The sequence below is a fragment of the Panulirus ornatus genome, chromosome 23, assembly GCF_036320965.1.
Source record: "Panulirus ornatus isolate Po-2019 chromosome 23, ASM3632096v1, whole genome shotgun sequence".
In the NCBI taxonomy this organism is placed as follows: domain Eukaryota; kingdom Metazoa; phylum Arthropoda; class Malacostraca; order Decapoda; family Palinuridae; genus Panulirus; species Panulirus ornatus.
The window spans coordinates 7170508-7242596 of record NC_092246.1 but is presented as its reverse complement, the minus strand read 5'-3'; the positions used below and the strand labels follow the sequence as shown (position 1 = coordinate 7242596).

The window sequence follows — 72089 nt, the reverse complement described above, 5'->3', positions numbered from 1 at the left end:
CCCGTGGGAGCGGTGTGGCTCACTCCAGCCTCCCACACCAGTGGCACGATGTAACGAGAAGAAACCACACATAGGAACCCTACATACATGAAGTACATACCACATGTATATATAATACAGAGCAACGTGGTCAAGGTAGACGAGTCAGTGAGGGATGTGTGGTAGCCCTGGGTGGCTGGGTTCAGACTGTATCGTCATGTATTTCACTTGTATCAAAATTCATAAAACATCTGAGGATCGTAACTTAGGTATTCCACCCTCGTTTTGCTTATATCAGGGGAAGGCGTCTCGTATCACCCCACAGTACGGGGGATAAGTTAGTGGGTGCTCGCAAACAAGTTATATTACAGTATCCAGTGTGTTGTGAGTACAGTATCCAGTGTGTTGTGAGTACAGTATCCAGTGTGTTGTGAGTACAGTATCCAGTGTGTTGTGAGTACAGTATCCAGTGTGTTGTGAGTACAGTATCCAGTGTGTTGTGAGTATAGTATCCAGTGTGTTGTGAGTACAGTATCCAGTGTGTTGTGAGTATAGTATCCAGTGTGTTGTGAGTACAGGCGTCAGTGTGTTGTGAGTACAGGCGTCTGTGTGTGGAGTGCTTGGTAATGAGGCATTGTGAGGCTGACGTCCACTTGTGTGCCAGGTTGTGAGGGAAGGGTCGGCCCGGGTGTGGCTCAGGGTCACACACTGGTGGCGCTACATCACCTACCTCGACCCCTCTTCCCGGCACCACACCTCCTCCTCCTCCTCCTCACACACCTGGGTCATGTGTCGTGTCCTCCCGTCATGATGGCTGACGTGAGGCGGGCGTGTGGTGGTGGAGGGAGGAAGCTGGAGAGCAGCGGGAGGGAAGGAGGGAGGGAGGGCACCGTCCTTGTGCTGGGTCAGGGGCAGCCAGGGTGGGGTAGACGTGCTTGTTGATACGACGGTGCATCTCCACCGGAAGTGCCATTACCAACAACACCAGCGGTCGGAGGGCAGCAGGAGGAGGAGCAGGAGCAGCAGGAGGAGGAGCAGCAGGAGCAGCAGGAGGAGGAGGAGGAGCAGCAGCAGCAGCAGGAGCAGGAAGCAGCAGCTGACCACCATAAGGGCAGCATGACCATATACAGCCCTTACACCCCCCCTCACTGCTGGCCTTCATGCCCCTCCTCCTCCTCCTCCCGGTGGTGGTAGTGAGGCATCCTCTGACACCACCGCTGGTGTTGTCACTCTCCGTCATGAAGCGCTGATGTTGTCAGGTTTTCCTACTGGTGTCACCACGCGAGAGAGGCGCGTGTCGACCTACCACCGGCTTTACGACATGACGTAACCCCGTGACCACGACTCATGTGGACGACGGAGCCTCGACCCGATGGGTGAGGTCGGAGGGTTAAGATCCTCGTACTTCAGGGGCGCGCCGAGGTCAAAGGTCAGATCACTAAGGGCCGCCCCGGTTGACCCGTTATCCTCAAGAAGAATCGTCTTCAAGTCTTTTCGCCTCAAGGATCTTTTCACTGTGAGGGAGGGAGGGGGTCACACACAGTCGTGCCTTTGAGGAGGCACGTCAACACACACACCTCCTTCTCCCTCCTCCTCCTCCTTTACCCCTCTTAACATTCTCCCTCCTTCCCCACCAACACAAGTTATTTCCTGACACCTTGCCTGCCCCAAGTCTTGGCTTTATTAACTTATTCCCTCTGACCCCTTGGAGGGTGATATCATATCTGATCCTTCCAACCTCTTCTCTATATTATTTAGGTGTAGACTTGCGCCTCGATCCACCGTTTTCACTTCCCATCTCGATCCTGGTGTTGCTTGGGCCCAGCACTGGAGAGTGTTCCAGTATGACAGTACCTTGGACGACTTTCTGCGAATCTCCTTCCATTATCATTTTCGTCTCATGCAAATTAGGTGTGTGTGTGTGTGTGTGTGTGTGTGGTTTGGTGTTTGCTGTTGCAGTGATAAGAATCGTAATAATAACAATAATAATAATAATGATAATAATAATAATGATAATAATGATAATAATAATAATGATAATAATAATGATAATAATAATAATAATAAAGTTTTTTCATACATAATAATGATAATAATAATGATAATAATAATAATAATAATAATAATAATAATAATAATAATAATAATAATAATAACAATAATGATAATAATAATTATAAAGTTTTTTCATACCTCGTCTTTTTCCATTCTAAATCGAAGTAGCGCCGGGAATGAACGAAAGAAAACAATGGGGGTGCTTACATCCACTTTACAGATGTTCTTTCTCATGCACCGAAACCAGAGCCCAGCATGCACAGACCTAATCCTTGTTTTCCCCCGACTGCCTTATATTCCCTGGTTAAGCCCATTGACGGCACGTCGCTCCCCGTATACCATATACCATGTCAGTTCAAGCCCTGGTACCTCAAAGCTTCTTTCATCCCATCATATCATCTCCTCACTCTTTTCCGTCTTTATTTCCTTCACTGTTACTGTGGTAGCTACTACTGTTGCTGCGTTACCGTTGCTGCGGCTGCTGCTGTTACTGTTGCAGCTGTTGCTGCTGCTGCTCCTGTTGCTGTGTTACTGTTACAGCTGCTGCTGTTGATGCTGCGTCTACGTCGTACTGTTGCACCTTCTAAAGTTGCTGTTGCTCCTGTTGCTATGTTACTGTTGCAGCTGCTGTTGTTGCTGTGTTATTGTTGCAGCTGCTGCTGTTGCTGTGTTACTGTTGCAGCTGCTGCTGTTCATCCTGGTGCTGCTATAGTTGTTGTTTTTCATGTTGCAACTCTGCTCTCGCCTCTCCTGTTGTTGCTGCTACGAATGATACAGCTGTTGTTGGCTGGCGATGTGTTGATGTGTCTTGCACCTGCTCCCGTGCCTTGCTGTTGTGGCCTGTGGTGTGGCTAGTGTTGTGGCTGTGGTGTGGCTGTGGTGTGGCTAGTGTTGTGGCTGTGGTGTGGCTAGTGTTGTGGCTGTGGTGTGGATAGTGTTGTGGCTGTGGTGTGGATAGTGTTGTGGCTGTGGTGTGGCTAGTTTGTGGTTGTGGTGTGGCTAGCGTTGTGGCTGTGGTGTGGCTAGCGTTGTGGCTGTGGTGTGGCTAGTGTTGTGGCTGTGGTATGGCTAGTGTTGCGGCTGTGGCGTGGATGGTGTTGCAGCGCTGTGGTGTGGCTGGTGTTGAGGAAGGGTTGTGGGAGGGGTTGTGGCTGGTGTTGAGGAGGGGTTGTGGCTGGTGTTGAGGAAGGGTTGTGGCTGGTGTTGAGGAGGGGTTGTGGCTGGTGGTGGTGGTGGTGGCGTGGGGGAGGGTTGGGGGCAGGAGTGGGTGTCACCGTGGGAATGGTGGTGATGTGGCTGGCCAGGTGTGAGCAGCAGCGGCCTCCAGCAGCCCACCTGTGTCTCATCAGTCACGCTCATACCACCTCTCTCTCTCTCTCTCTCTCTCTCTCTCTCTCTCTCTCTCTCTCTCTCTCGCCACCTGCAGTATCAACACCTGCCTACAGCTGCTCTGGCGTTACAGTATTTCACGCGTGGCGATAACTGTAACGTAGCGGGTGTTACAGAAGTTGAACGGTTCACAGTACAGTGTACCGTGGAACATTCGTCCAACAGTGGACTTCGTCGTGGAATTGCAGCTACGAAATATCAAGTAAAGAAATTATTGATAATTCAAAAGATTATAGATTATTGAGAGGCAATCGAGCAATTTGAATTTGAAAGACTGTCATGGACGCCAGCATTTGACCGGGCTACTGACACAGTCTATCGTAATTGCATAGATATTGAAATAAACACGAAACAGATGTTTTCTGTTTGGAATATTGATTGAGTTTGTGGTCATCCTCATTACATATGTATATATGTAAGGGTAATGTAAATGCAAAATGGCTGTTAGCTGCGTATATATATACGAGAAACACACCTTCCTAACATACAAGATACATTTAGAAGTATTGTTCTAGCATGTGTAGGGAATGTTAAATGTGGTATGTAGTGGACACAGTACGAGACACGTAGTTTGTATAAAGTACATAAGGAAAACATGGCCATCACGTAGACGGAAGTGTACGATGGAGAAAGTGAATGTTTATGACACGGTAAAATATGTAAACACACGGAAAAAAAAAACGTTTTAAGTTTACATTGTAGTAAAGTAGCTGGGGGGGGGGGATGGCACGAACCCAATTATTAGCTCATTATAGTGAATTATATTTCGTTTCATAGGAGTTTAATGGAAGGCAAGCGAAAGGGAGACACCTTTCCTTGATTTCGCGACGCATTTTTGACAACCTTGAGCACAGAATTCTGGTCTATCAAGTAAACAAAATATGAAGGATCAGGTGATGATTAAAGGATCCAAGACTTTAACAAAAACGGGCAGTGTATTAAAAAAGAAATAGCACCATGTCTCAATAAGGCGTTCAAACCAGACATGGACAGCGAAGGAAGGAGCCTCACATTGACACGCATATAAAGAAGAATGATTGGAAGGCAAACACGTCTCTGGTCAAACAAGAGGACGGACATGAATGGATTTGGCGAATTTACGTCTGGATCTAATCTACCACACCAAGACCCAACCGGGTGGTGGGGAGGGGGAGGTGTTAAAAGTGTTCAGTAAACATAAAATATTTGGTTGTTGTCAGAATCAATAAACAAGAAATAGGACATATTAAGGAACTCACTGTACAGGTGAATGAAAACGGAGTGAGATTATTGACCGCACACACACACACACACACACACACACACACACACACACACACACACACACACAGGAAGCAGAATTTGGACATTGTTGTGTCGTATGGTCACCACAAGATGGGAATAAATATATTAGCGAGACTTAACACCGCCTCACGGGCCAAATCGAAGAGAGATGGAACACTAGAATTATCAAGTAGGACTATAAGACCTGGAATTATTATATATAGTGGTTGGGAAAGATATATATATATATAACAACCACTTGAAGATGTAGATGTATTGAAGGTGAAAGCATCTCCAAGGTAGATAACAGAGTTATTGTATCTTTGAGAATACCATAGAATATATATATATATATATATATATATATATATATATATATATATATATATATATATATATATATATATATATATATATATATATCTTTCTTTATTTGTTTATTTTGCTTTGCCGCTGTCTCCCGCGTTAGCGAGGTAGCGCAAGGAAACGGACGAAAGAATGGCCCAACCCACCCACATACACATGTATATACATACACGTCCACACACGCAAATATACATACCTATACATCTCAACGTATATATATATATATATATATATATATATATATATATATATATATATATATATATATATACACACACAGACATATACATATATACACATGTACATAATTCATACTGTCTACCTTTATTCATTCCCATCGCCACCTCGCCACACATGAAATAACAGCCCCCTCCCCCCAGATGTGTGCGAGGTAGCGCTAGGAAAAGACAACAAAGGCCACATTCGTTCACACTCAGTCTCTAGCTGTCATGTAATAATGCACCGAAACCGCAGTTCCCTTTCCACATCCAGGCCCCACACAACTTTCCATGGTTTACCCCAGACGCTTCACATGCCCTGGTTCAATCCATTGACAGCACGTCGACCCCGGTATACCACATCGTTCCAATTCACTCTATTCCTTGCACGCCTTTCACCCTCCTGCATGTTCAGGCCCCGATCACTCAAAATCTTTTTCACTCCATCTTTCCACCTCCAATTTGGTCTCCCACTTCTCCTCGTTCCCTCCACCTCTGACACATATATCCTCTTGGTCAATCTTTCCTCACTCATTCTCTCCATGTGACCAAACCATTTCAAAACACCCTCTTCTGCTCTCTCAACCACACTCTTTTTATTACCACACATCTCTCATATATATATATATATATATATATATATATATATATATATATATATATATATATATATATATATATATATATATATGAGAATCCAGCTTGGAAGTTGGAGCAACTGTTTTGATATACTGTGGGTAAAAGTTATATACCATCATGAAACAAGCACAGAAGCATTTAAATGAATTGATTATGTTGTGGAAATCATCCCCAGATGAACCCAGAACTGGTCATTGTACACTGCAATTGGCAGCATAAGGAACGCTCTTATTGATCACGAAAGACGTGCGGTTAGAACCACGCGCTAGCGCTCTCTCTCTCTCTCTCTCTCTCTCTCTCTCTCTCTCTCTCTCTCTCTCTCTCTCTCTCTCTCTCTCTCTCTCTCCTACGGAGATGATGAATATTCTCAGCTTCACAATAAGAATCACAAGTCCGCTCAACACCCAGCCAGCCAGCCAGCCAGCCAGATAACAGCGTCCAAGACACGCCCTTAGGGAAAGCCTGGTCGCGCAGTATATTCACGTACGCTGGGGACGCGGTTAGCATTCCCGGCCACGGCATCACTGTAATAAATCTTTAGCGGTATTCAAAGGCGGATCAGTTTTCCTTGAGACAAGTGCGGGACCAGCAGCTGGCCGGCCGTGTCACCTGTTACACCCGCGGACTCAGATTCCCGCCACGCACCCACTCAATCAGCATAACTCAATACCCACGGGATATCTTCTATTGTCTGATCATTTCTACGTGTATTTTCGTATCGGATATTTTCTAAATCATTTCTCACTTATTTTATATTTTCTCTTTGGACTGTACGCCTTGCAAGTGATAAGAGTGATAGCTAAGAGTTCTGGGAAATTCGTTGTGCTTACTGAGTGTCGCCGGGAGCGTCGCTGGGTGCAGGTGCGTCCGAGACTCTCTGGCGCCCCCGACGTCGCCGCCGTCACGATCTTCGTCCTGAGCCTTGTACGCCTGATACAACTTTGGCTTTGACTTCGAGTAATTTACTCTTTTAAGTCACTTACGCTACATGACAGAACTTATTTTAGAATCCAAGTCACAACGTAAGTGAATGATAGCGTGACTTTCCTTTTATCGCGAAGAAATTAGGTATAAATCATAACAGGTGGAACAACTGCAGCCAGAAAGTAACGGATCGAGATGACAAATCTTGTCAGCATAACCCCTAAATGCACACAGGGATCACTTCAATAGATAATAGCCTGTATGCCGTAAGGTTGTAGAGGCGATCACTCCCTCGTGCCTCCCGGTAATATACGACTTTAAATCCATTCTTATCAAGTCCTCACGGAGCCTGTAGCTGAATATGTAACACAGTCAGTTGTTTACATGCTGTAGTCGGGGCGTTTGGTCGTGTGCTGGAGGAGAGTAAGGGCGGTTGTGGCGGGCGCGGGGAGGGGGTGGCTTGCGATGGTGTTGGCCCCGCGGTGAATCAACCACACAGGTGTGCGGCCTTTACTGTGTTCGGCCACAAAAGGTGATCGCAGTGACCCAGCCGCTCACGACAGTTTTCTCCGCACCGTTTCATCGTCGCTGGAGAGTGGACGACCCCTGGCCTGGCTCCACCGCCCGTCGCCTTTGGGAGGGTACGCTGATGGAGGCTTGGCCGAGAAATACCATCAGTATGTCAAGTGTGTTCAGCTGAAGGTGGAGGGGAGGGAGGAGAGAGGAAGATATGCCGTGTTGAAACATGGCAGATGTTCACACATCGTTTGAACATAGGAAAATTATAATTGTGGATGTTAAAGTAGTCTGGATTGGCTGATGCGTTAGTTCTTAATATATTCACTTTAAGATGACGAGCGTGCGATGGTAGGGTTTCAATGACGTAGTTAATTATTCCTCGGCTTACCAGTAATATTGTTTAGTTTTGCAAACGAGCCGTGATTATAAGAGCTACTTAAATGATGGTTAGAAACTAACAGGTATTAAACGACCCGTAGCCTAACGGTGATTGGTTGTCGTCCTGCTGTAGTGACAACAGGTGACGTAGTAATCAAAGGGTGATGCATTGAGCGTGTGTGTGTGTGTGTGTGTGTGTGGTGCACCCACCCCTGCTCTGGTGTGTGTGCGTGTGTGTGTGTGTGTGTGTGTGTGTGTGTGTGTGAATTCCTCAGATGGCGCTGATTGCGCATGGAGGCCAGCACTGCCATTGGGCGATAATACCAAGTTTGTTCCTAGTCCCGGGTGGGTGGGTGGGTGACGGTGGGTCGGTCAACAGTACTGAGCAGAGAGAGAGGGAGGGAGGGAAGGAGGGAGAGAGAGAAAATAAAGTATTTTAATACCGTTAGAGAGTGAAGTGTTTGTAATGTTGCTCGCGTACGTTTATGTTAGTCTGATGCTCCGACGATCCATCATTGGTTTGGGCATTTTTCCGAGCCTAATCTGTCGTCTCGTCGACTTCTTTTGGAAGAATATGATTGTCATTAATTCGCCTTAATACGTCTGATGGTTATTTGAGATCTGTTCGGCTTTGCCTGGCTCTGGGTAAGTGCACTTCTCCGATGGGATGGCAGTGTGGTGTACTGTGTAGGGGCGAGGGTGTGTGTGGTGGTATGCGAGGGATGGGTGTGTGTGTGTGTGTGTGTGTGTGTGTGTGTGTGTGTGGCGGGGTGCACCCACCCCTGCTCTGGTGTGTGTGTGTGTGTGTGTGTGTGTGTGTGCACGCATCCCTGCCCTGCTGCACGTGTTGGCCCATTCCTGGCGCACCCTACCACCCTCCTCAGTCAACACACCGACCACCACAGAAAAATATGAAACAGTGTGATGAGAATTGGAATGCACAATTTCACCCCGAAAATTGAGAGTAAATGTGAATAAGAGCAAAGTTGTTAGGTTCAGCAGGGTTGAGGGACACGTTATTTGGGATGTAAGTTTGAATGGAGAAAAATTGGAGGAAGTGGAGTGTTTTAGATATCTGGGAGTGGACTTAGCAGTGAATGGAACCATGGAAGCGGAAATGTCACCGGGTTGGGAAGGGGGCGAAGGTTCTGGGAGCGATGAGGAATGTTTGGAAGGCGAGAACATAATATCTCGGAGAGCAAAAATGGGTGTGCTTGAAGGAATAGTGGTTCCAACAATGTTGTATGGTTGCGAGGTATAGGCTGTAGATAGGGTTGTGCGGAGGAGGATGGATGTGTTGGAAATGAGATGTTTGAGGACAATATGTAGTGCGAGGTAGTTTGATCGAGTAAGTAATGAAAGGGTAAGAGATGAGCGGTAATAAAAAGTGTGTGGTTGAGAGAGCAGAAGAGGGTGTGTTGAAATGGTTTGGCCACATGCGAGAGAATGAGTGAGGAAAGATTGGCAAAGAGGATATACGTGTCAGAGGTGGAGGGAACGAGGAGAAGTAGGAGACCAAATTGGATTTGGAAAGATGGAATGAAAAAAAAAAAGAAATGAGTGATCGGGGCCTGAACATACAGGAGGGTGAAAGGCGTGCAAGGAATAGAGTGAATTGGAACGATGTGGTATACCGGGGTCGACGTGCTGTCAGCGGAATGAACCAGGGCATAAAGGCCTGTGGGGGAGGAGGAATGCCATCAAGAGTACCCCCCCCCCCCCCCACCTCGTGTCTCCTGCGTCTCGCTGATGGCGTCTCGGGAGCTAGAGAAGGGATGAGCAGGGCCTGGAAATCCTCTCCTCCTGTATTAGATTTCCAAAAGGGGTATAGGAAGGAGGCAAGTGAAGATTTTTTTTTTTTTTTTTCGCGCAGGTTGAGTCAATTGTTGTTGGCGCTCCCTCGCTGAAGTGGGAAATTTCAGGCCTGGACCTGAGTGTACGATGTTCTATTGGCCATGTCCTTATCAGAAGGCTTACAACCGTATGGGCTTAAAACGAGGCGAACCATAGCATGTTATCCTCCAGCACCACCATCAACCTACGGACCCCCTCCCTTCCCCTCGGGCCCACCAGACCATCAGCTGACTGTCCCGCCACAACGCTTTGCACGGACCCCCCACGGGCCCACCAGACCATCAGCTGACCGCCAGGCCACAACGCTCTGTACGGACCCCCCACGGGCCCGCCAGACCATCAGCTGACTGCCCCACCACAACGCTTTGCACGGACCCCCACAGGCCCACCAGACCATCAGCTGACTGCCCCGCCACAACGCTTTTCACGGACCCCCCACGGGCCCACCAGACCATCAGCTGACTGCCCCGCCACAACGCTTTGCATGGACCCCCCACGGGCCCACCAGACCATCAGCTGACTGCCAGGCCACAACACTGTATTAACGAACTGTTTCCTGGTTTCTGTGTGTACTGTTAAGTGAAGGTTGTACAACTGTTGTCGTGTGAAGCTGAGGGACCACACCAGAGGTGGAGGGTGTACCGTACGGTCGACATTGTCATCAGATAAGCTGAGGTGATCACCCGTCACGACCCTGTGGGTGTGTAGACGACCAGACACACTCCCCCAGGTGTGTGGTAGATGGACGGGGATCACCCGTCACGACCCTGTGGGAAGACGCAAGAGGTCAGACTGCCCCAGAAACGAGGAGTGATCAAAGCTGCTCCACTGCTTGTGTGTGTGTCTGGGTCACTCACTGGCTGTGTATCGTCGGAGGGGGGCAGACACGGGGGGCCCCCGACGAGCCATCCTTAACAACAACCCCTCTACGCACAACACCTTGTGAGGTGGTTGTGGTCATGAGGAGTGAGGCGGGCGCCAGGAGGACACAGCTGCTGCTGCTGCCGTGCGCCAAGCCGTCGACGACTGCCCTCACCTTGTTTACATTGGACGACCCTCGGGGGCTGGGCTGGAATGACGTACGTGTGTCTCTCTGACTCAACGCTTCCAGGTGGTGTTGTTTACTTCTTGTTACCCCTTGTTTGCAAGGGGGGTCGGGGAGCAGTGTGGTGGGGAGGAGGGTGCCGGTGGCAGAGGTCGGGGGAGCAGTGTGGAGGGGGAGTAATGTGGAGGGGGAGCAATGTGGAGGGGAGCAGTGTGAAGGGGGAGTAGTGTGAAGGGGGAGTAGTGTGGAGGGGAGCAGTGTGGAGGGGGAGTAATGTGGAGGGGGAGCAATGTCGAGGGGAGCAGTGTGGAGGGGGAGTATTGTGGAGGGGAGCAGTGTGAAAGGGAGCAATGTGGAGAGGGAGCAGTGTGGAGGTGGAGCAGTGAGGGAGGGAGGAGAGTGCTGGTGGCAGAGGTCGGGGAGCAGTGAGGGAGGGAGGAGAGTGCTGGTGGCAGAGGTCGAGGAGCAGTGTGGGGTGTCGGTGTAGTTGTCCTGAAGGTGTGTGTGTGTGGGGGGGCAATGAATGTCGACCCGGGACACAGTGGAGACCGTGCGTCGAGGCTTGTGTGTTGAGGGAAGAGACAGTTGTGGTCGTGGAGGCTCCACACACACACACACACACACATGCACAGGTGTTGCAGCCATGATCCTATTTATTCTTACCAACTTAACTAAGCTGTAACTGGTGAAAACTTCATGTAGGTTAATGTTAAGTGCTCACACTATGGCATGATCACCTGTTCCGTGTCTAATGTAACTATATTACATTATTATTATTATTGTTATTATTATTATTATCATTATTATTATTATTATTATTATTATTATTATTATTATTATCGTTGTTGTTATTATTATTATCATTGTTATTATTATTATTATTATTATTATTATTATTATTATTATTATTATCATCATATCCCATTTTGTAAGGGCTTCTGCCGTGCATACACAACGCTTCTCGTGGAGGCAGGGTAAGGTGGTCTCCTTTTGATCGAAATGGGTCTTGGACGACGCTGACCTCGTAACTGTCGGCCAACGGTGATAAAAAGCCTCTTTGCAAGCCGTAGTTTGACCTCTGTGCTTACCAGGCCACACTTGTGTTACGGTGGCCGGGACAAGACGACGACAATTACGACCACTCGAACCCCACTTACGGGGCCAGGCATCACCCGAGCTCGGGGTGGGGGGTTGTCACGCGCGCGAGAGAGAGGGAGGCGCTGCTGCTGCCGCCGCTGGATCGGGAGGAGGAGTGAGGGAGGGAGGGCTGAGGTCCCGCTCCCCAAAGAGCTGAGTCGCGTGAGGACCTTATGTTATCATTAGAAAGACATCTGTGTAGACCAGTGACTGAATCATGACGTACATACGTATAGACATCTGTGTAGACCAGTGACTGAATCATGACGTACATACGTATAGACGCTTATAGACCAGTGACTGAATCATGACGTACATACGTATAGACGTCTATAGACCAGTGACTGAATCATTTACATACGTATAGACGTCTATAGACCAGTGACTGAATCATCATGTACATACGTATAGACGTATATAGACCAGTGACTGAATCATGACGTGCATACGTATAGACGTCTATAGACCAGTGACTGAATCATGACGTACATACGTATAGACGTCTATAGACCAGTGACTGAATCGTGTACATACGTATAGACGTCTATAGACCAGTGACTGAATCATGTACATACGTGTAGACGTCTATAGACCAGTGACTGAATCATGACGTACATACTTATAGACGTCTATAGACCAGCGACTGAACCATGACGTACATATAGACGTCTATAGACCAGTGACTGAATCACCATGTACATACATACGTATATGTACGGCACAGTCTTGCTTGTATGAGGCAAGTTACAGGGTCGGGCTGACTACCCGTCACGTACCCAGTACATGTATACAGATACATACAGCGTGCCATGTTACAGTTACAGATTACAGTAACGGACGAGGTGATCCTGGAGATGGCCCTGAGGGGGTGTTACCGGACTCCACCTGGTGACAAGTGACCGTCTTCATCAGTGGACGCAGGGACGTCCGTCCTCGACGAAGAACTTGTCACTCCAAAGGAGTCCATCATCATTACCCTGCCACTGATTGGGGCGCAGCCACTGGCCTGCAGGATCGTCGTAAAAGGAGTCATAGGTTTATATATATATATATATATATATATATATATATATATATATATATATACATATATATATATATATATATATATATATATATATGGCCCAGGGAGACCTGAGTGTCGTATTATATTCAGTGGGGCCGGTGTTTCTCCAGTGGTCAGACGCTTAGGGGTCAAGTTGCTAGTGGGAGAGCGAGAGAGAACCTCCCCCAGATTGAGAGAGAGAGAGAGAGAGAGAGAGAGAGAGAGAGAGAGAGAGAGAGAGAGAGAGAGAGAGAGAGAGAGCTAGTTTCTAGCACACATCACAATATGGTTACCACTGACCTGGGCGAACGTTTCTCCTGTGGTGGTGCAGGTGTGTGTGTGTGCGTGTGTGTGTGTGTGTACGTCTGGCACCCCTGACCCAGGTCAGGGGTGCCAGACTTGGTTCCTCTTTCCCAGGCCAATAGCCTTCTCCTTAGGCCAGGTGTGTGGGTGCTGCGTCAGGTGTAAGCCAGGTGTGTGTGTGGGTGCCGCCTCAGGTGTGTGGTCCAGGTGTGTGGGTGCTGCGTCAGGGGTAGGCCAGGTGTGTGTGGGTGCCGCCTCAGGTGTGTGGGTGCCGCCTCAGGTGTGTGGGCCAGGTGTGTGGGTGCTGCGTTAGGTTTAGGCCAGGTGTGTGGGTGCCGCCTCAGGTGTGTGGGCCAGGTGTGTGGGCGTCGCGTCAGCAGGTGTGCAGCGTGACGTGGTTGTATACCCGGCCCTCCACCTGTACCTGAGCACAGCGGGTGGTGGCACCTCTCCCTGGTGAACACAAACACGAAACCCAAAATACGTGGGTCCTCCTCCTCTGTCATCTGTGTGTTTTTATTATTATTATAATTATTATTATTATTATTATTATTATTATTATTATTATTATTATTTTTATTATTATTATTATTATTATCATCATTATTATTATTATTATTTTTATCATTGTTATAATTATTATTATCATTATTATTATTTTTTTATTATTGTTATTATTATTTTTATTATTATTATTATTATTATTATTATTATTATTATTATTATTATTATTATTCATCGAGAACGAAACCGATGAATGAATGAGTAACTAGAATAGGGGAGGGAGGGGGAGGTTGGTGAGTAGAAGAAAAAAAGAAGTGGGTGAGAGTGGAGGCCGGCGGTAAGGGCGGGTATTCCGGCGATACGCTACACCACTTTGGCCATTAGCGACACGAGACTGTCACAAGTGCTGATTCGGAGCGTCTCATTCGCATGCCTGACCTGTGTTGCTGGGGGGGGGGGGGGGGGATGGTGAGTGAGACGCCCACAGGTGGTGCCAAGGTGGTGACTTGCAGCTGGTAGGTAGGTAAGGGGCAGGTGGTATAGGTGGTAACTGGGAAGATGGTGGGTGATAGTGGACAGGTGGTAGCTGGCTGGTAGGTGTGGGGTGGGTAGTTAGGTGGCAGGTGGTGGGTGAAAGCTGGGCAGATGGTGGGTGATAGTGGTGCTGGTAGTGGGTGGGAGCAAGCAGGCAGGTGGTGGATGATAGTGGGCAGGTGGTGAATGGGAGCAGGGCTGGCAGGTGGTGGGTAAAAGTGGGCAGGTGGTGAATGGGAGCAGGCTGGCAGGTGGTGGGTAATAGTAGGCAGGTGGTGGGTGTTAGCACCCAGGCAGGTGGTAGGTGATAGAGGGCAGGTGGTGGGTGTTAGGAGGCAGGCAGGTGGTAAGTGTTAGTATGCAGGTGGTGAATGGGAGCAGGCTGGCAGGTGGTGGGTGATAGTAGACAGGTGGTGGGTGACAGCAGTCAAATAGATGGTAGGTGGTAGTGGACAGGCAGATGGTGGGTGATAGTGGGCAGGCAGGTGGTGGGTGGTAATTTGCAGGTGGTGGGTGTTAGTAGGCATGCAGGTGGTTTATGGGAGCCTCGGGCAGGCAGGTGGCTGATGGTAGCAAACAGGCAGATGGTGGATGTTAGCAGGCAGGCAGATGGTGGGTGTTAATAGGCAGGTGGTGGGTGTTAGCAAGCAGGCAAGTGGTGGGTGTTAGCAAGCAGGCATGCAGGTGGTGGGTGTTAGCAAGCAGGCATGCAGGTGGTGGGTGGCAGCAGGCATGCAGGTGGTGGGTGGCAGCAGGCATGCAGGTGGTGGGTGGCAGCAGGCATGCAGGTGGTGGGTGGCAGCAGGCATGCAGGTGGTGGGTGGCAGCAGGCATGCAGGTGGTGGGTGGCAGCAGGCATGCAGGTGGTGGGTGGCAGCAGGCATGCAGGTGGTGGGTGGCAGCAGGCATGCAGGTGGTGGGTGGCAGCAGGCATGCAGGTGATGGGTGTTAGCAAGCAGGCATGCAGATGGTGGGTGGCAGCAGGCATGCAGGTGGTGGGTGGCAGCAGGCATGCAGGTGGTGGGTGGCAGCAGGCATGCAGGTGGTGGGTGGCAGCAGGCATGCAGGTGGTGGGTGGCAGCAGGCATGCAGGTGGTGGGTGGCAGCAGGCATGCAGGTGGTGGGTGGCAGCAGGCATGCAGGTGGTGGGTGGCAGCAGGCATGCAGGTGGTGGGTGTTAGCAAGCAGGCATGCAGGTGGTGGGTGGCAGCAGGCATGCAGGTGGTGGGTGGCAGCAGGCATGCAGGTGGTGGGTGGCAGCAGGCATGCAGGTGGTGGGTGGCAGCAGGCATGCAGGTGGTGGGTGTTAGCAAGCAGGCATGCAGGTGGTGGGTGTTAGCAAGCAGGCATGCAGGTGGTGGGTGGCAGCAGGCATGCAGGTGGTGGGTGGCAGCAGGCATGCAGGTGGTGGGTGGCAGCAGGCATGCAGGTGGTGGGTGGCAGCAGGCATGCAGGTGGTGGGTGTTAGCAAGCAGGCATGCAGGTGGTGGGTGGCAGCAGGCATGCAGGTGGTGAGTGGCAGCAGGCATGCAGGTGGTGGGTGGCAGCAGGCATGCAGGTGGTGGGTGGCAGCAGGCATGCAGGTGGTGGGTGGCAGCAGGCATGCAGGTGGTGGGTGGCAGCAGGCATGCAGGTGGTGGGTGGCAGCAGGCATGCAGGTGGTGGGTGGCAGCAGGCATGCAGGTGGTGGGTGGCAGCAGGCATGCAGGTGGTGGGTGGCAGCAGGCATGCAGGTGGTGGGTGTTAGCAAGCAGGCATGCAGGTGGTGGGTGGCAGCAGGCATGCAGGTGGTGGGTGGCAGCAGGCATGCAGGTGGTGGGTGGCAGCAGGCATGCAGGTGGTGGGTGGCAGCAGGCATGCAGGTGGTGGGTGGCAGCAGGCATGCAGGTGGTGGGTGGCAGCAGGCATGCAGGTGGTGGGTGGCAGCAGGCATGCAGGTGGTGGGTGGCAGCAGGCATGCAGGTGGTGGGTGGCAGCAGGCATGCAGGTGGTGGGTGGCAGCAGGCATGCAGGTGGTGGGTGGCAGGGGCGCATCAAGAGAACTGTTGTTTTGAGGATGGTGAGTGATAACCACAGAAGATGGTCCAGGTACAGATGTATGTGAGAGAGAGAGAGAGAGAGAGAGAGAGAGAGAGAGAGAGAGAGAGAGAGAGAGAGAGAGAGAGAGAGAGAGAGATAATGTATACCTAATCGAGGTCAGGCCTCAAGTGGAACATAAGAAAGGGCAAAAGAAATGGACAGAGACAGAGAGAGAGAGGAAAAAAATAGAAGAAAAAACGAAGGAGAAAGGCAGAATAATCGTTTCATGGGTTTTTGATCCGATGAAAAAACTTTGCTCTTTCGCAGTGGCAGATGTGATTGTGGGGGTGAAAACATGAGGTGTAAAGTGTAGACACACACACACACACACACACACACACACACACACACACACCTTCCCCCAAGGGGGCGGAGGTGACCAGCTGAGTTCCACAGGATTCTCTGCTGTCAGTGACCCGCCACAAAGACATGCAGACTCTCATATATGAGTAGGTTTGCACACGTTGCCAAGGGGGTCATGAGGGACGTGTGAAGCGTTGGGAGAGAGAGAGAGATTGCATCCCCATACAAGGGGATCTCGACAAACCCACCTTGGCTGATGACAGTCGACTCAAGCGAATATGAAATGAGGATGGGGCGGAAAAGTGAGGGACTATATGTATGAGGGATGAGGATGGGGTGGAAAAGTGAGGGTCTATATGTGTGAGGGATGAGGATGGGGTGGAAAAGTGAGGGACTATATGTGTGAGGAAGGCTTGTGAGGCGATATTATCCCTGGCTTGTCACCCGAGGCCCACAGTGTGGGGAGTGGTAATGGGTGACAACCCTGTCTTCTGGCGTATAGTAGAGTGTTACTTTTGGGTGTATGGAGCAGGTAATAGTAAGCAAAGCTTTATTATGCTCCTCGCGTTTGCTGTCCGCACCTACAGAAGCTCAAAGAACATGTAGAGAAGGTCCAGAGGAGGGCAGCAAAGATGGTATTAAAATGGAGTTGAATTGCAGGGAAAAGACTAGAAGCCTTGAATTGGCCCACCTTGCCAAAAAGTAAGGGGTGACTTGATCATGACCTGTAAGTTTTGGAAACGGTTTGATGATGAAGGTATCTCGTGTTACGTTCGTCTTTATAATACTTCGTATCTCGTTACATGACCATCTTTATAGTGAGGGTGGGCCGGTACCAGTGATGTAGGTGAGGTTAGGGTGGGCCGGTACCAGTGATGTAGGTGAGGTAGGGTGGGCCGGTACCAGTCATGTAGGTGAGGTAGGATGGGCCGGTACCAGTGATGTAGGTGAGGTAGGGTGGGCCGGTACCAGTGATGTAGGTGAGGTAGGGTGGGCCGGTACCAGTGGTGTAGGTGAGGTAGGGTGGGCCGGTACCAGTGATGTAGGTGAGGTAGGATGGGCCGGTACCAGTCATGTAGGTGAGGTAGGGTGGGCCGGTACCAGTGATGTAGGTGAGGTAGGGTGGGCCGGTACCAGTCATGTAGGAGAGGTAGGGTGGGCCGGTACCAGTCATGTAGGTGAGGTAGGAGGGGCCGGTACCAGTCATGTAGGAGAGGTAGGGGGTGGACCGGGAACAATGGGTTGTCATATCTAGTTGTGACCTGCCAGTACAGGCGGGAGACGCGCGCTCTACGCCCAGCACCTCACCCACCTGGATGCTGCCTCACCCAACACGTCACCCTCGACCAGACGACGCGCTCACGGACCTGGACCCGGCCCTTACGAGACCTGTCGTCCAACACGTCACCCTCGACCAGACGACGCGCTCACGGACCTGGATCCGGGCCTATACGAGACCTGTCATCCAACACGTCACCCTCGACCAGACGACGCGCTCACGGACCTGGATCCGGGCCCTTACGAGACCTGTCATCCAACACGTCACCCTCGACCAGACGACGCGCTCACGGACCTGGACCCGGGCCTATACGAGACCTGGTTGCTTCACTGGGCAGTGCCCGGGGGTCGGAGTCCTGGCTGGTGGGTCACGCCGTCTTGTGGGGAGGGAGGAAGGCCAGGGCAGGCAGGCCAGGCCGACCGCTGGTAATAATACCCTGGGGGAAGTTATGATTGTTATCCGTGTGATCATTCCAGCCTGGCATTACTCCCCAGAGAGGACTATCTCTATGCCATCTTGCCTGGGTTGAAATATCGCCTGTGTTTATCTAACGGCCACGCTCTGCCTGTGCTAATTACTCTGCTGTGGTTGGCTGTGGGAGGGAGGGAGGGCGAAGGGCTCGCCCTCGGTCCTGGGGTCCCTGATGGTGGTGGACGACCACGAAGTCTTGACCTCCTCCCCCCAGGCGCTGGTCATCACCACCGTACGTAAAAAATGATATGGTGGAAATGAGGGTTTGCCTCCTCCTCCTCCTCCTGGGGACGGGGTACCATAATGGTATGATCCATGGCCACGACCCCGGCGAGGTTGGTAACAGTGGGTCAGACGAAGGCTAAGTACCATCAGACCAAGGGTGTAACCCTCCTGCTGAAGGGTCGTACCGTTGTTTTCAAGGGTCGTACCGTTGTTCTCAAGGGTCGTACCTGTGTTCTCAAGGGTCGCACCATTCTTTTCAAGGGTCGTACCGTTGTTTTCAAGGGTCGTACCGTTGTTTTCAAGGGTCTTACCGTTGTTTTCAAGGGTCGTACTGTTGGTCCCAAGGGTCGTACCGTTGTTTTCAAGGGTCATACCGTTGTTCTCAAGGGTTCTACCGTTGATTTCAAGGGTCCTACCATCGTTCTCGAGGGTCCTACCGTTGTTCTCAAGGGCCCTACCGTTGTTCTCATGGGCCCTACCGTTGTTCTCAAGGGTCCTACCGTCCCCAAGGGTTCTATAAGTCGTGCTCAAGGGTCGTCCTTGTCGCCTGAGGTGTGTTATAGGGTTAGCCAGGGTTGTACAGCGCGTGACGGTCCAGGCTTCGTATATCACTGTACCACAGACTGACATAATCCACGTGAAGGGGTGTGGCTGTGTTCGTATCTTATCAACGTGCACTGTTGTGTAAGGCGTTGGTGGTGTGGGAGGACGTACTGTTATATATATATATATATATATATATATATATATATATATATATATATATATATATATATATATATATATATATATATATTATCCCTGGGGATAGGGGAGAAAGAATACTTCCCAATATTCCCTGCGTGTGGTAGAAGGCGACTAAAAGGGAAGGAAGCGGCGGGCTGGAAATCCTCCCATCTCATTTTTTTTTCAATTTTCCAAAAAAAGGAACAGAGAAGGGGGCCAGGTGAGGATATTCCCTCAAAGGTCCAGTCCTCTGTTCTTAACGCTACCTCGCTAATGCGGGAAATGGCGAATAGTATGAAAGAAAGAAAGATATACATATATACATACAGGGAACTGAACATTCTTGTGTGTTCCCCCGCGAAAAGTGGTCCATCTTTGTGTCCTCCGAAGTGTCGGTACAAATCATTTCTACAACGGTACTTTTCGAAATATTTTTATTTGGATTTTTAGAGCATGAAATGTATTTGTAATATGAATCTTACGGAAGTCATATGAACCTTACAGCATCCATATGAACCTTACAGAGGTCATATGAACCTCACTACCCATATGAACCTTACAGAAGTAATTTGAACCTCATAGCATCCATGTGAACATTACAGAAGTCATTTGAACCTCACAGTATCCATAAGAACCTTACAGAAGTCATTTAAACCTCACAGTATCCATCTTACAGGTCATTTGAACCTCTCCACCCGTATGAACTTACAGAAGTAATTTGAACCTCATAGCATCTCTGTGAACATTACAGAAGTCATTTGAACCTTACAGTATCCATAAGAACCTTACAGGTCACTTGAACCTCACAGCATCCATGTGAACCTTACAGAAGTCATATAAACCTCACAGCATCCATATGAACCTTAAAGAAATCATATGGACCTCAGCATCCATATGAACCTTACAGAAGTAATTTGAACGTCACAGTGTCCATATGAACCTCACAGCATTCATATGAACCTTAAGAAGTAATTTGAACCTCATTTCATTCATATGAACCTTACATAAGTCATATGAACCTCACAGCTGCCATACTTACCATGAATATTCTTATCTTAAAAAATATATATATACTATGCATTTACTTAAAAAGACAAGTTCGAGTGCGGAAGGCGAGAGAAAAGTATAACTTTGAAAAAATAGTTTATTTGACTTAACACTTATCATTATATCTTACTTTACAATATGAATATGTACAAATCTATTTATATACAGTGTGATATTCTACCGAATATATATATATATATATATATATATATATATATATATATATATATATATATATATATATATATATAAACTTACAGGAAAGCATATTTTTTTCAATGTGTATAGTGTTATTGAATGACTTGTTTTCCTGTAGCTTCTATCCATGTCATGGCACATGTGTTCCTCACACGTAAAACTGCAGACCCTTGGAAACATCATCTGCACCCCTCCATTTTCCCGTTAAACCATTGGTAGCTACCGTTAAACCACTGTGGCTTACTACTACTGCTGGTAGCTACCGTTAAACCATTGGTAGCTACCATTAAACCACTAGTTTACCAATAACTCCTGGTAGCTACCACTAAACCACTGGCTATTCCATTAAACCACAGGTAGCTGACTTTTAACCTCTCATAGTTCCCATTAAACAACACTGGTAGCTCATTAAACCACAGGTAGCTTCCCATTAAACCACTGGTGGCTCTTGTCGAACCACTAGTATTTCTTTTAAACCATTTATCTTGTGTTTGGTTGTTTATTCCTCTCCCTGGTGTTCCCTGGCTCTTCAAAGTGTTTTTATGCAATACATTGATGACCTTATAAACATATATATATATATATCCCTGGGGATATATATATATATATATCCCCAGGTTGCGATATGTACGTACATGCAAGACTGAACCTTCCACTCTCATGTCTTGTTTACAGGAAGTGGCGGAGTCGGTGAGAGGCGGCCGGGCGGGGCGGCGGAGGCGGGAGGTGAGCTCAGGTGGTGGCCTTTGCCCCACCAGCAAGTGAAACCGGAAGGTAAGAAGATTACTAGTCTGACTGGCCCTAAGTGTGGTGTTGGCTGAGGTTGGGCAGGGGAGGTGATGGAGAACGGTCGTTGAGTCAAGGGTTTGGCGAGGCTGTGTGCTGGTAGCGTTGGGCAGGGTACAGAGACGAGGCCCCAGGTGGCTGGCAGACTTGAGTTAATAGGCAGGCGCCGAGATAAAGGAAGGCTGACACACAGCACAAGGTGGGGGTGTGGAGGGTGAGGTAATGGGGGATGTAGGTCTCGAGGAGCAGCAGGAGGACCGTGAGACGCTTCCCTACCTCCCTCCGGCCGGCACTGCGGGAATGGAGGTGGAGGCATCAGTGTCTGGCGTACCACCACATCCCGGAGCCCTGCGGGGACTAGGCTAGCTTACCTCAACACCGATATACTTCTGGCAGGTAGACACCGGGTATATTGTGTTTACGGAAGATATAACGAGCGTGTAACACAACAGCTGCAGCTGTTGATGGCTGGAGACGCCGCTGCCACACCGAGGTCTTGGGGGGTGGGTTACGCCTCTGACCATACTTAGCTTTCTCCGCTCGCTCGCTGTTGCCAGTTTACACTACTAGACTATTTTTCATCCCATCCACGTGCCTGGGTTTCTTATTTCAGCATCGACTTTTATCGACACCCGAGTTTTAAGAAATGCATCGGGGTTCGCTTACCGCGCGAATATAAGGTGAAAGTACTGGAGGAGTTAGGATAGACGTAAATAGAGAGTGGGGGGGCGTCTGTTGTGATGAGGAACGCGCGCCGGTGGCAACGGTTCTCGCAGCCAGTAAACCTGCGCACATAATTAACATTGACACAAATGAAGACCGACACAGCTGCGCGGGAGGCTTCCCCCTCCTCCCCCCCACCAGGACGCAGATGGATGCTTACACAGATGGTCCAACTATGTCAGAGAATGTGGTGCTGAGGAGGAGAAGAGCCTAACGTAGGAGTGAACTGGGAGGGTAGATGGCTTGTTGAAGGTTCAGTACCTGAGCTGTCATCGCGGGGCACTGACTAATGTACCGCTGACACCACAGTCACACGTGTGGCTCGGGCAGCTGGCGGGACGGATGTTAGGCTATAGACACACACGCAGTGGACAGCTGGGACGACGGGTGTTGGGCGACAGACGTACGGACAGCTGCAGCAACAGCCTCCCTGCACGTGTGTGGGGCGGCACACACACACACGGCCGGATGTTCCACGGCTGACACAGCCTCGCACACACACACACACAGTCCTACCCTACATGGGCCTACATGTGAACCAGTCGTTAGCCCAACTGTCTCTTAACCACCCGCATTTTGAAAGTCAACCGTTAAAAAGCTAATCAGAGCGGATGTTAATAACTAACACCTTGCAGGTGATATCGTTGCGTTCGCGATTAACTTGAATTAGGTCTAAAAGTAATTAGGTAGCCCCTAATGAAACTGGTAAATGTCAGTCATCGTCACACCCGGAACAGCTGACAGCGACCGCGGGGTTACATTTGCGCGCGCTAAGTAGCAGCTGGCCAGATATTAAATAATTGATCCCGCCGGTTATTGGACAGATGTCGTCCCGTACCGTGCTTAACGGTTTTTGCCAGTGAATTATTCAACACATGGGAGTCCGCAAGCTGTTGTGTTACGACCTCAAGCCGCTTCACTGAACATCACTTTCATGGAGTGTTGGTGGCGGCTCACCTCAACACCACCTCACCTACCTACCACCCACAGCTTGCCGTATGCCGAAGATCGCTATCGTCTCGTGAGTAACTCTTATTACACCCTCTTAGTTGATGTAATTATTTTGATTATCAGTGCATGGAGGACCACTTGGTACGTGAAGTACACACACACACACACACACACACTCACACACACACTGCAAGCCTCATGCTTAAGTTATGAGGGGGGGGGGGGCAACATTGCCAGGAAGGGAAGTGGAGTGTTCTTGGACCAGGTGTGAGGACCACGTGGTGGTGGTGCTGTGTCGGCAATAATGATGGATGGAATGATGTCCTCAGGTGTAGCCAGAGCCAACTACACCCTGAACCCTTGTTCGAATGCGGGGAGGAGGGGTGGTCTGATTGGGCCCGACAACCCATTAGCGGTGGTAATTGTAAGATGCAGGTGCTGGCGGGTCTATCATGCTAACATGAAGGTGATCGCTGCCTGTTGAGGCGCCCCTCCTGAGGGACGGGCCTAGATGCTCATGGTTAGGTCCTCTTAGGACGAACGTGGCCCACGGCCCGGATGGTGACACCGCGCAGATGGTGGTGGTGGGCCTTGTAGCAGAGATGGTGACCCTGGCCAGCCAGATGGTGACCCTGGTCGTCTACATGGCGACGTGGAAGCGAGCATGACAGCACCCCTCCCCCGGTTGGCGAGCTGGCAACCTTGTAGCATCAGATGGTGACCTAAGATGAGCCAGGAGTCCAGATGGCTACCCTTGATCTTGCAGGCGGGCGGCCTGGTAGGTAGACGTTCCTGTTCTGCTGTCACCGCTGGTGTGCATGCTGCGGGGAGAAGGAAAGACAAGGTTATCACTGGAGCAGACCACGTCCATGTTTATATGTCGTGTGTGTGTGTGTGTGTGTGTGTGTGTGTGTAAAAGACTAACTGTCATCTCAGTAAAATCGTCAGTGTTCACAGTCTATGTAAAATCACGTGTGAGAATATTCTAAGCAAAATTAAGTAAAAAAAAAATATATCACCCACTAGGCTTGTTGTACGCCCCGCGCTGTGATGGTTTTAAACTCCTGCCGTTATGTCACACTTGCCAGGGTGCGTTGCGGGCACCGTCTCTGGCTGTTGGCAACACATGTCAGCTGTTGACAGCCAGCCCACACCACAGCAGTCCTTGTGGATGTATGTGTTTCATTATTCATCGTGAGAGAGGAAAAAAAAAAACATTTACAAAACTAATTATTACTATGTTGTCTTGAGTCATCATCAAAAGGTATATCCCACTTATTGTTTCTACCCTATTTTATTTGTTCTTTGTGTCCCTTGTCTTTGCTAGAAACAAAAACAACTTCCATACACCAGGAGATGGTGAAAACATTTAGGCAGTATGATTCCCTTGTGGTTATAAGTGGCACACGTAGGATAAGGCATGGCCCACACAGGGTGGGGTATTAGCAGTAGTGGTGGACCTCACCGTGTGGTGAGAAGTGGCCAACATGAGTTAAGAGAATGAAGCCACACAGGGTGAGGAAGAGGCCACACAGGATAGAGGAGTGGAGTGGCACCACATAGGGCGGGGAAGGAAAGGCCACACAGAGTGGGGCGTGGGCCACACTGTATGAGTGGTGTTCACACAAAAGTGGGAAGGAGCGGCCTACACAGGTGGTGGTGTGGGGGAGGGGGAGTGGGCAGGGAAGGAGTAGCCCGCACAAGGTGGATGAGGAGCGGCCACACAAGGTGGGGGAGGTATAGGCCACAACGGGTGGGGGAGGCGTGAGTGGGGAAGTACCAAAAGTGGCGCGAACGGTACCCACCTGGTGAGGGGCGGCCCACACGGCGTGTCACAGCTGCTGTTCCACCCACACCTGCACGGACACAGCCAGCTGCACCCGACGCTTACAACTCTGATACAGCTGCCGATGAACGTCTAGTTACAGCTGCGACTATGCTAGGCTGCAGCTGTCATCGGTAATGGCCGGGGAGTAGGGGGTCACGACGCTTGCTTAAGAGGCCCGCATGCAGCTGTCAAGTGATGGTCTATAACACCTGCATCTGTGAACCAAGGAACAGATGTTTTAGGATGGAGATGATGGTTGTGCATGTGTTGTGAGGCGAGGTCCCGATGCACGTGCGACAGTTTGAGCCCGCGGCCCTACCACGTCCTGGCAGCAGGTGTACCAGCACCCACATCTGGGTGACACAGCCCCCGCTTCAACCAGAATCATGGCTCCCGTGGTGGTGGTGGCGTACCACACCACAAATGTTAGTGAATGAGACAGGAGGCGATGGCAGGGAGAGGGATTGGCAGGCGGTGAGGTGGGGTGGGGGGGCGTCCGGTTAGCGCGAGGCAGGTCTTGTTACCAATAAGGGCAGCGAGCCGCCGCCGGACGGGTCAGGGGCGGCTTGTGGAGGGCCGCGTCCCCTCCGTTTTGGTAGTCGAGGTGGCACGCCAAGGCGACATATTTGGCCAACACCATCTGTTATTTCACACCTTCCATAACTCAAAAATCATTCTACTTTTTATCACTAACTCTTTGGTACATGGGGCAGGGATAGTGTGGTGCCTCAATACTGTCTAGTTACAGCTGTTTCTCATTGATTTCTGTGGTTCTTCAGCGAGGAGAGCACACCCAGCGGTCGTCTGCAGCTGCTACTGCTGCTCTTCTTGCTGCTGTTGCTACTGCTGCTCTTATTGCTGTTGCTGCTGTTTTTACTGACGGTGCTCGCTGGTGTTGTGGTCGCCTGGGAGGCACTCTTGTTGGAGTTCATCTGTTGTAGAGCAACGAGCGGATTGTTGTGGAGGGAGGCTAGGTTGGCGAGGTCTTCGTCCGTGGCGAGGATGGTGTTGACAGGGTGGTGGACGAGCGTGTCCTGCAGCTCCACGATGTAGTCGATCACGTGCTGGATCACCGCCAGCCGCGACAGCTTCCCAGCCTTGGGGCAGGCAGGCACCAGCTGACGTAGCTTGTCCAAGTACTCCCGAATCTCCTGTCGCTCTTGTCTCACTTCCGTCTGACCCCTGGATGACCTGACCCCAACGGTGGATGATGACCTCACTGCCCCAACGCTGCGAGGGCAAGGCTTGTTCCAGTTGGCGGACTTCATGGTGAGGTTGGTTGGAGGTGGTGGAGGGGGGAATCAAGGGCCTTGGGTGGCACTGAGTTCAGGTAAGGTGATCAGGTGTCCGGCCACTGGCGACCACACACACACACACACGCACTCCCCGCCCGCCCACACAACACCCCCGGCCCAGATGTGCAGAGATGGACCTCAAAGACTCGGACGCACTGCAGTACGGTCGTCCTGCAGGGAGTATTCCCAGGTGGCGTGACGGGTACTGACGTAACCAGCGACTGTCAATCACTCTACACGGACAGTCATTTAACTTAAGAGCAGGAGCGTGACTCACCCTCTCCCCGCGCCGTCTGCTTATGCACTAGCGTACGAGCGGTTCACATCTTCCTCATATACCTTGACTTCATTGATGCTCTATTGGTAGCAACAACATCTCCATCCGTGCGACCAATCGTAACCGAGAGAGACCCCCGAGGTGCAGAGAGGCTCCGCCCCACGAAGCCGCCGACCAATCAGAACATAGGTTCATTGTGTGTATGACAGAGCCGGGGTATCAGCGTGGGAAAACACTGCGTGCGGGAAACTTGTGCTTATCATTGCCACGCCACATGGTGCGTGTTGACTGAATAAATCAACGTGTGAATCTAATGCCATAACGGACATTGTTATTGTAGTTAAATGTCTAAGTGTTGTCAGGGGTCAGATGTCCAAACGAGGGCGATACAGGCGAGAATTCAGATCGTGGTGTGATATACCCGTGGGAAAGGGTGTCTGGTATCCAACGCCATTAGTTTTACAGCTCTCGTACACGACACGTTTTAAAGTTTACTTTTCCAGGCGTTCCATACGCTTTACTGATACTCGTATAACGAGAAGTGACCTCGGGCGCACACGCACTGGGGAGGGGAGAGAGAACTCACGCACACACACACACACACACACACACGGAGGTATACTCGAGACGTGCATTCACCACATGAGAGTATCTGGCAACCGCGCGGAGCTGAATGAATCTCGCTAATAATTAGCGGTGCAGCATACGGTACTTCTTCCCCCTCATGTAGGTACATCGTGATTAAGATAGATAACATGGGCACACCATACGTGTATAAATGCCATTCAGGCGACGTATGCGGACGCGTGCGATTTCTCAGAAACGAGAACTTGGCCTTGAAATATGTTGCGAAAAAAAATCGAGTGAACATATGGCGCGGCGGCGCGGCATTCCATAGACCACCCGCCTTCCGAGCCGACCCGTCTACTACTGTTCCCCCTCTCTTCCTCCTGCCGCAGAAGCCGCTCCTCCGGCAGCTCTACATAAAATGTGAACGTCAACATTGAGTAATACAGTAGGGCATTGCGACAGGGCCCGTGTAGCTGGGTTAGTGGTACAGCTCCCCATGTTTGTGTTGGCTGCCTGAGGCGGGTCACCTGCCATGCTCGCGTCCATTTTTACACCGTGGGCAAGACGTGTAGCTTTTTCCAATATCCGTCCATAGCTTGACCCTTATATCTTTTGCTGCTGCTGGTTCTCCTCCAGTGCTGGGATCCCTCGCAGGTCTGTAGCAGGTCTTAACACTCTTTTTTTCACTTCTGGATGATTAGTTTTATCGGCCTACTAGCGACCCCCCCCCTCTCTCTCTCTCTCTCTCTCTCTCTCTCTCTCTCTCTCTCTCTCTCTCTCTCTCTCTCTCTCTCTCTCTCTCCTCCATTCCCATTTCTCGAGGTAGCGCCAAAGACTTGCCTCATTAAATGTCGCCTAGCGCCACTCGTCGCCGGGCTCCTCCTCCATCCTTTAGAAATGGGACATACAAGACAAGGCGGGTTTTCAACCTCCGTCCCGCCTTTATTCAGTATTTTTTTTCCTACTTTCTGCCACGCGCAGGGGAAACTAGGGTAGTATTCTCTCTCCCCTAACTCGAGATGTTTATATATATATATATATATATATATATATATATATATATATATATATATATATATATATATATATATATATATATATATATATATATATATATGAGTACACGGGAAAAATGAAACACGAAAAGTTCCCAAGTGCACTTTCGTGTAATAATCACATCATCAGGGGAGACACAAGAGAGAAATATAATAGTCAGTTGATATACATCGAAGAGACGAAGCTAGGACGCCATTTGGTAAACATGGACTGGTCTGTTACTGCCTGTTACAGCTGTAGTTAATGTCAGTGACACACTGTAACGGTCGCTCCACTGTGGCACACTACCACTCTAACTCTGGCCTGGTACCACACTGTAGTGGTCGCTCCACTAGGGCACACTACCACTCTAACTCTGGCCTGGTACCATACTGTCGTGGTCGCTCCACTGTGGCACACTACCACCCTAACTCTGGCCGAGTACCACACTGTAGTGGTCGCTCCACTGGGGCACACTACCACCCTAACTCTGGCCTGGTACCACACTGTAATGGTCGCTCCACTGTGGCACACTACCACCCTAACTCTGGCCTGGTACCACACTGTAGTGGTTGCTCCACTGTGGCACACCACCACCCTAACTCTGGCCTGGTACCACACTGTAGTGGTCGCCCCACTGGGGCACACTACCACCCTAACTCTGGCCTGGTACCACACTGTATTGGTCGCTCCACTGGGGCACACTACCACCCTAACTCTGGCCTGGTACCACACTGTATTGGTTGCTCCACTGTGGCACACTACCACCCTAACTCTGGCCTGGTACCACACTAGTAACGAGGTGTCAATACCGATCCTTCCCTGGTACCGGTGTCCTGGTACCTCCCACCACAACGCCGTGCATCACACCTCTACTGGTGGGAGAGGAACGCGAGAGAGAGAGAGAGAGAGAGAGAGAGAGAGAGAGAGAGAGAGAGAGAGAGAGAGAGATGGGGGTGTGTGAGAGGTGAGTGAGGGAGGGTCACCTCAGCGGGGTATCTTCACTACCCTTATCCCCCAGACCAACCCCCAACCCCCACCATGATGACTGGTTCCCACCAGGGGTGGAGATGTGGGGTGGTGGGGGCAGCTAGGGAGCCTGGGAATGCACCTGTTGACCCCCCCAGCCGACCCCCTGGCGGTAATTGGTGGCTGAAGCTGGGAAGTTCCCCAGGCTGCTGCTGCTGCTGCTGCTGCTTCTGTAATTAGGGAGGAAGGGGTCGGGTGGGCGGGGGAAGGCTCCCTCTCCTGTAGCCAGTAGCACACAAGGACCATACTACCATGTGATGGTACCGTGTGGTGGTACCATGTGATGATACCGTGTGGTGGTACCATGTGGTGGTACCATGTGATGATACCGTGTGGTGGTACCATGTGGTGGTACCATGTGATGATACCGTGTGGTGGTACCGTGTGGTGGTACCATGTGATGGTACCGTGTGATGGTACCATATGATGGTACCGTGTGGTGGTACCATGTGATTATACCGTGTGGTGGTATCATGTGATGGTACCGGTGACGGTAGCATGTCAGTATGACGCTGATGGTACCATAACGTTGACTGTACCACGTCAGTATGACACCAACGGTACCAGGTCAGTAGGACACCGACGGTACCAGGTCAGTATGACACCAACGGTACCAGGTCAAGATAACGAGAAATCGTTATATTAGCCTAAGTGACTGTCACTCCAACTTGGTGACGGCAGTGATGCCTTACTGATGTTGGCAGGGTGATGCCTTACTGATGTTGGCAGGGTGATACTATGCTGGTGCTGGCAGTGTAATGCTATGCTGATGCTGGCAGGGTGATGCTATGATGATGCTGGTAGGATGATGCTATGCTCATGTTTGCAGGGTGATGCTATGCTCATGTTGGCAGGGTGATGCCATTCTGATATTGGTAGGGTGATGCCATGTTGATGTTGGCAGGGCGATCCCATGCTGATGCTGGTAGGGTGATGCCATGCTGATATTGGCAGGGTGATGCCATGCTCATGCTGGTAGGGTGATGCCATGCTCATGCTGGCAGGGTGATGCCATGGTGTTGATGGCAGATGATGCCATACTGATGCTTGGCCGGATGATGCCTTGCTGATGCTGGCAGGGTGATGCCATGTTGATGTTGACATGGTGATGCCATGCTGATGCTGTCAGGGTGATGCCATGCTGATGTTGGCAGGGTGATGCAATGCTGATTTCGGCAGGGGGATACGATGCTGATGTTGCCAGGGTGATGCGATACTGATGGCAGGATGATGCTATGCTGATGCTGGCAGGATGATGCTATGCTGTTGCTGGCAGGGTGATGTCATGTTGATGCTGGCAGGGTGATGCTATGCTGATGCTGGCAGGGTGATCCTATGCTAATGTTGGCAGGGTTTTGCCATGCTGATGTTGGCAGGGTGATGCAATTCTGATTTCGGCAGGGGGATGCGATGTTGATGTTGCCAGGGTGATGCGATACTGATGGCAGGATGATGCTATGCTGATGCTGGCAGGGTAATGCTATGCACGGTGATGCCATGCTAATGTTAGCTGGGTGATGCCATGCTGCTGCTGGCAGGGTGATGCTATGCAGATTCTGGCAGGGTGATGCTATGCTGATTTTGGCAGGGTGATGCCATGATGCTATGCTGATGCTGGTAGGGTGATTCTATGCTGATGGCGGGGTGATGCCATGCTAATGTTGGCAGGGTGGTGCCATGATGTTGGCAGGGGATGCAATGATATTGGTAGGGTAATGCGATGCTGATGTTGGCAGGGTGATGCCATGCTGATGCTGGCAGGGTGATGCTATGCTGATACTGGCAGTGATCCTATGCTGATGTTGGAATGGTGATACTATGCTGATGTTGGTAAGGTGATGTCATGGTGATGGCAGGGTGATGCCATGCTGATGCCGTCAGGGTGATGTCATGCTGTTGGTGACAGAATGATGCCATGCTGATGTTGGCTGGGTGATGCCATGCAGATACTGGAAGGGTGTTGCCATACTGATGCTGGCAGGGTGATGCTTTGCTGATTCTGGCAGGGTGATGCTATGCTGATTCTGGCAGGGTGATGCCATGCTGATGCTGACAGGGTGATGCTATGCTGATGTTGGCAGGATGATGCCATGCTGATGCTGGCAGGGTGATGCCATGTTGATGCTGGCAGGATGGTGCTTTGCTGATTCTGGCAGGGTGATGCTATGCTGATTCTGGCAGAGTGATGCTATGCTGATGTTGGCAGGGTGATGTCATACTGGTGCTGTCAGGGTGATGCCAAGCTGATATGGCAGGATGATGCCATGTTGATGTTGCCAGGGTGATGCGATGCTGATGGCAGGATGATGCTATGCTGATTCTGGCAGGGTGATGATATGCTGATGCTGACAGGGTGATGCCATGCTGATGCTGGCAAGGTGATGCTATGTTGATGCTGGCATGGTGACCATATGCTGATGTTTGCAGGGTGATACTATGCTGATGTTGGCAGGATGATGCCATGCTGATGTTGGCAGGGTGATGCGATGCTAATGGTAGGGTGATGCGATGCTGATGGTAGGGTGATGCGATGCTGATGTTGGCAGGGTGATGCCATGCTGATATTGGCAGGGTGATGTCATGCTGATGTTGGCATGGTGATGCCATGCTGATGCTGGCAGGGTGATGCCATGCTGATGTTGGCAGGATGATGCCATGCTGATGCTGGCAGGGTGATGCCATGCTGATGTTGGCTGGGTGATGCCATGCTGATGCTGGCAGGGTGATGCTATGCTGACTTTGGCAGGATGATGCTATGCTGATGCCATGCTGACACTGGCAGGATGACGCCAAGCTGACAATGGCAGGATGATTGTCTGCCACCCTACCCTTCCAAAGGGAGACGGGAGGCTGTCAGTGACCATTCTCTTCCTTTTACCGAGGAAGAAGAAAGCTATGCTACTACACATTCAAGATAAGGGCTTCCCATCCCACTAACATAAGATGAGAAAGGAGCTACAGCATAACTCCTTCTTCCCACTAAGGTTACTTCTGATCATTTTCCTCGCGGTTCTTTTTATAACTCCTTCCCTTAACGTTGTAGTTATTTCTGATCATTATATTTCTAGTTAATGTGCAGAAGTTGTCTTATGTTGTTAACATTAACAAGTATTTTGAACATTTTTGACAGATCTCCTTGGGGAGTCTGCACCAAAAAGATTTTAAAAGGAATTGAGTTAATGTTTTCCTACGCATCTGTCACACACAGCTGCCGTGAATATCATGGTTTGGTGGGTGTCCTGCGGCCCATACCAGGGGTCGCGAGGGCGTGATCCCTCTGTTGATTCCTGGCTGCAGCGGCGGCCTGCAGGAGGGTGGGCTTTTACTCTCTGATCTCCATGTTGCTTCCTGGATGTAGGTGAGGGAGTTCGTCCTGCAGCGCCATGCTGGTTGAAGACGCTGTTGCACGGGTTCTTGGCTGGCTGAAGGAGACGGGATCACCTGGGGTGCTGGAGTGGCCGGCTGGACCTGGCATATACAGGGGGGGAGGGGGATGGACAGGTGTTGGATGACGCTGGCCGGGTGGTGGGAAAACGGACGATGACAGCAGGGGTCGAGGAAGATTGACAGTAGGGGTCACCAGTTCTGCGAGTGTTCTTGGTTGGATCATTGGAGTGGTAGAACTGAGAGAGAGGACACGGAAACACGCAGAACAACAGCAACATTGCTTTATTGGGTAGGATATACGAGGTGAGGTAACAGACGTATGAGGGCTACCGGAGATGCAGGATTATGTTGATGAGGTAAAGTAAGGTAGGTCGAGTAATACGAGGCAGGGTTAGCAGGGGTCCTGTGATGCTGGTGATGGCAGGAGACGTCAGAGGAAGGAGGGACACGTGGGAGAAGCGCGTGGCTGCCCAGTCTACGTGGAGCTCCCGCAGGAGGTGGTGGGTGTGGCATGTATCGCGGCTCCTAGAGTTGTGCTAGGGATGCAGGAGTGCCCGCGGGCGTGGTCGTAGGCCCTCAGTGTTACAGCTGTTGCTCGTGACGGGCGGCGACGATGTCCCGCGCGAGTCTTGCCGAAGGTGGATGTCGGAGATGAGGCACCACAATGAAACCTGCCAGGATGATTAAACCTCAGAGTCGCGTTGGTACTTTCTTCCACTGAAGGAGGAGACGCCCTGAGGGCGGCTTGAGCCCGGAGTCGCATCGCCAAGACTTCAGTTACAAGAGTGGTACGCTTGTGTAGTGGTGAGTCACTACCTGCCAGACTGCCTTGCTGAGTTTGTTGTTGTTTGAGATTAAACCTCCCTACAATTCAGGTGTGGGTCCTGTGCCCTAGGGCGGCCCGCCGGTGGTGAGCGACCTAAACACTGGGCCTTAGGGTGAGGAATTGTTATGCCATCCGGCCCCAACGAGAGCCAGGCTCCCTCTGATACTCGGGTATTTAAGAGGCGGTGGGGTCAGGTCTGTGAGGGGTAGCTATTCTTAAAGGGAATAAGAGACCTCGAAGCCGAACCACGCAAGCCTGCGACCTTCACCCTGCTGGCGGACTTGAGGCTAACCTCTCCGGGGATTATTATGTCAGGTGAGGTCACAGGCTGTTACCTGCCATCCAGCAAGGCATCCTCAGTGAGAAGCGGCAATTTAGTGATCTAGATCTAGCGATTTCCATACTAACCTAGATTTTGCTACGGACAAGATCATCGTCTAGAGAATGTTATAATATTTCAACCAATATATATGACGAGTTTTGTATTTGGGATGTATTTAGGGAAGCAGTGATGGCTTGCGCAAAAGATGCGTGTGGCATGAGAGGCGTGGGAGGTGGGCAGATTAGAAAGGGTAGTGAGTGGTGGGATGAAGAAGTAAGATTATTAGTGAAAGAGAAGAGAGAGGCATTTGGACGATTTTTGCAGGGAAATAATGCAAATGAGAGGGAGATGTATAAAAGAAAGAGGCAGGAGGTCAATAGAAAGGTGCAAGAGGTGAAAAAGAGGGCAAATGAGAGTTGGGGTGAGAATATCATTAAATTTTAGGGATAATAAAAAGATGTTTTGGAAGGAGGTAAATAAAGTGCGTAAGACAAGGGAACAAATGGGAACTTCAGTGAATGGGGAGGTGATAATAAGTAGTGGTGATGTGAGAAGGAGATGGAGTGAGTATTTTGAAGGTTTGTTGAATGTGTTTGATGATAGAGTGGCAGATATAGGATGTTTTGGTGTTAGAGTGGCAGATATAGGATGTTTTGGTGTTTTGGTCGAGTTGGTGTGCAAAGTGAGAGGGTTAGGGAGAATGATTTGGTAAACAGAGAAGAGGTAGTAAAAGCTTTGCAGAAGATGAAATCCGGCAAGGCAGCAGGTTTGGATGGTATTGCAGTGAAATTTATTAAAAAAGGGGGTGACTATATTGTTGACTGGTTGGTAAGGTTATTTAATGTATGACTCATGGTGAGGTGCCTGAGGATTGGCAGAATGCTTGCATAGTGCCATTGTACAGAGGCAAAGGGGATAAAAGTGAGTGCTCAAATTACAGAGGTATAAGTTTGTTGAGTATTCCTGGGAAATTATATGGGAGGGTATTGATTGAGAGGGTGAAGGCATGTACAGAGCATCAGATTGGGGAAGAGCAGTGTGGTTTCACAAGTGGTAGAGGATGTGTAGATCAGGTGTTTGCTTTGAAGAATGTATGTGAGAAATACTTAGAAAAGCAAATGGATTTGTATGTAGCATTTATGGATCTGGAGAAGGCATATGATAGAGTTGATAGAGATGCTCTGTGGAAGGTATTAAGAATATATGGTGTGGGAGGCAAGTTGTTAGAAGCAGTGAAAAGTTTTTATTTGCTCTTAAATGACACCAATACACCTGCCATGACTCATGCTTGTGGACAACTGATGCAGAGAGCTGCCAGCTACCCTTGTATGAGTCTAGACTAGACTAAAACGCGTTCAAAACATGTTTGGTATGATTTTTACAAATTTATTCATTTGAATTGCTACATATATGTAATATGAAGGAAAGAAAGAGGAGCGGAGCTTGCTAAGTTGGCTGGTCTCTTAATCAGCTGATTTGTAATGAGGGTATTCTATATTGCTTATGTTCTGCATTACTCATGGTATATACTGTACACTAATGTAAACCATGGTTATACTCTCAGACCCCTATGTGCCCTTTGAGAAGTGTAAAGGTATCCCTAGGGGTACATGTACTCCAGGTTGGGAAACCCTGTGCCAAGTCCAAGTTTTAAGATGAAGCTCTAACCTAACTTCTAGTTTTACTAAGAAATTCTGAACTAAGAAAACAGGAAGGTGGACGACAAACACTTTTATTAGAATAAAATAGTACTTGAAGAATCCATACCACTTACCAACTCTTCACTTTGATGGTTCCAATGTACATAGTGTGAACTTAATTTATTTTGTCATTAAATTGTGTTACTTCAAATATAAACTATTTACACTGGTAAAGACTACTAAGTCTATACCACATAAAGAAATGAAATGAAATTGGACTACTGACATAACCATGTCTTCAAAAACTTTTTGGTCATGCACTATTTATGTGTATCATAAAAATATATTTCCCAGTATGCTGTATATCTAAAACAGCAACCTACAGTACAAGCAATGTTTAAGCAAGATTTATTACCATCATGTATTTTCAATATATCAATCGTCTGCATGTAATACAGTTCACATTTTTGTTTCTAGAAAACTTTCATTTCTACAAAATATTCAAACAAAAACATTCCTTTATTCTGGCATATGGGAATCCCTACACATCTCATTACCTTTCACATATTTGCTAGAAAGTAACGCAATCTAACATCTGGATGGTTTACTTCATAACTTGGTTAACTTTCAAACTTAAATTTTACTACACCCCTACCTGTGTATTAAATGAAACACCTTCAATCAAACCTATCTCCCTGAAATTTTGTCTTACAGGATATCGTTCACAAGAGCAAACTATCCATTTCTCTGATTTTTCGAGTACTGCATCAACTGAAGCACTACTTCAGTGTGATCCTAGATGCTGAATATCAATGTAAGCTATTCTTTTACTTAAGTGAGTTAAATCCTATACAGATAACTAATTTAATAAATAATGGTTTTTCTATCCATCATTTACTTATATATTATTTCTGACTATAAACCAACGCAAAATTTTTATCCTGACTTAAAAGCAATTCCTCCCACCAGTATATCTTAAGCAGCCATCAAAACGCTTTTTTTTATTCATGATATCTACAATATCCATTAATACGTCCTTTAAAATTGACACTTCATACAAATTCTCACCTGACCTTCAAGTCCAACAACATGGATATGAAATACCTGAAACATCACAGAAAAATAAATGATAATAGCAATAAAGTATAAAAAAAAGGATGAAAATTTTCCTGGATATAAAATGTTTTTCATTTCACACGCAACAGGGAAAAAATTTACTATTAGCACTAGATATTTTCATACTTATTCACTGTTTCCCATAATAGCATGAAAACACCAAGAGCAGATGATAAACAGCCTCATAAGCTTCCATCCAGTCTAACTGTCATGTATAATGCCCCAAAACTATAGCCTCCTATCCACAAACAGCCCCCACAGACCTTTCCATGGTTTCCCCTGATTCTATGACATCCCCTAGTTTAACCCAGAGACAGCACGTCACCCACTGCATACCACACCATCCCAATTCACTCTAATCATACACACCTTACACTCTCCTGCTTGTTCAAACCCTTTACACTCCATCCTTCCAACACCTTTTCAGTTTCCCCCCTTTTCCCTGTTCTCTCCATTTCTGACACATACATCTTCTTGGTCACACTCTCCTCAACTATCCTTTCCCTGCATCCAAAACATTTCAGCAGTCCCTCTCCAGCTCTCTTATACATACTCCTCTTACTACCAAACCTATCTCTCACCCTACCATTTATTCAGTTAACCCTCCTCACACCACATACTGTCCTTAAACATTTCATTTCCAATATGTCCATCCTCTTCTATACATTTTTATCTAAGATCCATGCCTTATATCCATACAACACCGCTGGAATTACTATACCTCCAAACATACCCCTCGTTTCCCTCACAAACCACTAGCGACATCTCCTTCCACGTACTCTTCACTGTGCCCAAGACCTTAGCCCCTCACCCACCCTATGGCTCACTTCAGCATCCATTTCATTCACTACCAGGTATTTAAAGCACCCCACTTCCTCTAAGATTTCACAATTCAAACTAACATTATAACTAAACGTCTCTTCCAGTTCTAAACATAATAAACTTGCTTTATTTACAATTATTCTCAGTCTTCTTCCACACTCTCCCAAACTGAAACATCTTCTGCAGTTTCTCAATCTAATCTGCCACTTATGTCATCAGCAAACAATAATGACTCACCTCCTTGGCCCCAACAGACTGTGGCCTTGGAATTAAAGTTTTTAATGGGGTTACATGGACTTCCATGGTGCAGTGGTTAGTGTTCCTGACCATGAAGCATTCACAGGCTGCCCACAGTCGGGTGCACAGGTTTGAAACCTGGCTGCAACAGTCTGACCACAGTCAATCCAGCTGTTCATCCACCCCTTGGAGTTCGTCGATAAAATAGCTACCGGCTCATGCTAGGATATATATGTACATATATATCCTATACATGTACATATATATGGCGTGATCAGTGTTATAAATGGAAATGGTGAAGAGTTTGTAGATTTGTGTGCTGAAAAAGGACTGGTGATTGAGAATACCTGGTTTAAAAAGAGAGATATACATAAGTATACGTATGTAAGTAGGAGAGATGGCCAGAGAGCGTTATTGGATTACGTGTTAATTGATAGGCGCGCGAAAGAGAGACTTTTGGATGTTAATGTACTGAGAGGTGCAACTGGAGGGATGTCTGATCATTATCTTGTGGAGGCGAAGGTGAAGATTTGTAAAGGTTTTCAGAAAGGAAGAGAGAATGTTGGGGTGAAGAGAGTGGTGAGAGTATGTGAGCTTGAGAAGGAGACTTGTGTGAGGAAGTACCAGGAGAGACTGAATACAGAGTGGAAAAAGGTGAGAACAAAGGATGTAAGGGGAGTGGGGGAGGAATGGGATGTATTTAGGGAAGCAGTGATGGCTTGCGCAAAAGATGCTTGTGGCATGAGAAGCGTGGGAGGTGATGAAGAAGTAAGATTATTAGTGAAAGAGAAGAGAGAGGCATTTGGACGATTTTTGCAAGGAAATAATGCAAATGAGTGGGAGATGTATAAAAAAAGAGGCAGGAGGTCAAGAGAAAGGTGCAAGAGGTGAAAAAGAGGGCAAATGAGAGTTGGGGTGAGAGAGTATCATTAAATTTTAGGGAGAATAAAAAGATGTTTTGGAAGGAGGCAAATAAAGTGCGTAACACAAGGGAACAAATGGGAACTTCAGTGAAGGGGGCAAATGGGGAGGTGATAACAAGTAGTGGTAATGTGAGAAGATGGAGTGAGTATTTTGAAGGTTTGTTGAATGTGTTTGATGATAGAGTGGCAGATATAGGGTGTTTTGGTCAAGGTGGTGTGCAAAGTGAGAGGGTTAGGGAAAATGATTTGGTAAACAAAGAAGAGGTAGTAAAAGCTTTGTGAAAGATGAAAGCCGGCAAGGCAGCGGGTTTGGATGGTATTGTAGTGGAATTTATCAAAAAAGGGGGTGACTATTGTTGACTGGTTGGTAAGGTTATTTAATGTATATATGATTCATGGTGAGGTGCCTGAGGATTGGCGGAATCCTTGCATAGTGCCATTGTACAAAGGCAAAGGGGATAAGAGTGAGTGCTCAAATTACAGAGGTAAAAGTTTGTTGAGTATTCCTGGTAAATTATATGGGAGGGTACTGATTGAGAGGGTGAAGGCATGTACAGAGCATCAGATTGGGGAAGAGCAGTGTGGCTTCAGAAGTGGTAGAGAATGTGTGGATCAGGTGTTCGCTTTGAAGAATGTATGTGAGAAATACTTAGAAAAACAAATGGATTTGTATGTAGCATTTATGGAACTGGAGAAGGCATATGATAGAGTTGATAAAGATGCTCTGTGGAAGGTATTAAGAATATATGGTGTGGGAGGCAAGTTGTTAGAAGCAGTGAAAATTTTTTATCGAGGATGTAAGGCATGTGTACGTGTAGGAAGAGAGGAAAGTGATTGCTTCTCAGTGAATGTAGGTTTGCGGCAGGGGTGTGTGATATCTCCATGGTTGTTTTAATTATTTATGGATGGGGTTGTTAGGGAGGTGAATGCAAGAGTTTTGGAAAGAGGGGCAAGTATGCAGTCTGTTGTGGATGAGAGAGCTTGGGAAGTGAGTCAGTTGTTATTTGCTGGTGGCTGATTCATGTGAGAAACTGCAGAAGCCGGTGACTGACTTTGGTAAAGTGTGTGAAAGAAGAAAGTTGAGAGTAAATATGAATAAGAGCAAGGTTATTAGGTACCATAGGGTTGAGGGTCAAGTCAACTGGGAGGTAAGTTTGAATGGAGAAAAACTGGAGGAAGTGTTTCAGATATCTGGGAGTGGATTTGGCAGCGGATGGAACCATTGAAGCGGAAGTGAATCATAGGGTGGGGGAGGGGGCGAAAATTCTGGGAGCCTTGAAGAATGTGTGGAAGTCGAGAACATTATCTTGGAAAGCAAAAATGGGTATGTTTGAAGGAATAGTGGTTCCAACAATGTTGTGTGGTTGCGAGGCGTGGGCTATGGATAGAGTTGTACCCAGGAGGGTGGATGTGCTGGAAGTGAGATGTTTGAGGACATGTGGTGTGAGGTGGTTTGATCGAGTAAGTAATGTAAGGGTAAGAGAGATGTGTGGTAATAAAAAGAGTGTGGTTGAGAGAGCAGAAGAGGGTGTTTTGAAATGGTTTGCTCACATGGAGAGAATGAGTGAGGAAAGATTGACCAAGAGGATATATGTGTCAGAGGTGGAGGGAACGAGGAGAAGTGGGAGACCAAATTGGAGGTAGAAAGATGGAGTGAAAAAGATTTTGAGTGATCGGGGCCTGAACATGCAGGAGGGTGAAAGGCGTGCAAGGAATAGAGTGAATTGGAACGATGTGATATACCGGGGTCGACGTGCTGTCAATGGATTGAACCAGGGCATGTGAAGCGTCTGCGGTAAACCATGGAAAGTTGTGTGGGGCCTGGATGTGGAAAGGGAGTTGTGGTTTTAGTGCATTATACATGACAGTTAGAGATTGAGTGTGAACGAATGTGGCCTTTGTTGTCTTTTCCTAGCGCTACCTCGCGCACATGCGGGGGGAGGGGGTTGTTATTCCATGTGTGGTGGGGTGACGACAGGAATGAATAAGGGCAGACTATGAATTATGTACATGTGTATATATGTATATGTCTGTGTGTATATATATGTATAGGTTGAGATGTATAGGTATGTATATGTGCATGTGTGGATATGTATGTATATACATGTGTATGTGGGTGGGTTGGGCCATTCTTTCATCTGTTTCCTTGCGCCACCTCATTAACGTGGGAGACACCAACAAAGTATAAATAAATAAATAAATAAATAAATATTAAAGGGTAAAGGGGAAGAGTGATTTGGGTATGTCTTGGGAGTAAAGTCAGAAAATAGGACAAGAGCAAAGGAAGGAGTAGCACTCTTCCTGAAGCAGGAGTTGTGGGAATATGTGAGAGAGTGTAAAAGTAAACTCTAGATTGATATGGGTAAAACTGAAAGTGGATGGAGAGAGATGGGTGATTATTGGTGCCTATGCACCAGCTCATGAGAAGAAAGATCATGAGAGACAAGTGTTTTGGGAGCAGCTAAGTGTGTTAGCAGCTTTGATGCACGAGACCACACACTGTCCTCAAACATTCCATTTCCAACACATCCACCCTCCTCTGTACAACCCTATCTATAGCCCATGCCTCACAACCATATAATATTGTTGGAACTACTATTCCTTCAATCATACCCATTTTCACTCTCAAGATAATGTTCTCTCCTTCCACACATTCTTCATCACTCCCAGAACCTTTGCCCCCTTCCCTACCCTGTGACTCACTTCTGCTTCCATGGTTCCAATCGCTGCCAAGTCCACTCCCATATATCTAAAACACTTCACCAGAGATATAATTAATTATAACTGATCTCAGTCAAAAGTAAATGAACAGCCTTTATGAATTTTTTTTAAAATGATTATAGGTCAAGCTCCCCTGAAATGCCTTCACAGAAACTAACATGATACATCCATACTTAGCTTCATCTCTGTCAGTTAAGGGAGATTAATTTGATTTTGGTCTAGAATAATAATTAGCCTCTACAAATAGGACAGTGGATGCAGTAATTCAATTTTGTCTCCAATCATGAGTTTCAACAAAATCTAAAACAAAATAAGATCAATATGGATTTTTCACATCTGGCATGATTTTCAAGAGATGATGGCAATACTGAAATCATTCTTATTTTTTCATCAAGATTCTTCTTTCAGAATTAACTGTCCTTGGATGTGGCTCTGGTTTCAATTCATTATACACAATAATTAAAGGGTAGATGTGAGCAAATGAGACCATTTCTTTGTTTATTCCTTGTGTTACCTCGTGAGCACAGGAAGTGGTGAGCACATGAAACCATTTCTTTGTTCCTGATGTCACCTCGTGAGCACAGGAAGTGATGAGCAAATGAGACCATTTTTTTGTGTGCTCCTGGCATTACCTCTTGAGCACAGGAAGTGGTGAATGTATGAAAAAAGTCCAATGTATACAAACAACAAAGCAAACTTTTCTCCCATTCTACTAAGTCAAATAAGGCAGAATTTGTAAAAATAAAGTATACACAATGATGGAGATTAAAGCTTACTTTCCAGGTGAGAGAATTGCACTGACCATTTCATTATGCATCACCATACAAAATACACATTAAATAAAACCAAAAAGTTTACCTATAAGCAATTTACAACAGCCATTATCACAAGAGTTCCCACAGTGAATGAAAACATAGGTTTCTCTGACTAAGGCAGTATCAGTTTAAAACTAAAACATGGCATAAAAAAAATGCAGACAATAAATATTCTCTCTATGGGACATTTTTTTTTTCCTGTTAGCTGAGAAGGCACGGGCAGCTAAGGCCCTGATCAAGGCCAACCCCTAGAAGATTCTCTCTCTCTCTCTCTCTCTCTCTCTCTCTCTCTCTCTCTCTCTCTCTCTCTCTCTCTCTCTCTCTCTCTTTATATAGCACACGGAAACAGACGAAGAAATGGCCCAACCCACCCCCACACACATGCACACACACACACGTCCACACACGCAAACATACACACCCACACATCCCAACGTACACACATATATACACACACAGACACACAATTCACACTGTCTGCCCCTACTCACCCCCATCGCCACCCCGCCACACATGGAATACCATCCCCCTCCCCCCCTCATGTGCGCGAGGCAGCGCCTGGAAAAGACAACAAAGGCCCCATTCGCTCACACTCAATCTCCAGATGTCATGCAATAATGCCCGAAACCACAGCTCCCTTTCCACCTCCAGGCCCCACAGAACTTTCCACGGCTTACCCCAGATGCTTCACATGCCCTGATTCAATCCACTGACAGCACGTCGACCCCGGTATACCACATCGATCCAATTCACTATTCCTTGCACGCCTTTCACCCTCCTGCATGTTCAGGCCCCGATCACTCAAAATCTTTTTCACTCGATCTTTCCACCTCCAATTTGGTCTCCCACTTCTCCTCGTTCCCTCCACCTCCGACACATATATCCTCTTGGTCAATCTTTCCTCACTCATTCTCTCCATGTGCCCAAACCATTTCAAAACACCCTCTTCTGCTCTCTCAGCCACGCTCTTTCTGTTTGCACACATCTCTCTCACCCTTATATTACTTACTCGATCAAACCACCTCACACCACATATTGTCCTCAAACATCTCATTTCCAGTACATCCACCCTCCTGCGCACAACTCAAGCCATAGCCCACGCCTCGCAACCATACAACATTGTTGGAACCACTATTCCTTCAAACATACCCATTTTTGCTTTCCGAGATAATGTTCTCGACTTCCACACATTCTTCAAGGCTCCCAGAATTTTCGCCCCCTCCCCCACCCTATGATTCACTTCCGCTTCCATGGTTCTATCTGCTGCCAGATCCACTCCCAGATATCTAAAACACTTCACTTCCTCCAGTTTTTCTCCATTCAAACTTACCTCCCAATTCACTTGACCCTCAATCCTGCTGTACCTAATAACCTTGCTCTTATTCACATTTATTCTCAACTTTCGTCTTTCACACACTTTACCAAAGTCAGTCACCAGCTTCTGCAGTTTCTCACATGAATCAGCCACCAGTGCTCTATCATCAGCGAAAAACAACTGACTCACTTCCCAAGCTCTCTCATCCACAACAGACTGCATACTTGCCCCTCTTCCCAAAACCCTTGCATTCACCTCCCTAACAACCCAATCCATAAACAAATTAAACAACCATGGAGACATCACACACCCCTGCCGCAAACCTACATTCACTGAGAACCAATCACTTTCCTCTCTTCCTACACGTACACATGCCTTACATCCTCGATAAAAACTTTTCACTGCTTCGAACAACTTGCTTCCCACACCACATATTCTTAAGACCTTCCACAGAGCATCTCTATCAACTCTATCATATGCCTTCTCCAGATCCATAAATGCTACATACAAATCCATTTGCTTTTCTAAGTATTTCTCACATACATTCTTCAAAGCAAACACCTGATCCACACATCCTCTACCTCTATATGTAAACCCTAGCCTGAGCCAGATACCCATTTTTTCAACCAACATTAGGGGTGCATGGACAGCTGGGTTGACTGTGGAATGACTGCCATAACAAGGATTCAAACCCTATGCGCTTGACCCTGGGTAGCCCGTGAATGCATCACAGTCAGGAACGCTAACCACTACACCACGGGAGTCCATACACTTTAAATAAAATTAACATATGATGTGCTACATCTTATCAATTATGACTAAAAGACTTCCTGAGAAAACACATTGCTATTACAAACTTTTTAAAATTAATGTAAATTATCTACCACATACAGAAAACCTTGGTGATAGCGTTATATACAAGTATTATCTACCTTAAGAACTTATGTTCCTGAAGTAGAGAGGTAATGTTCTGCATATCAAAAGAATGTTGAAATATAATTTGGAGCAGATATCTTGTTGAACATAGCAAAAATAGTTATGGCTAATGCTGTAAATGGTTACTCCACATTATGTTACTCTCTAGAAATGCTCAGACAGATTGATTCACTTTCATAGTCATTTCATAGTGACAGTGACGAGCAATTTTCTGAATTCACAGTAATACTGGCGTCAATGAATAAATACTCCAATTGGTTAAACTACATAAACGATGGACAAGATGTCTACATACAGAGCCTTGTATCTGTATATCACAGACAAACTCTGTTATTAGTCCATCACTAAGTAAAAATTCTCTACCTGACAAAATGTAATTTTGTTACACCAAAATTAACCTTATAATTCCAACACCCAATGAGCACAGAGAAAAAAAATCCTGATCAACATCATATAACAATTTCCCAATGTCATGACACCAACATCAAGATATGTAGTACCAAATTATCAGTGTCATATGACAACATACCCTTTCCATAATCCTTGCTATTTTTAATCTCTTGACAAAATGTGTTACAATCAAGAAGGCCAAAAATGAGAGAGCTATCAAAATTCAGAAAGAGCTAATGACTTGTGTTTTATAAAGTAGATGTTTAGGGAAAAACCAAGGCTGTACGATTACAATTTCTAGGTTCAAATTTGAAGACTGGATGATAAAACAAGAAATTTATGAGGAAAAATAAAATGGGTTCTAAGGGGCCTGACATTCTTATATATAAACCTAAACTGAGATAGCCAAAAATTATGGAAATTAGTCCCTATCTAGGCTGCAGTGGACAGGATTTATGGAAATACTTAGTCCCTATCTACGCTGCACTGGACAGGATATCATATTGAAAAATGCCAAACAAAACAAAGTATATTGGCCCCAATAATGCTAACCACATCACATTAGCAATTGACAAACAGTGTCAACAAACTGCAGTAACACTGAATCAACCAATCAAAATAAGGTGTCAGCACACTACAGGTCCAGAAAGCACCGCTAAGTGTATATCCAGCACACCCTGTTTGTTCTCAAAGTTGAAAGCTTCAGCACTCTCCGACTATTTTTCAGACTGAAACTGAACAAAGAATGCTGAAAAATGACAAAGTTAAGAGGGTGGATATCACTTAATCAACTTCACGTTATACATTTGTCTACGCAATTCTGGTAGGACCATCATCTAATATACAGGATTCTCATTACAACTTATGTGGTACTTCTACTTCAGATCAAGAAATGATAAGTACTGAGCAAAAAATCTAGGGTCCTGAAATTCCAACCCTACTCTCATAACAACAAAGATTCAAACTTAACACATAGCTCAAGACATCCATATCATCTACAGTTCTAAGCTGAGACTTGCATTTCACCCATTCTGCATACTAAGAGGGTGGTGTTACATTGGCATAATGTGCCTAATAGCAGTTTCTCTGCTACCTTGGACCTTACACTGCAATCACCCAGCCTGGGAAGTTCCAGTTCTGAGATATTTCAATTTATCAGTTCCCAAAGATATGGCTTCCCTTCAACCTAAAACCAAGTTTTGCAAGTTTTATAGTCCTCATGTGAGTACACATACATTAACATAAATTCTAAATCCAATGAGAGAGCACAATAAAATCTGATAACTACTGAGATAATTATGTACAGTATCACTCTTATATAGATTCTGAAATAAATTTTCATGATTACTCAGGAAATAATATTTACCCACCATATATACCATATCTGAATGAATATATAAGAATATGTGTTTTTGTAGCTGATATTTTTCTAAACTATTTACAACTTTGCTAGATTACATCATTATGAGCAGAAGAATGAGCATCACTTTCTCTTCTGTCCATGTTGTCTCTTGGGGGGTGACCATCTGCAAAATGTAAGTTTTGAAGATTGAATAAAATTTTCTCTCTAAAGCAGTGTCCCACAAGATTAAGTGACATATCTTGGTAATATATCAGCTAGGGTGTGTTCAGTCTCATATTCATAGAGGAGGCAGTAGCCTGCACTCACCTTTTGCAAAGAAATCAGTGTCATCTACAGCAAAATGTTCATCTGAACATGTCTGCTCTTGGCCAATCAACAATCACCAAGACAACTTCCATCAAACCCAATCTACTGACTGCTTGAAGCTCATACATTTTACAGATCATAAGCACCAACCCAAGGCAGTTACAGAGAGTAGGAGGAAAAGTTTTTCATAAAAGTAAGGAAGGCTGAGCAGAGCAGAAAAAAAGAAGGAATATACATAGAACACTACTTCCTGAAGAGAAGGATCTTTCAACCTTCAAAATTTATGTTTACCTCCTTTGCAGCCAGTCCTACAAGCACTGAAAGAATATTCAAATTAAAGAGGAGAACTACAAAAGTCATTCATGTAAGATTAACCTAACAGCAAAGATACTTTAGCAGAGAATTTTTGAAACTCAAAACCAATGCTACTGAGGGGGAAACAGGATATGTCCACCACAAGAAAAAATATGACATCCCTTAATGAACATGAAACAAGGGGTTGATGGTTAGTTATCGAATGATCTGGGTGGGAAGGATCTAGCAATACTGCATGCTGAGATGAAACTGTATTGGAAGGATCTTTGTTTCACCAAGGAGATGCTCAAAGCTTGTATTTTTCTCCCCCACACTAGTTCACCATTTCCCACATTATCAAGGTAGCACTGAGAACAGATGAAGGCCTCATTCACTCACATCCACTCCCTCGTTGTTATGCATATTGCAGTGAAACCAAAGCCCCTGATCTACAATCTGGACCCACAAACCTTTCCATGGTTTCCCCTGACCACTCCATATACCCTTGTTCAGCCCAATGACAGCAAGTCACCCCTAGTATACCACTTTGCTCAAATTCACTCTACTCCTGGCAACTTTTACGCCATCCTTCCACCTCCTTCTTGGTTCCCCCTTTCCCTTGTTCCTTGATCTTCTGACATGTATACCCACTTATTCATACACACACACACACACACACATACATACATATATATATTTTTTTATACCTGATCATCATTTCCCACATCAGCGAGGTAGCACCAGGAAAAAGACCAAGAAAGGAACATCACGCTCACATACATACATACACACACACTCACACATATTTTCTTTTCATTATTGTACTTGATTACCATTTCTCGTGCCAGTGAGGTAGCATCAAGAAACAGACGAAGAACAACCCATCCACTCATATGAACATATACATAAACGTCCATATACATACATACATATATATATCAACATATACACTTATACATACATATGTACATATTCACGCTTGCTTGCCTTCATCCATTCCTGGCACTACCCCACCCCACTCGAAAAAACATCGCTCCCCCGTGCTTCAGCAAGGTAGCACCAGGAAAACAGACAAAATAGGCCACATTTGTTCACACTCAGTCTCTAGCTGTCATTTGTAATGCACCGAAACCACAGCTCCCTATCCACATCCAGGCCCCACACACCTTTCCATGCTTTACCCAAGATGTTTCACATGCCCTCCTTCAGTTCACTGACATTCCCAGTATACCACACTGTTCCAATCCACCAATGATACAGGTCTGGCAGCTGATTGGAGTGTGAAACTGCACAAGTTGGTGACTGAGTTTGGAAAAGTATGTGAAAGGAGAAAGTTGAGAGTAAATGTGAATAAGAGCAAGGTTATTAGGTTCAGTAGGGTTGAGGAACAAGTTAATTGGGAGGTAAGTTTGAATGGAGAAAAATTGGAGAAAATGAAGTGTTTTAGATATCTGGGAGTGGACTTAGCAGTGAATGGAACCATGGAAGCAGAAGTGAGTAACAGGGTGGGGGAGGGGGCGAAAGTTCTGGGAGCGATGAAGAATGTGTGAAAGGAGAGAACATTATCTGAGAGAGCAGAAATGGGTATGTTTGAAAGATTAGTAGTTCCAACAATGTTATATGGTTGCAAGACATGAGCTCTAGGTAGGGTTGTGCAAAGGAGGGTGGATATGCTGGAAATGAAATGTCTGAGGATGATATGAGCTGTGAGGTGGTTTGCTCAAGTAAGTAATGAAAGGGTAAGAGAGATGTGTGGTAATAAAAAGTGTGGTTGAGAGAGCAGAAGAGGGTGTGTTGAAATGGTTTGGGCATATGGAGAGAATGAGTGAGGAAAGATTGACAAAGAGGATATATGTGTCAGAGGTGGAGGGAACACGGAGAAGCGGGAGACCAAACTGAAGATGGAAGGATGAAAAAGATTTTAAGCGATCGGGGCCTGAACATGCAGGGGGATGAGAGGGGTGCAAGGAACAGAGTGAAGTGGAACAATGTGGTTTACTGGGGTCAACATGCTGTCAATGGACTGAACCAGGGCAAGTGAAACATCTGGCATAAACCATGGAAAGGTTTGTGGGGCCTGGATATGGATAGGAAGCTGTGGTTTCAGTGCATTACACATGACAGCTAGAGACTGAGTGTGAACAAATGTAGCCTTTTTTGTCTGTTTCCCTGGCGCTACCATGCTGAAGAGGGGTCAGCAATGTTGTTTCCTGTGGGGCAGGATGGTGCCAGATATAGATTAAAGGTAAGCAAGTATGAACATACACATGTGTATATATGAATATGTCTGTGCATGTGTATGTATGTATATGTGTATATATTGAAATGATATCCCCGGGGATAGAGGAGAAAGATTACTTCCCATGCATTCCCCGCGTGTCGTAGAAGGCGACTAAAGGGGACGGGAGTGGGGGGCTAGAAACCCTCCCCTCTTTGTATGCTAACTTTCTAAAAGGGGAAACAGAAGAGGGAGTCATGCGGGGAGTGTTCATCCCCCTCAAAGGCTCAGATTGGGGTGTCTAAATGTGTGTGGATGTAACCAAGATGAGAAAAAAGGAGAGATAGGTAGTATGTTTGAGGAAAGGAACCTGGATGTTTTGGCTCTGAGTGACACAAAGCTTAAGAGTAAGGGGGAAGAGTGGTTTTGGAATGTCTTGAGAATAAAGTCGGGTTGGTGAGAGAAGAGCAAAGGAAAGAGTAGCACTACTCCTGAAGCAGGAGTTGTGGGAGTATGTGATAGAGTGTAAGAAAGTAAACTCTAGATTGATGTGGGTAAAACTGAAAGTGGAAGGAGAGAGATGGGTGATTATTGGTGCCTATGCACCTGGTCATGAGAAGAAAGATCATGAGAGGCAAGTGTTTTGGGAGCAGCTGAGTAAGTGTGTTAGCAGCTTTGATGCACGAGACCAGGTTATAGTGATTTGGTGATTGGAATGCAAAGGTGAGTAACGTGGCAGTTGAGGGTATAATCGTTGTACATGGGATGTTCAGCATTGTACATGGAAATGGTGAAGAGCTTGTAGATTTGTGTGCTGAAAAAGGACCGGTGACTAGGAATACCTGGATCAAAGAGAGAGATATTCATAAGTATACATATGTAAGTAGGAGAGAAGGTTAGAGAGCATTATTGGATTACATGTTAATTTATAGGCACGCGAAAGAGAGACTTTTGGATGTTAATGTGCTGACAGGGGCAACTGGAGGGATGTCTGATCATTATCTTGTGGACAGGAAGGTGAAGATATGTAGAGGTTTTCATAAAAGAAGAGATAATGTTGGGGTGAAGAGAGTGGTGAGAGTAAGTGAGCTTGGAAAGGAGACTTGTGTGATGAAGCACCAGGAGAGACTGAGTGCAGAATGGAAAAAGGAGAGAGCAAATGATGTAAGGGGAGTGGGATGTATTTAGGTGAGCAGTGATGGCTTGTGCAAAAGATGCCTGTGGCATGAGAAAGGTGGGAGGTGGGCAGATTAGAAAGGGTAGTGAGTGGTGGGATGAAGAAGTAAGATTGTTAGTGAAAGAGAAGAGAGAGGCAATTGGTTGATTTTTGTAGGGAGGTAGTGCAAATGACTGGGAGATGTACAAAAAAAAAAAAAAAGATGCAAGAGGTCAAGAGAAAGGTGCAAGAGGTGAAAAAAAGGGCAAAGGAGAGTTGGGATGAGAGAGTATCATCAAATTTTAGGGAGGACAAAAAGATATTTCGGAAGGAGGTAAATAAAGTGCATAAGACAAGAGAACAAATGGGAACATCGGTGAAGTGGGATAATGGGGAGGTAATAACAAGTAGTGGTGAACTGAGAGGGAGATGGAGTGAGTATTTTGAAGGTTTGTTGAATGTGTTTGATGACAGAGTGGCAGATATAGGGTGTTTTGGTCGAGGTGATGTGCGAAGTGAGAGGGTCAGGGAGAATAATTTGGTGAACAGAGAAGAGGTAGTGAAAGCTTTGCGGAAGATGAAAGCTGGCAAGGTAGCAGTTTTAGATGGTACTGCAGTGGAATTTATTAAAAAAGGGGGTGCCTGTGCTGTTGATTGGTTGGTGAGGATATTCAATGTATGTATGGTTCATGGTGAAGTGCCTGAGGATTGGCAGAATGCATGCATAGTTCCAATGTACAAAGGCAAAGTGGATAAAGGTTAGTGTTCAAATTACTGAGGTATAAATTCGTTGAGTATTCCTGGGAAATCATATGGGACGGTATAGATTGAGAGGGTCAAGGCATGCACAGAGCATCAGATTGGGGAAGAGCAGTGTGGTTTAAGAAGTGGCAGAGGATGTGTGGATCAGGTGTTTTCTTTGAAGAATGTATGTGAGAAGTACTTAGAAAACCAGATGGATTTGTATGTAGCATTTATGGATCTGGAGAAGGCATGTGATAGAGTTGACCGAGATGCTCTGTGGAAGGTATTAAGAGTATATGGCGAGGGAGGTAAGTTGCTAGAAGCAGTGAAAAGTTTTTATCGAGGATGTAAGGCATGTGTACAAGTGGGAAGAGAGGAAAGTGATTGGTTCCCAGTGAATGTCAGTTTGCGGCAGGGATGCGTGACGTCTCCATAGTTTAATTTGTTTATGGATGGGGTTGTTAGGGAGATGAATGGAAGAGTTGTGACATCTCCATGGTTGTTTAATTTGTTTATGGATGGGGTTGTTAGGGAGATGAAAAGAAGAGTTTTGGAGAGAGGGGCAAGTATGCAGTCTGTTGTGGATGAGAGGGCTTGGGAAATGAGACAGTTGTTGTTCGTTGATGATACAGCGCTGGTGGCTGATTCGGGTGAAAAACTGCAGAGGTTGGTGACTGAGTTTGGTAAAGTATGTGACAGAAGAAAGGTGAGAGTAAATGTGAATAAGAGCAAGGTTATTAGGTTTAGTAGGGCTGAGAGACAAGTAAATTGGAATGTAAGTTTGAATGGAGAAAAACTGGAGGAAGTGATGTGTTTTAGATATCTGGTAGTGGATTTAGCGGCGGATGGAACCATGGAAGCAGGAGTGAGTCACAGGGTTGGGAAGGGGTGAAGTTCTGGGAGTGTTAAAGAATGTGTGGAAGGCGAGAACATTATTCTGGAGAGCAAAAATGGGTATGTTTGAAAGCATAGTGGTTCCAACAATGTTATATGGTTGTGAGGCATGGGCATAGATAGGGTTGTGTGGAGGAGAGTGGATGTGTTGGAAATGAGATGTTTAAGGACAATATGTGGTGTGAGGTGGTTTGATCGTGTAAGTAATGAGAGCGTAAGAGAGATGTGTGGTAATAAAAAGTGTGGTTGAGAGATAGAGAGAGCAGGTTAAGGATGCAATGAATCCAGAGTCACCACTAACACTCGCCATCAAGTTACAACTACAAGGTGAACAAACTTGGATAGTTCAGCTAACTTTATTTCAGGGATTAAAACAAAGCAAATGCCACACACAAAACTGCATGTACAACCAATGAAGGTGGCGATACTGGGAAAAATATCACAACTATCTACAGTCTATAACAAAATATATTTACCATATGTGTAAGTATAAAATCAAAATAACTAAAAAATTAATGAAAAGAAAGGGATACTGATATACCAAACCGGCTATAGTTAGAGAAGCCAAGCTGCACATCTTTTCACCGAAAGAATCTAGAAATGTGTAAGCTTTGAGCAGTTGATCTGGTGGTGTCAGCCTCATGGCAGTTGCTGACTGGCAGAGAGTGGACCACTTTAGGCAGGCATTTTGCAGTGGACATCATTACATTACTTCAAGAGGGTAAGAATAAGCTACTAGGGCTAAAATCGGGCTCAAAAATCCCTACCCAACATATTACCAAAATACATCTCAATGTCTGCAGTACAGGCCACAGAGAAAAGATCAAATGATTAATAACTACAAAATCAATAACAATGTGCTCAAAATTATACAAAGAAATCAACAAATTATTCAATATCAGATGCACTATTTCCTTCCAGAAAACATTAACATTAACATTAAGGTAAAGGCAACTTTTCAGGAGAACACAAGATTGCAATTCATTTACAGTACTTATATATGATACTTTAGCCCTTATGTACTGAATGGATAGTCCATTCATCCTACTCACGGTGCAAACATAACTAAGGTTAAGAGGAATATGGTGAGATATACCATGGACTTGTTTGGAAAACATTATGTACAGGGTACTTTATCAAGAACATGGTTGCCAATATGCATCCCACTCAATGAAACAGAGCTGAAAAATCCTTCACCACATTTTTCCACACATGCTCAATTCTCACACAAATAATCCCTCATTTTGGCCTTCAGCTTATCTTTAGTCTCCAGAGACATTACAGTGCACTTCTGTTTCTCTTAGGACAAAATACTTGTATTGATCCTCTCATAATCTTTCTTGCCACAGACTTATGTCACTGCAACTTACCATTCTTAACTTTATCAAATACCCCTTCCCTCTTCCACATCTCACTTCAATTTCCTCTCTAACAGTCTGTCTACTCACTGATATCTATCTACCTTACAGTCTACCTATTTATCTGTATATCTATCTATCTATGTCTTGAAAAGTTCCTAAGCTTAAACTCTACAAGCCAAACTTCTACAGCACACCTATGTGTCATTGGCACACATTTAGTGATACAAGACCCTTCTAAAAACCTTCATCACTTATGCAAATTGAAAAATGGTGGTTCTCAAGAATGAAAAACATTCCTCTACTGAAGGAAGACCATCTGAGAAACCACTTGCTCATGGGGAATTAAAACAGTTTCACCCAAAAAAATAGGGTGAATCTATAATAATTCACCCCTTCAGATCATATAATTTGTTTGAGGTTGGTGGATACTCGTTCACAATGATTAAATGGCACACAGAATCATGCACAGGCCCATGACATCACAGTGCAGAAATTACATGGTGGAGCAGACCAAAGCCCAACCATTTATTCACTGATCACAGGCATCTGTTACTGTCAGATTCAAGAAAAAAAATTCAAAATGGAAAGAGGGGAAGGAAGAAAAATTTTACTGTATATATGCAACAGTTGGTCCACAGTCAACTTCATCCATCCCTAGGGGCTAGTCGATATAAATGGGCACCTGGTTCAGGATAGGGTATATATAGTGTTCATGAGATGACCTCAAGTAGGGCTTCAGTTGCTCTGCCATCTCAGCTTTAAAAAAATCTAAGTTTTGTTAGATTAAGTTAGGTCAGAGTACAAACCCAACCTCATCTAGCATATAAAATTATTGGAGCCCCAACTAATCTCCTGGTGGATAAAAAAAAAAAAAAACAGTGGCCCTTCAAACTTCAAAACTACAAAACTCACCTATGGTGTACAGAGCCCTTTGAACATCTGATAAAAAAAAACTACCCCTTATAATGACTTGCCTACCACTCCAGACCATCCTCTTTTCGAGGTAACATACCCAAAGTCATATAAGGCAGGTCAAAGATATACAAATGCTCCCCAACACATGTCCAAGTTCCATTCTGTCCGATCGCTCAGATCTCAAAATGGACGTAAGTCAGACGTATGTCAGCATGGCATGTAGAATTCTTTTACCCTACTCAATTTCTTTCTATCATGATTATCTTGTTTTTCCTTAACCAGCTTTATAATATGATTCTGTATTTCTTTTTATCTTTAAGATTTTTTAGTTAATGGATTGATTAATCAAAACTTTCAATGAACTCTTCTACAGCTCCATGTTAGCACTTGCTCCTTCACCTGTGACTCGAAAATTGTGCAAGCTATATCTCCTTTTCAATCTACTGAAACAACCATGACTTGCTGTGAAGTTCTCAATGTAATCCTGTCCCACTCGCTCATTCAAAGTCTCAAAAAGACTTCTAGCCTTCGCCTGAATTGTTAGTAAACTTAGTGGTATACGTTTTTGAACTTGATCTTCCATCCACTGCATCAACAACTTTTCCATTTGTGAATGGGCCCTTGTCATTGCTTTGTTATCATCACACACTTCATAATTTCCAACCTTTTCACTACTTCACATACCTTTTCTTTGTCCTGTAAAATTGTGGACTATTGAATGGGACAACTCTTGATCACGTGCAATCACATTAACTTCTTTCCTTCTTCATAATGGGTCATTATCTTCACTTTTAATTCTAAATCAAGCATCTTCCTCGGTTTCTTGCCAGATCTATCACCACGTGATGAGTTTTTCCTCTTGCCCATCATCTTCTTTGGGGTTCAATACTAATATGGTTTAATCCAGTACAAAAACTTGTTAGATTCACTTGAATTACTTCACTTCCTCAATGGAAACTGAGAGCGAGAATTGAGAGATGCTGTGATGTACATAATGCCAGGATCATCTGACATTCACTATCACACACTTGCAGCTGTTAAGACTGGAGGATCTACGACTAAGCATAATTTTCATATTTACCTAATATTTTTTCATTTACATTTTCTCTGGATGTATGTACAGATGGTAGTAAGTTGCATAGGTCATAAGTCAGGGAGCATCTGTACTGCAAAGCTAAACCACACTGTTTGTCAAGTGCCACTGATCCATCTTGCTAATCTCATCCACAATGGTTACCTTAAAAGGCCATGCGAGCTATTCTCTAGCATAAAGCTAAGAATCTAATCAATTACATCTTCACCTTCAGCACTTGGCTAAAACCAGTGCTTTTGAACATATGCAGAACTCCAGATGAAAAACAACATAGCCCAGTGCATCTACACTGATAATTCTCACAATTCTACCACTGGGAGAGCAAGTACAGCTACAATTGTGATTAAGCCTAATGATAATAGATTAGAGAAAAATGTTAGAATAAACAATTGGGCATCTAACCTTCAACTTTCTCTCTTTACACATTCTCCCAAAATCTGTCACTAGCTTCTGCAGTTTCCCTCTGGAGTCACCACCAAAGCCATGTTGACTGTAACCTGCAATTGATTCACCTCCCTTGCCCAATCCTGCCAATCCCCAGGACAGCACAGACCTGCCCCTCACTCTTGTAAGACCCTTGCATTCACCTTCCACATCACCCTGTCCACAAACATCTTAATTAAGCATAGGTGAGATCACACATTCTTAACTAATACCCAACTTCATCAAGAACAACTCACTCTCCTTCCTTCCTAAAAACATGTCTTACTTTCCTGGTAAAAATTCCTCATTCCATCTCTATTTCATTAACTTTCCATTCAACCTAAACAGTTTTTGCATCATTCACAAGGCCCTTCTGTCAATCCCATCACATACTTACTCAAGATCCATACATGCCACATGCAATTCATTCTTTTTGTCCAATTATTTGCCACAAAAAAAATCTTCAAAACAAATATTGGTCCACACATTTTCTACCTCTCCTCCTGAAACCACACTATTCTTCCCCATGTCACCATCCTCTCAATCACCACTCTCCCATACACCCTACCATGTAAATCCAACAGAACAGTACCTTTGTAATTCAAGCATTTATTTCCACCCCAACTGTCTTTATGTAAGGCCATATACATGTACTGTCAGTGCACAGGCACCTCATCTTGGACCATACATATGTTGAAGAGCCTGACTATCAACAACACTGTCAACCTTTTCTTTAGAAACTCAATTGCAATCCCATCCACTTCTGCAGCTTTGTTACACTTCATCTCTGTGCATGATTTTCACTACCTCCTCTCTTCTAACTCCACCATTCACCATAATTCTCTTACTTTCCATGCTAACTCTTCCAAACACAAATCTCTCATCCTATCATCTAATATATTCAACAGCCATTCAAATTAATATCTCCACCTCTTTTCAATGTTAAGTGAAACCACTTTTCCATCTGTTCCTCTACACTTTTTTTCCCATTTCTCTTGGTCTCATGCTATTTACTTCTATGTAAACATTTTCATATTCTCTTTAAAGTCCAGAGATACTCTCTCAATCCAACTCTCATTTGCCCTCTTTTTCAGTTCTTATGCTTGTCTTTTGACTTACCACTTGAAATCCGACCAAGCACTGCACTCCTTGCCTTGAGATTCCATATCATAAAACATACAATTAACTCAAAATTTACGCACATGCATCATGAGTTGGTGGAGTAAAAATAATCTAGTCTCCTAACCTTTTCAATGCTGTAGCCCATAAAACAAAGCATCACTATAAAAAGGAATTACAACATTAAGGGTTTTCAATGGTACTTAAATCCAAATGCAGTACGTGTATCAAGACTTACCTCAGCAGAGATGAGTCAACTGTTAGCCTAGGCCGCTTAAATTGAGCCGAGTTAATATATTCCTCAACCAGCTTTGGTGTTACACATATTACATGTTGGCCTTTCCAGTACTTGACTAAGTTGATATTCTGAAGCGTAGAAATAATGTCTTGCTGTGTAATGCTCGTCATTTGACTGAAAAGTTGTAAAGGGTTATACTATTAATACTGGATATCAAAAATACCTTTTAATTTTTCTTTCTCTCAAGCAAATGAGCTTAAACTTGTGACTAAGAGAGAGAATCCTCCCAGAACTTGTAAAATTTGAACAGTAAAATAAAGTATTCTATAAATCATGATACTTCTCACTATATAAAAAAAAATGCCTTTTTATATGTGCACTCCGACAGAACTATAGAATACCTCCATGATTTTACATTTCAAAAAACTGTTTAAATGCATCCATAATAACTAAACACACATTTCACTAAAACTCTCAAAATAAGTTTGATCATAATCTTTTAAGTCGAATGAAAATACATTCTCTTAATCTGTATGTATTTACACTTCTACATACCAAAACCAAACCTACATTTGATATCATATATAAGTATGTGTGTATGTTGGTCTATTTTTTTCGAAAATGTCAATAACTTTACTACAAAATCGTATATTAATGACTGGATTCTAAAATATTGCTAATGATCCCACATGGCACACAAAGGATACAAAATCATATCAGTGTTACAGATTCAACACAACAATTTTGAGCTAACACTGAAAAAAATAATATCTTACTAACCTATAATGTACATCCCTTTTCATTACGGTGGTAAATGTTTTGGATTGTCTGATTCCATGTATAATAAGTTGAAAAAATAGCAAAGCTTCTACCTGAAATTGTAAGCAGTACATACAATTTCCTGCATCTACAATTCCAAGTCTATTAAAAGACTCAACTGGATGACTTAGGTTTACAATGAACTCTTCAATGACCAGGCAGATAAAAATGATTGCCTCATTCAAAGCATTCCAGAACAAAAAGAATCAATTAACCACTTTGTTCTTCATGCATCATCTCTAACTCTTATGTCAATACCACCATTATAAATATATTTTCAACAGGTTTCCCTTGGCCTCCACTTCATACACAGCTCTCTGAATAAGTAATGACCATACAATGAAAGTTAATCTTTTTACTCTAAATATGTTTTTTTTTTTTTTTTTTTGCTTTGTTGCTGTCTCCCACGTTTGCGAGGTAGCGCAAGGAAACAGACGAAAGAAATGGCCCAACCCACCCCCATACACATGTATATACATACGTCCACACACGCAAATATACATACCTACACAGCTTTCCATGGTTTACCCCAGACGCTTCACATGCCTTGATTCAATCCACTGACAGCACGTCAACCCCGGTATACCACATCACTCCAATTCACTCTATTCCTTGCCCTCCTTTCACCCTCCTGCATGTTCAGGCCCCGATCACACAAAATCTTTTTCACTCCATCTTTCCACCTCCAATTTGGTCTCCCTCTTCTCCTCGTTCCCTCCACCTCCGACACATATATCCTCTTGGTCAATCTTTCCTCACTCATTCTCTCCATGTGCCCAAACCATTTCAAAACACCCTCTTCTGCTCTCTCAACCACGCTCTTTTTATTTCCACACATCTCTCTAAATATGTATCAGAACTAATATATCTGCATCTTTTCAAACATGCAAAAAACATGGAACCTACAAATGCATCAGCTTTCAAATCAGTTATCCTATGAAATCAGCAGCATCAGCAGTACACATCAGTTATCAAAACTTCAAAATATCTTAACAAACCTGAGGTCTTTGATGGAAAGAGTGCCCTTAAAGTCTCTGAGAATCTCTAGCAGTACCCAAGTCCAGTAAGATCTGTAGGACAGCTTTCCCAGATCTGACAACGGTTTCTCTGGGCTCCCTACAACTCCTTCTAACTTACTTAATTCATAACTGGAAAATGAAAAAGAAAACATAAAAAATGAATCTGGAAAACGTTAATGACATGCTCAACTTATGACTAAAGCCCTAATTCTATTTCTTTATCATTGCAAACTTCTGGCTAATCTTAAGCGGACCAAACGTGAAATCATTATCATTTGTGAAACATTCAAAACAATAAAGATATAAGGTTTTCTAAATAGAAGTAACTGGATGCAATCTAGAGAATATTACTTCATTAGCTTCAGCGTTTTCTGTGCGATAAGATTTAGTTACATGATGAGAAGTTTGAAGCAAGAAATGCTTCTCCAAATGATGGAAAAGATGAAAGGACAAGATTCTAAAACTAATTAATAAATCAATACGAAAACAAATATCTCTTTTACTGAAGTACCAAATATGACGCCTATATCTAAGGCACATATCAGTTCACTGGTATATGCAGTACTTTGAGGGTGGATCATATGAAATACCTCTCATTCAGGGAATTCACAAACACTGGATTAACAATAATTATGTGATGTGTCTGCAAGCACCCTTCAGTTGCATCATGTGATATGATGAATCAGCATTTGTAATGTTACAGAGTTGCATGATATTTAGGGAACTGACAAAAAAGTGTAAGACATACAGATTAGGAGTGATTTCAGGTGGGTGTATATCTGGTGGGGTAGTATTTACCATTCAGAAGGGAGGACAGTTGTTTACTACATCTCGAGATATTTTAGGGAGCACATGGTTTGTTAATGCTATGTTTGATGAGGGTGAAAGAATCTGTGAGAATAAGTTATTGAAGTTGGTTATGTACTGCAGCCACATATATTCTTACCGCTTTTGGGAATATTAAATGGGAATCTGAGATGGATAAGGAAAAGTTTTTAGAGGCACTACCCTCTCACTCTACATCAAGTGGTAAAAGTTGCACATCACTTCCATCATAGGCCCAGATGAAGATCTAAACCTAGCAGACCCTATCACAGAGGGAGAGTCCAATGTGGAAATTCATGTTGAGGGCACAAGTCAGGATACTTCAACTACAGCCACAAGCACAGAAAGTGACTCAAAAGCTGATCTAGGTATAGAAAGAAAATGAGTAAGTAGAAGGCAGGAACTGAAAAGTACAGACATGTTTTACAGAGAGAGACAGGGATTCTGACTCAAGTATGAAAGGAGAGGGAGAAAGCTGAGGCTAAGAAATTTCTAGCACAGATACGAGTGGAGAAAGGGATCTTGACACTGACTCAGGTATGGAGGGAGCTACAGAGAAAATACAGAAGCCATGAAACTCTCAGGCCTGGCCACAGACACGGAGAGGATGAGATACATCACAGTAAATGAGCGACAAATACAGGGGATAGACAAAGTCTGTAGATACTGTGCAGAGGGAAACTGCATGTGTGGCAAGACTGGCATCTTGTACTGGGGGAAATGTACATCTGAACACTGCAGAAAATGTCTGAACTGGCTGAAGAAAGTTAAATGCTGGTACTGGGAATGATGCAGATTCTACCACCAGCAGTTGTTCAAATAATCACTGGTGATGTAGCGCTGCTTCAGTGAGTACTGTGAGAACCATCACATCGCAAAGACAATGCGACATATCCCTGGTGCCCATCAAAATACACACTTTTTTAATGCCACACACAGGACCAAACTGAGGCAAAGAACCACCAGAGGAGGAAATGGCATTGGCTTCCCTCTTCAGAATGGCGAGGGAATTGAAAGCTCTTTGCCAAAATTCAGCAAAACAGAATATTAACTCCCTAAAACAACACAGAGACAAGCCATGTAACATCCTTCATACATGCTAACATACAGGGACTGAAATCACATTAAACAAATAAAATCCCACTTATAAAAGGCTTGCTAAACAAGTGCAGTACTTGCAGTCTTCACTGAAACACACACAAAAGACAATATGAACAGTGATGTGTAGTCCCAACTTACAACCTGCACAGATGCAACAGAACTAGGTCATTGTAGGTGAGCTGCATCATAAATAGTTGATACAATTATAACAACTGAGCTCTTCATACACTGTAGAAAAGTACTTGTCAAGACTGAAAACCTATATCTGATCACTGCAGTACTGTGCAGACCACCTGATGCAAAGCCTATTGAATTTACAGAACAAATAAGAAACATGAAATCATGTCTCTACCACCTTAAAAACCAAGTTCCAAATATAATTGCCTTAGGAGACTGCAACCTGCCACACATTAAATGATGATATACAAGAAATAACATCGTAGCATAAAATAATGACACCTGATGCAGCTCATGCAGCTCCAACAAACAAAAAAGATAGTTCTTCAAACTATACAAGAAGTCCTCCTGTATCCAACAAATAACAAAACCAACTATAAGATATAACATTCTTGAATCAACCTTTACATGCAATATGGACGTAATATGTGATACTACAATATCAAACACCCTATAATCTGATGATAACATCATATGTTATTCTTTCTTGCCTATCCCTGGGGATAGGGGAGAAAGAATGCTTCCCACGCATTCCCCAGATGTCGTAGAACGCAACTAAAGGGGAGGGAAGTGGGGGGCTGGACACCCTCCCCTCCTTGTATTTTAACTTTCTAAAAGGAGAAACAGAAAAAGGAGTCACGCGGGGAGTGCTCATCCTCCTCAAAGGGTCAGATTGGGGTGTCTAAATGTGTGTGGATGTGGCCTTCTTTCACTCTGTCCCATTCTCATTACATTTGTTCAGGCTGAATTCTGGCATAAATGTTACAAGAACAGTAAATGATACCAAAATCTGTAATGGCAATATGAATATCCATTCTACTATTTTACCTGAAGGCTATGAGGAGTTTCCCATATCCTTTTCTTTGGAATGGTGGCAGCGTCATAATACATGCAACATTGTTGCCATCTGGAGACTCTTTTTCCTGAGAAAGCAGTGAACAATTTGAATTACAAGACCAATCTTCAAAAAGGAAAAAAAAATAGAGCACTAAACTATTATTTTTAAAAATCTTGTACATTTTCTTTTACACAATATGCTGTAGCTGCCTGAGACGAACATGATTAAATGCACAGAACACTGCATCCAAAGAAATATAATATTTGCAAGGTGACAGGTCACAATCATGCCTTGCATACTGGTAGAATTACAATTTATGAGTAAAAAGGAACACCATAAGGATTATAGTTGTATCTATAATAACAATTAAGACCTACTCTGGTCAAAGCAATTAAAAAATCTGCCAGTTTGGATATCAATAAATCCTGTGGCTTGAAAATCTAGATAAAAATATGCTGAATAATCTTTAGAATGGCATTTATATAAAACAAAAAATATTACAAAAAATCAAATATCATGCTAACAATATACTGTTCCCATAAAAGCTTTTGTGTCAAACCAATAACAATATACAATTATATCAAGGGCCAAGAAAAAATAAATATATCATTCCCTCTACATTTTAATTCTTACCTTTGAGAAATAGCCAACTAAATGAGCACCTTGTTTGTCCACCTCACAAAGGATATAAAATAAGAATGGTTCAACATCAAAATACAAAGTCTTGTGGTCAAGAAACAATTTGGCTAAAAGACATAAGTTCTGGCAGTAAATCTTGTGATCAGCACCATCCACTTCATAGATACTTAGTGTTCCTTTGCGATAAATGTCCCTGCCAGGTGGTTGTCTCCATGTGCACTCACTCTATGGGAAAAGGCAAATTGTTTACAACAAAAAATTAGGCGAATCATTCATATTAAGTTGCTCTAAACAAATCTGGGAAAAATAAGCATCCTTGCTAGGAAATGAATATACACATTCCAAGAAAACCGAATCCAGATATATCTTTCTCCCTGATTTTCAATAAATCTGTAATACCCTACATCTAATAAGTTCCCCTGACCAATCCACTAATGATCATATATTCAGTATCTACCTTCTATGATCATAATACTAAAGCATTAAATTCCATAACCTCTCTTCACAGTAATTCACCTCCCTTGAATTCTCTCAGGTTAACAAACTTATGGACTATAATCACCAGAACATCACATTTAACAGTTATGAAATGCAGCACCGGATATATCATATAATTCTTCCCATCAGAGGAATTATTTCACCCTAATATGAATAGCACTACTGCCAAAGCAGAAGTTGTGGGAGTGTGTGACACAGAAATGAGCTAGATCTAGGCTGGTGTGAGTAAAGATGAAAGTGGATGGCGAGAAACAGATAATCATTAGAGCTTATGCACCTGGCCATGAAAAGAACGATCATGAAAGGCATGTGTTCTGGAAGCAGCTGAGTGAGTATCAGTTTTGATGCAAGAGACCAGGTATTTGTGATGTGCAACTCAAATCCAAAGGTAAGTAACGTGGCAATTGAAGGTATAACTGGGGGACTTAGCATATTCAGTAAAGTGAATAAAACAGCTTTTGGAGTTGTGTGCAGAAAAATGACAGGTGATTAGGAATACCTGGTTTTAAACGAGAAACATACACACATATACATATTTGAGTAAGAGAGATGGTCAACAGGCATTACTGGATTACAAATTAATTGATATGCATGTAAAAGAGACTTTTGGCTGTGAATGTGCTGAGAGGGGCAGCTGGTGGGATATGATAATTAACTTAAGGAGGCAAGGGTAAAGACTTGTAGAGGTTTTTAGGAAAGACAAAACATTATCGGTGGGAAGAGACTGAAGAGAATAACTGAGCCTGGAAAAGAAACTTGTGAGAAGAAATACCAGGAGAGATTGAGTGCAGAATGGCAAAAGGTGAAGGCATATGAAGCTAAGGGAAAGGATGAGAAATGGTAGGTATTTAGGGAAGCAGTACTGGCATGTGTGAGAGATGCACATTGCGTGCAAAAGGTGGGAGGTGGGCAGATTAGAAAGGGTAGTGAGTGATGAGATCAAAAGGTTGCAAGTGAAAGAGAAAAGAGAGGCATTCAGGCAGTACTTACAGGGAGGAACCACAAGTGACTGAGACATGTATAAAACAAAGCAGCAGAAGGTTAAGAAGAAGGGCTGGGGTTGAAAAAGAGGGCAACTGAGAGTTAGGAAGAGCAAGTATCAGTAAACTTTAGGGAGAATAAGATGTTTTGGAAGGAGGTTAATAATGTGCAAAAACAAGAGAACAAATGGGAACATCAGTGAAGGTGACAAAGAGGGAAGTGGAAACACACAGCAATAAAGTGGAGGAGGAGATGGAGTAATTATTTTGAACAATTTCTAAATGCGTTTGAAGATGGGTGGTTTGGATTGGGATGGTACGCAAAGTAAGAGAGTCATGGAGAGGCATGGTGAAGAGAGAAGAGGTGATGAAAGCCTTATGAAAGATATGTGGCAAGGCAGCTGAAGTGAATGGTATTGCAGCTGAATTTATCAAGAAAGGGGATGACTGTGCTGTTCATTGGTAATTTATGATTTACAATGTATGTATGGATCACAGTAAGGTGCCTAAGGATTAGCGGAATGCATGTATAGTGTCCCCACAAAGGTAAGGGGGATAGAGATGAGTGTTCAAACTACAGAGGTATAGGTTTATTGAATGTACCCAGTAAGTTTTACGGGAGAGCTATGACTGAGCGGGTGAAGATATGTACAGGCATCAGATAGGAGAGGAACAGTGTGGTTTCAGAAATGTGTGAGAAATATTAAGAGAAAACGATGGATTTGTATGTGGCATTTACGGCTCTGAGAAAACATAAGTTAGGGTGATAGAGATACCTTGTGGAAGGTCTTAAAAATATATGGGTGGTGGGATAACTGCTTGAAGCATTGAGTTTTTATCAAGGGTGTAGAGCATGTGTCCAAAAAGGAAGAGGGGAGTGAGTGATTCCAAGTTAAGGTCAGTCTGTAGCATTGGTATGTGATATCGCCATGAAAGTTTAATTTGTTTTTGTACAAACCTGGTAATAAGGGATGTAATTGTGAGAGTCTTGGAGAGAGGGGCATATGTGCAGTCTGTAAGGGATGAGAAGGGCTGGGAAATGAGTCAGTAGCTGTTGTTTGGTGATGATACAGCAATGGTATAAGATTAAAGTGAGAAACTGGAGAAGTTGGTGACTGAGCTTGAAACAGCATGCAAAAGGAGGAAGTTAAGAGCAAATGTGAGTAAAAGCACAGTTACTAGGTTTAGCAGGGTAGGGTGACAAAGGTGTGGTAATAGTGTGGCAGAGAGAACTGAAGAGGGTGTGCTGAAACGGTTTGGACATAAGGAGTGAATGTAAAGAAAGATTTACAGAGGATATATGTGTCAGAAGAGGTGGGAGCAAGGAGAAAGGGGAGATCAAATTAAAGATGGAAGGATGGACCAAAAATAATTCTTTTTTAAGTGATCGGGACCTGAAAATGCAGGGGTATACTCAATACCACAGGGCAATGAGGTGGCAAATCATGTCATCAGACTTTTAAGACCATACCATGCTGCCCAACGCATGCTGTCCCAATCATAAGCAAGTAATGGGATTTGTTCCACAAATAAAACCTGATGCATGAAAGCCTTATTCTAAACAGTAATCAGCATACTTCTTTCTCAGAGACTGTAGCATTCATACAGTATTGTAATTCTTCCAACTACTCTTTTTTATACAGTGAAAATAACACAGCCTTCAGTTAGTTATCAGAAGCCAGATCACTTTTCCATGCTTCCATGTGCAATTTGCAGCTCCACTACAGAGCAGTTTCATCCTGATCCAATTTTCACAATCCTTGTGCAAGAGTCCAGCACCTTGAAATTCACATTCAGCCACATCTAAATGGCCAAGACACCCTAAATCAAAAGAATCCTAAGGTCACTATTCCAGGAAGGATAACCCAAGCCAGAAATGACGGAGGCTTATTGACATCACCCTAAGCATCCCTTAGGGCTTTAGAATGCAAACTGAGTTTACACTCAGATGACAGCTTAAAAATATCACTAGAACTTTAAGAGAAATTTCTCAGTCTGAAGTGATTAATCAATGAGATAAAGGTCTATTCTATTTCATCCTGAAAAAGCTGTTGAGCAGTACAAAAAAGCAAACATCATCTTCTCTTAATTAACATTCCCATTCATGCAAGGTGGTTCAACTGCATACAAGAATATCTACTCTTGTGGGAAATTCTGCTACGCCAGGATCCCTAATCATAATTACAAAGACCAGCAAAGGACAGAGATACCCAATTCACTGGGGTTAACTTGTTACTCTGCAACCCTTACAGCAAGCATAAGAGTAAATAAATCACACTCATCCCTGACACCAGTCTCAGTATATTATTCAAGTAAATGATGCAAATAATCAGTGAACTAAAAGACAAGAGGATTGCTTTTCCTATATCCTTTCCTACAGCAAAAGAGCAGTAGCTTACCAGGTGATATCTATATGTTTTCTCCAGTCTCATATATTTAAGGCAATACTGACAGATGTACAACTTAGGGACTTTGCCATATTCTTCTGGGTAAGGACTAAAGTACCAGGTGTCAATCTCGAATCGGCCAATCTGTACCCTATCAATATACTTGACTTTTGTAATGGCTTCATGTTCTTTCTCCAATGCAGCAGTAGTTGGATCCATATCAGCATATGTCTGAAAAAGCAATGTTTGGTTAGAAAAACATAAGGGTTACTGACCTCAAAGCAATTTGTAAAAATGATGCAGTGAAGAACATGTGGAAAGGTGGAAAGAGAGAACGTTATCTTGGAGAGCAAAAATGGGTATGTTTGAAGGATTAGTAGTTCTAACAATATTATATGGTTGTGAGGCATGGGATAAAGATAGATTTGTACGGAGGGTGGATGTGTTGGAAATTAAATGTTTGAGGACAAAGATGTGGTGTGAGGTGGTTTGATTAAGTAAGTAATGAAAGGGTAAGAAAGATGTGTGCTAATAAAAAGAGTGTGGTTGAAAGAGCAGAAAAGGGCATGTTGAAATGATTTGGACATATGGGGAGAATGAGTGAGGAAAGGTTGATAAAGAGGATGTAGGCATCAGAGGTGGAGGGAACAAGAAGAACCAGGAGACCAAATTGGAGGGGGAAGGATGGAGAGAAAAAGATTATGAGTGATCAGGGCCTGAACATACAGGAGGGTGAAAGGCATGCAAGGAACAGAGTGAACTGGAATGATGTGTGTGAATAAGGCCACAGTACATCTGTTTCTGATGCTACTTCACTAAGGTTGAAATGGAAATGAGGTATAAAAATCATTCATATGAAAATACTTGGCTCAATTTACTTACCTTTTGTACATGATTGATTTCATCATGCTTCCGTTTCTGATTTCTTGTAATCTTTCTGCCAGCTGTTTGGTCATTGAGTAGATCATTACCGGTTAGTGTCTTGTCTCCACGCTGATATAACTCTGACAAGTCAATTCTGAAGTATTATACAAAATCAAATGAAGCAAAACAAACATCCTCGGAAAAATGGATCCTAGGTTTAGGGGAATTCTTTTCTGAGTTCATTAAAGCTGAGGGTACATATGCTCCAAAGCTTATCCTCCAAGCTTGCTTGAATACAGAATAAAACTAAAGGCTCTACAGGAAGAACGGAATAAAGCCACTTTCAAGGTCTAATGGCTAGCATTACTGGCTATGATTTCACAGACAGGCCCAGCCTGAATTCATATTCCAAGTATGGTAGTCAGCCTACAACCTACTCAGCTGTTCATCTTTTCCATGGGGCTGGTCGATATATGGGTACCTGGTTCAGGCCCTGGTTTAGGTGCACTGTGCATGCCAGCTAGAGAGTGGATGTGAGTGAAAGAGGCCATTTTTTAATCTGTTCCTCATGCTTCCTAGCTAACATGGAAATGGCAAACATATAAGAAGAAAAAGAAGTGTATATATCTAAATTCTTTTCATCCTTGATTGCCATTTCCAACATTAGTGAGGTGTGAGGTAGCACCAGGAACTGATAAAGAAAGGCCGCATTCACACACATCATTCTCTAACTGTTTTGTTCAATGCACCAAAACCACAGCCCCCTATCCACAAGGCCTCACAGACCTTTCCACAATTTCCCCCAGCCACTTCACATGTCCTGGTTCAGTCCACTGACATCATGTCAACCCCCATGTACCATATCATTCCAATTCACTCTATCCCTTGCATGCTGTTAATCCTATTGCATGTTTAGGCCCCAATCACTCAAAATCTTTTTCACTCCATCCTTCCATCTTCAACTACAGTGGATATTAATCTCAAACCTATATATTTAGATGCCATCATTCTAATACATTCCAAGAGAACTCATCACACCTACAAGTTTACATTTATGCTTTCATCCTAACATTACTAGTACTTGCTCATCTCTTAACCTTTCAGATATTTCAGCCTCGCACACTCTTGAAATTCTAAACTACGCTTCAAACCTCTCTTCAATAAAATGAATTTCACAACAAAACTTCCTTCACTTACAAAAAACTATCCTGCTCATATTAGCTTTAACCCAAATTTCCTCTCTTGACACCCTTCCAAAAATCCCTCATCTACTGAGACAGCCAAAGGTAAATTATTAGACTTCTCTAAACCAGCTTTGACCTGCTACAAGGCATCATAAGTTCTACAACTAAGACAAATATGATGTAAATAAAATGTGTAACTCAAGACACCTTGACCATGATTACTGCACTTCATAAAATAATAAGCCTACCTCTCCTTGGTGACCCATTCATCAAGTCGGCGATTAAGGCCATCATAATGCACATAATATTCATCTTGCATCTCCACATCATTGTATCGTCTCTGGATGATCTCAGCTGCCTCTAAAAAAATAATTGATTTTATCTACTAGAAACTTACTTTTGTATTTCAACCTGATTATGATTTGGAGATTGCTAACTCTTCTTAAACAGAGCAGAGATACCAAAAAAAAATTAAATAAAGACTGGCATAGGGTGAGAGTACAGAAAACAAGTGATGGGAGAGAAATGAAAGGTATCAAGAGAAGCAATGCTTACGTGTGCAAACAAAGTATGTTATTCAAGAGCAGGGATGAGAGCATACAAGAAAAGGGTGTGATGGGACAAGAAAGTTACTTTGCAATTAATTTGGTTGAGGTAAAGGAGAGAGCAATGTGGTCAAAAGAAAAGTGCAAAAGCTTAAAAAAAAAAACATATAAGACAGGGTGAGAATATCATCAAACTTCATCAAAAATAAAAAAATGTTTTTGTAAGGGGTGGAGTGAGAACATGAGAAAAAATGGGATCTTTAGTAAAAAAAAAAAAAAAAAAAAAAAAAAAAAGGCAGATGGAAAGTTGTAACAAGAAAAGAAATGGTGAAAGAGAGATGAAGTGAATATTCTGAAGGACACTTGAAAGTTAGACAATAAGGTGGCAAATGTGGATATTTGGAACGAGGTAGCATGTGAAGAAAGTAATGACAAATGGTTTGAAATCTGATAAAGTGGTGAAAGCCTTAATTAAATACAGTGTAGGAAAGCAGCAGGAGTGGATTGGTAAAACTGAGCTTCTCATGAAAGGGGCTGACAGTTTTCATAATTGGTTAGTCAGGATTTTCAATGTATATATGGCCCAAGTTGAGGTGTCTCAGGACTGATGGAATTCACCACGGCTTCCATTTCTGAATCCACTGTCATGTGCACTCTCAGGTATCTAATTCATGCCATTTACCTAAGGTTTTCTCAATTCAACGTCACCCCTAAACACTTAATGGTAATATATTTCTACTATCGTCTTGACTACTGGATGAGCTTTGGTGAGGTTTTCATACGTTCTGCTGAAATTTTACTGGTGTAATACATACTTTAACATTAATTAACCTCACATTTTTCCTTGATATACATAACCCCCACTACTATCACCTTTAATTTGCTAAATGCATTTTTCCCTGATATACATAACCCTCACTACTATCACCTTAGATTTGCTAAATGCGACGAATCATGCTCTGCACTTACATACACTACACATATATTAAAGAAAAAATAATATAATATCCAAAGGTAACAAGTGATACATAACTAGGTCACACCTTTACAATGAACTTTTATCAACTAATCCAAACTACAGAAAGACCTTAACTTCTACACGAAAATAGGTGATTCTCTGAGGATCTACTGATTTCTCGTGTTTTTTCTTTTTCCCTTACTTTAACCCACATTTACTTAAACCATTATAGGCCTCCTCAATCATTCTTAATAGAGAAATGTAATGCACCTGATCACGCCACTTAACCAGTTCACGTCTTCTACATACAAGGGGTCCAAAGGTTCTTTACGTTGCAATTATCATTTCTGTTCCCCTAATATTGTCACCCAACGAAAGGATTAGTGAAATGGCGAAGTATGGAAAGGAAAAACTTTCTAAAGGCATTAAACAGCAATTTCTTACTAGTCCGAGTTACGGAGTCTCAGTAGTACAAACAACCTCCACCAGACATTTTAGCTTCCTATCAATGATTCGTCTCAGATTAATGTATGCCTGAAACACTGTTCTGATGTCTAGTGTCATCAGGGACTCCCTCCCTGAGCTAAATTGTATGTATGGAAAAGCTTGTAATAGCTTACGCCATGTGTCATCAGCGCGTCGAACCATATATTGCTCTCCTATGTTTAATTTGATGTCATCGCCCTCACTCTTCCCTTCCTCCCTTTCATCTCTCTTCTTCTCATTATCGGACACCAATAAAGGATCATTCTCCTTATCGGCACCAGAGGAGTCAACATCTATTTTGTGAACTTCAGACTGTTTTGGTTCCTTGTCCGCCATTTTTAGTGTTTATTTACAGTGACTACGAGTCTAAGGGGTTAAAAGAAATTTCTTTTCCCGCCGAACACTACAGACGTATTTATTTTACGAATCTTATAATCTAATGGTAAAATAAAACATCACCTTAATTCAGGAAAAGATCCATTAATACATAAAGTCAGCATTTATGCTAATTAGAGTGTAGAATTAAACATAAATGGAAAAGTAACCCATATTTTGATGCTTACTCGACAAAGTGGATTTCTTTAAATCCATTTACACTCATTAAAACGTTAAATGGCTTTTATATGCTCATCTTAATGTTTACCCATATGTAACAATTACTTATCGAGTCTGATTTTAAATTCGCTAGAGGTACTGGCGTCTATTACATGTTATGGCGGATTATACCATTCAAATACAATTTTCTCATGGATAAGCTGGACCTATAATAGTATATTTTCATTGAATCTTCTTACAGACTGTGATTTTGCCGGTTTGAAGAAGACCGTGCTCTTGGTTTTTCTCTTACATGTTGAAATCGTGCATGTCTCTGGCCTTCTCCAGTGATCGTAACTTTACGATACTTATACGATACTTAACCTCTTCTAAATATTTCTGATTTTGTTTCCTTGATAATATGTTTGGTGGTTCAAACTCGAGCATTTTTTCCAAATGAGCCATGTCCTTCCTTTGGTCAGATAACCAGACTTTAAACGCATTATTCATGGTGTGTGCGGAGGAAAGTTTTTTTTCCTTAAATATCACGAATCTTTTCCCTATTCATGTCGGTTACGGTTTCAGATATTTGGATGTTTCCATTACAAGTGTGATTCTGTCTATAAATGAAACTATTTATAAGGGAGAGAGAGAGAGAGAGAGAGAGAGAGAGAGAGAGAGAGAGAGAGAGAGAGAGAGAGAGAGAGCATGTTGCAAAACCAGTTTGCCATAATCATAATACAACTATAACCGAATACAACTGCATTCAGACAGCAACAGACCGCCGGGTCCATTTAGTAGAAGTCTGTGAGGAATATTTGTTCGAGGTTAAATCAGGGACCGACAATAGCCATATTTATCCGGGTCAAACGAGATCCTCTTGTCTATATAGGCTCGGGGTTGAGCGTCGGCTATAACGCATGATATGATATATGATATGATTTAATAAATAAACACACAGGCGTCTTTGAAATCAAAATATCTATTCGTTTCTTAACCAACAGTCGAGATCATGCAAACTGTCGCCATTCCTCCCTCCCCCTGTAGCGCCACCGTTCTCATACCAGGTGCAGTAATGTCATAATTAGCACATACACAGAACAAATATGTGAGTCACCTTTTCATCTTCTCTCCTGATTAGCAGTATCTCAGAGAAGAGCATCTTCGATTATATGTTTACCTTACTTTACCCTGACTTACCTTAATTTGCCTTACTTTACCTATTTCAAGTCTCCTGTCGTCCGTGGGGCTCCAGCAGTGTGACATGGCGAGGCTACAGATCACAAAGTGTAGTGATGTTGTGTGTGTGTATGTGTATGGAGGTCTATGTCGGGATATTTTTTGAGATATTAAGGAATAGAAATGTTCATGTAGCTTTAAAGTAACTGTTACATAGTGTCCATGAATGGTCTTGAGATATGAGGAACTCATCTTTGTAATGCTGCCATGATGGGGGTGGTGTCAAGATGGTAGGCGAGAAAGAGGAAGTCGTAAATTAAGCCGTCTATCGATGGTTTTTCCTTCTGTGGTGTCAGGGTGCTGTGATGTGATTGCAAGGTCTTCGTGGTTAGAAGACCTTCATTCACCCCGTGGTCTGCGGGAGGTCATGGGATATCATGGAAGGAAGAGGTTGAAGAGGACCGGACAAAGAATGTCTCCTTCGGAAATTCTTTTGTAGAGTTTAACA

The 72089-nt window shown here is 44.5% G+C and overlaps 2 protein-coding genes across 4 annotated transcripts; both read right to left on the bottom strand.

The window, feature by feature from the left end:
- Positions 1 to 21098: 21098 nt before the first annotated feature.
- On the bottom strand, positions 21099 to 26909 carry LOC139756763 (uncharacterized). Of its 2 annotated transcripts, XM_071676530.1 has the most exons (3): positions 24746 to 26909; positions 23964 to 24104; positions 21099 to 23761 (listed from the first exon to the last, which is right to left on the bottom strand). In XM_071676530.1, the coding sequence occupies exon 1, from the start codon at positions 26034 to 26036 to the stop codon at positions 25524 to 25526; it is 513 nt and encodes a 170-aa protein (XP_071532631.1). In that variant the 5' UTR covers positions 26037 to 26909; the 3' UTR covers positions 21099 to 23761; positions 23964 to 24104; positions 24746 to 25523. The 2 variants fall into 2 exon arrangements, with proteins under 2 accessions (XP_071532631.1, XP_071532630.1); XM_071676529.1 differs by lacking the exon at positions 23964 to 24104.
- A 5741-nt stretch (positions 26910 to 32650) lies between these two features.
- On the bottom strand, positions 32651 to 70211 carry LOC139756761 (histone acetyltransferase KAT8-like). 2 transcript variants are annotated; one of them, XM_071676527.1, is made up of 9 exons: positions 70003 to 70211; positions 68128 to 68239; positions 66714 to 66849; positions 65844 to 66062; positions 61961 to 62191; positions 61318 to 61412; positions 58366 to 58515; positions 56549 to 56722; positions 32651 to 33032 (listed from the first exon to the last, which is right to left on the bottom strand). In XM_071676527.1, the coding sequence occupies exons 1-9, from the start codon at positions 70202 to 70204 to the stop codon at positions 32837 to 32839; spliced, it is 1515 nt and encodes a 504-aa protein (XP_071532628.1). In that variant the 5' UTR covers positions 70205 to 70211; the 3' UTR covers positions 32651 to 32836. The 2 variants fall into 2 exon arrangements, with proteins under 2 accessions (XP_071532628.1, XP_071532629.1); XM_071676528.1 differs by lacking the exon at positions 32651 to 33032 and adding an exon at positions 35226 to 45950.
- Positions 70212 to 72089: the final 1878 nt, after the last annotated feature.

What these genes read in the sequence shown, in the direction of transcription:
- LOC139756763 (XM_071676530.1), bottom strand. Translation starts at nt 26,036, where the DNA reads ATGAAGTCCGCCAACTGGAACAAGCCTTGCCCTCGCAGCGTTGGGGCA.
- LOC139756761 (XM_071676527.1), bottom strand. Translation starts at nt 70,204, where the DNA reads ATGGCGGACAAGGAACCAAAACAGTCTGAAGTTCACAAAATAGATGTT. An exon ending in TAGTTGGCTATTTCTCAAAG is followed by an intron (nt 61,413 to 61,960) that starts GTAAGAATTAAA and finishes CTGCTTTCTCAG; the next exon opens with GAAAAAGAGTCTCCAGATGG. An exon ending in AAACTCCTCATAGCCTTCAG is followed by an intron (nt 58,516 to 61,317) that starts GTAAAATAGTAG and finishes TTCATTTTCCAG; the next exon opens with TTATGAATTAAGTAAGTTAG.